We start from the raw sequence: 71785 nt of genomic DNA on the forward strand, positions 1-71785 counted from the left end.
CTGATGCACTCACAGAACCAGGTTATTAGCAAAAAATTGTTTCCCATAAGATGAAGTAGAACCAACAATTTGACTGTTTTTTGTCGGCAATGCTTATATATTATTCTTCATCACAAGAAATAACGTGTAGAAGACCAGCAGACAGCAGCGAAGTGTTTTCTTGACCTATTTCTCGAATTTTGCGTCTGTTGTGCCTTTCTCGAAAATACGGCCAACGGCAAGAGCATCATGCTCTAGCCCGAAAAGGTGGGATGCACCATTTGCATGGTCATACCCTTCTCCCTGAGTGTCTCTGCGCCTATGTTCAGATTATCCAAATGGGCATCCATTGTCGTCTAGTTTATCCTTCTATTGCAGCATTTCAAGATGTCCCCCGCAGAACAGCTAGCGGCCCCGGCCCACAGCCATGGGCTGGCCGCAAACACAGCATGGAGCCACTGGTCCAAAGGAAAAATATGACGAGAAGTACCCAGCAGGACGCAGCAGCAACAGCAATGGAAAACGATTTCTTTGTCGCAACACAAACGATGGCGCTTTCTGTTCTCCTTTTTTGTGTATGTGTGTGTGTGCGGGGGGGGGGGGGGGGGGGTGTTGATTGTGGTGGCGCTGTCGACAAGGGAGGACTTGAGTGTAAGGCGTAACCGTCGGCTACCATAGGCAGCAGTATTGTCGTGCTCTTCTGATGAGCTTGTGCGACGGCAGATGGGCCACAATTTGTGCACCGCTTTATTGACACAATTTAGGCCCTTCCGGAGAATGTCTTCATGCTTTTGTCGGCTGTCGAACGCCGCTCCGCGCCTAGGCCGGTTGCAACTTTTGCCCCGTCTTCTACTGCGGTGCTTCTGTACGGCGTCAAAGCTACGTCACATCACGCTTATCTCTGATGGAGCTTTTATGCACCCCGAATAAACTTTGCTGTCTAAAGATATTTTGTTTGGGAGCATGAAAATTAGAGATCAGGGAACCCATTGAAAGCATATGGTCAAACCTCATACCTCGATTGTTCGATTAGTAGTACAGGATAATGCATCTCATGTCACGGCCGAGAAGCGGGGATAGATAGCTGTGTCGATTTAAGGCGAGAGGTTGTTGAGCATGCGCTCGTGTCTCTTCTCTTTTCTTTTGTAATTAATAGTGCGCACGCCACATAAAAAAAGTTCCTCTTAATTTCTTAGTTCATTCAGAAAGCCTGTCCCCGTTTAAACAAACGCTTTCTTGCTCGTTGCGTGCATATTGTGAGTATACCTGATCTAGAAGTCATTGTGCCATACGTAGCATAGAGGTTGCACCAGATAGCTACATCAGACCGCCGCCCAGCCCCCTCTAGCGTGCGTAGTGTTGCAGTGACATAAATGGAAGAATGTAAGGTGCTGCTCTCAAGGCAGCCGCAGTGCCCTGTGTGTCAGAGCACGGCTTGGACAATATGCGAAACGAAGGGTGAACAAGTTCGTCCCTCAAATGCGAGACGCGCAGTAGCCTTTTGAGAACAGCTTAACGCCGGCACACTAGACACAAAGAGAAACACAGCTCACGAGTCTACGGCGTGTGTTTCTTGAGCAGAAGTATCCCGTGCATGAGGCCCCGAAAATTCGGAAGGCGTTGCATCGGCTTAAGCGGAAGAACTCTCAGTGTGGTGAGATGCTTTTTGTTCGCCGTCAGAGCACCACAGCAGGACGCTGCGTCGTTCGCGTCTTTGTTAGTGCCGTAAGCGTGTGTCGTGCGGCTCAGGCGCGCAGGCAGAAGCGCAAGAACAGAACTTCGCTGCGAAGAGCTCGGGAGGTCTCAGCTTCTTTTGCAAGCCCCAACGACTAGGGGGATCAGTGGAGATGTGCGCGTGTTGGTACCGTTCTCGAAGCGAGTAGAAATGAGAGGGGCAAGTGGTCGTCGCGGCACTCTCGGTGAGCTACTTGACTGCGACTCCTCTTCAGGATTAGTAGGAAAAAGTAGGCGTATTCGGCGAGTGACTTTGTTGCGTAATCTTGCGGCTCATGTGCGTCTAGGAGGGCTGAAGTCTAGACAGAACTGATCGCTAGCGTAAGTTTTCGGTCTAGTAATTTCCTTACCCATGACCTTCTGCGCATATAAACAAGGGATGACACAAAGTGCTGAAACACACAAGTGGTGCTTTTGGCGTCTCTATACTTCGTGTCGCATCTTCGCTAATCTGCAGAATGAGATAAAGAACCGCTCAGCACCGGCGCAGTTTGTCTCCCTGGAGAAAACTCACGTTTATAAAGTACTACAGAAGAGAGGGTTCCCGGGTTCAGTCACATCTGATGTGGCTCCGTGGCACAGTTTAATACGAGTGCCACTGAGGATATAAATTCTTATAAGATGGGAAACGAAATGCTTGGAAATTAAGGCATCCATACCTCTGTTCCGGATCGAGTTAATTGCAGTGATATGGGAGATGTCTTTTTCCTGCGATACGCGCAATAAGGCTCATATTGGTGACGATAACCTCTGTCCTTTAGCCGTCGTAGTTGAGAATGAATGAAGTGTAGAGGAGAATCTCGGCCCGCTCACCCAATGAACGTTTGTGTTTGAAGCATAAAAGGCCACACAGATGCATACACTCAGTCACCACTTTTCGAAAAGCATTTTTGAAGTACAACGGTTTCGCGCCGGTCAAGTCCTTTAACAAATATATTTAATAAACTCCGGACCTGTCCTCAGACGTGCTCAGTAAGCTATCGGTAAAGTTTTTATCGCGACAAATAACGCTCGGCAATTTATTACCTCTAAAATTCATTATTTCTTTTTCACCACATGCGCAGGAAAAAGTTGCCGAGGTACCATGATATTTTATTTTAAGTGACATTCAGTGCCTCGGCACAAAAGGGGTATGTAATGGTGGTTACCGTGGCAATCTTCCCTGTGCAGATAGGAGGAAGCTAAGTGCGCCATTATGCAGGACATTGTCCTCTCGTCTTTTTTGCAAAGCTGGCGGTCGTTATTTCTCACATATCTCGTAGCACAGAACTGCGATTCACTTCTTGTGTTTTAGCCAAAATAACGCGCGTGATCGGGTTCCCGATGAAACCTGGATGAGTCCGTGGAATACCTTGGAGAAACGGTGAGCGTCATACGTGACTGGCGTTGAAATGAATGGGTCGCAAGCTGCTTTGCTGCGTTTGCTGGGCACAAGGACTGGAGTAGAGGGAGCACAATGGTACGGCCACGAAAGACGGCGTTGTTGCAAGAATGCATAGTGCTAGCTTCAACGTGCGCCACGTGTCTTTTGTTGTTGTTGTCGTTGTCGTTGTCGTTGTCGTTGTCGTTGTCGTTGTTGTTGTTGTTGTTGTTGTTGTTGTTGTTGTTGTTGTTGTTGTTGTTGTTGTTGTTGTTGTTGTTGTTGTTGTTGTTGTTGTTGTTGTTGTTGTTGTTGTTGTTGTTGTTGTTGTCCGCACACAATGGGTCCGGTGGACAGCCTTCCCTCTTTCTCGTCGCTGCATGTTTTCTTCTGAAGCATGCGTGGACAAGAAGAGAATAATGAAAGGCCGTGCGTGCATCGCAGGACATGCTTTATTCCCATGCTGTCCGAGGACGCCTTTCGTCCGGATGCATGCATTACTGAGTCCAACTCGTGCCGCACCCAGCGAATAAAGTCGTATAACACGCGGAGTCTGCATAGTAACACCGTTCGTGCATCTTTCAGTTGTGCTGTTTGTACTTAAAGATTTTCTTCGTTTTACGCATAGTGTTTATGCAAATGTAGTGCAGAGACCATTTCTCCCGTCCTGCATGCTTGAAATTATTTACTTATGCAGACGCCTCACCTTTGGTTTCATTATTTTTTGTTTACATCTTTTTTTTTCGCACTGATACGTGTGTTCTGTTGTGTGTTGTGTGTGTGCGTTGTGGTCGCGCCATCTATCCGTAGTCTGCGCACCTAATAAGGCCTCGTATCTAGCAGCACCTACATAACAGCAACCAAATCTCAATCCTGAATAAACCTCAGTTCCTTTTCTGTTCTCATCAACGCTGGTCCGAGTCGTCAGTCTCTCCTACAACGACTAAACATAACAGTATTTGCGCCAGTAATGATAAGTGTATAGTGCCTAGTAGTGCTGCTAGCAAACCTTCCTTGTCGTTGGTCTTTTTGGCCTAGGAGACCTTTTGGTCCTCGAGTATTTTTGGTATCTTATAAAAGAAATGGTCAACCACTGCCAGCCATGTAGGTACCAAATTACAGCATGCCTATTAACATATTATGAACATCATACCTATTATGAACAGATTAACCCAGCGCAAAAGAACGAGGACATGAAAAAAAGGACACACAAAGCAGGACGGGCGCTGATTGCCAACTCTTTATTGTTTCATAAGCCAGCACAATACATACCAATGGCTTTGGACCGCGTGATATGGTTGGCCAATCGACAGCCCGAAAGACCGCCTCAGTGTCGATTGGCCAACCGTATGATGAGGTCCAGTGCCACTGCAGGTATATATCGTGCCTGTTTATGAAAAAATAAAGAGTTGGTAGTCAGAGCCCGTACTGTGTTGTTTTTTCGTGTCCCCGTTCCTTCGCTGTGGATTAAATTGTTGATAGCATTGAACAAACTAGCCCAGACCAAAATTCTGAATAAATCATTTGAAACTGACAGCTGTCTTGTTTCTTCGCTCGACTAGATTAAACCGCTGACTCGGTTGAACACCACCATGGATACTTTTTTCGGCGTGGCAACCGAGAGTGTTTTTGAAAAGACCAAGTGAGGTCGTCACCAGAAGGAAAATGGCTGGAATGTGCGCCGAGTATACATTTGTCCTGCGGAAAAAGGATCCAAAGGGGAGTAGCCATTACCAACCCCTTCACAACAGCCTCCTGGGCTTACTTTGTGGCGTAGTTAAGAGCAGGACAGGGCTGGCTTCTTCCAGCTGCAAAGCAGGCATGCGGGAAAGATCCGTGGACATGCCTGCCGTGCAGTACTTTGTCTGCGCTGCACATAATCCCCATCTGAAGGAGGGTTTAGAAACCGGCACGGTGTTTTCGCTTTAGACCGGTGCGTGGGGAGACCACAGGCGCATCTGAGTGGGAATAGGGGGCACTAACACAGCACCTAAATACTGTCCCGTAGTCTGCCGCCTCATCGGTCCATGAAACGTCGTTCGTGGAAGAATGCGTATGCAGCTAACTTGTGAGCCATTTTGCAGTGCACGCCCTTCTGAAATGGTGGTACGTTACTGGGAAATAGCCCTATAAAGAAGTTCTTAGAGGAAATAGTAGCATCCGGTTCAAAGGACTCCTCATGCTGTCTACATATCAGTGCGGGTAGAAGTGCTGAAATAGGAGTGTGCAGTCAGAAGTTATTCTACTAAATGTTAATGGTTTATGGAGGTTTAACGTACCGAAGCGACTGGGGCTATGAGGGACGCCGTAATGAAGGGCTCCGGAAATTTCGACCACCTGGGGTTTTTGAACGTGCACTGACATCGCACAGCACACGAGCCTCTAGAATTTCGCCTCCATTGAAATGTGACTGTAAGACGAAACGCGCAAAAAAAAAACACACGGACGCAAAGAAAGACGAAGGACAAGAGCTATCCTTCGTCTTTCTTTGCGTCCGTGTTTTTTTTTGCGCTTTTCGTCTTACAATGCATTACCAACTAGCCCGCACCCACACCTTACTAAATGTGACCGCCACGGCCGGGATTGAACCCGGGTCCTTCGCGTCAGCAGCCGAGCGCCGTGATCACTGAGCCACCGCGGCGACCCACAAACAGTATCGAAAACACTAAGGTAAAAAAATCGCATTTAACAAGCCCATTTCACTCGCCCAAAGCCGAAGATTCGGCCCCACAAATCAGAACCACGCCTCGCACGCATGCACCGGAAGCTTATGTGCAGTTTACTTGCCAGGGCAGCCCATGCAGCCCTTAGTTGCAGGGAGCCCAAATTGCCGGCAGTGTACTAGTTCCGCGTACATGATGCTCACGGGAGCCGTTTTATTATCCTAAAAAAAAAGGTTTTTTGGACTCTGGGGAGATCGCGGGGGACATAAACCTCAACTCTTTCCTGTTCCACTACCACAGTCCGGTGTCAAACATGCCGGCACCCTTCGACCTATTTATGAAGCTAATGCCCCCCCCCCCCCCCACCTCCCACGCACACACACCGCCCTCCGCCTTCAGTCTCCTGTTCTCTTCTCGTCACAGTTTGGCTGCGATGTCCGTAGGATGGTTTTTTCTCTTGGCTGCCTCCTCGGTATCGGCGGTTTGAACAGCAGCACTCGTTTGCACGATACTTTTAGGCAAAACAAAAACTGTCGCCCCTAGCTTGATTATTATTAGCTTTCAATCGCTTGTACTGCTTTTCTTTTGTACTTTTTGTCGAGCGAAAAGGTGACAATACTCGGTAACATTATAATTTAGATCCCTTTCCTGGGTATAGAAGAATTAAGTCGGAGCTGTACGTCCAACCAATCAAAAAGAGTGCGGCCGATTTGGTTGCTACCTCCCATTCATTGCCGAAGATCGCCGATACGTCTCATCACCATCGGCACGAAATGATCATTTCTAGAGCAGATGAAAACATTAAATATTACCACTTTGGCTATCTCTTTGGAGTCGAGGCATCACCACGCCTTATGCTGTGCATATAAAAAATAAAAACCAAAGGCTTGATTTGCGATGTGGGGCGTCTTCAAGAACACGACAAAAACAAGAACCTCTGGCGTTATCGAAAAGCGCGCTTGGTTTTCACGTCGTTTCCGGGCTTAAGCCGAGCTGTGCAGTTAAAGAGTTGGGCCAAGTGGGTCGGGTTCCTCTCATGAGTACGGTCGAAGTGAAAAATTACGGCCAGAGCAGAGATCTACAATGCACAAACCCGGGCAAAGAAAAAAACCAAGCGTCCACTGCAGTACTTGAGATCCCGCCTTGCGCTAGTTATTGCCGAGAAGCGCACAATCGTTTCAGAAGCAAGCGTCGGAACTCTGCGTATATGAGTTCGAGCCGTGTAAGAGGCGTGACAAGAGACATCTACCTTTCTAGCAGTGGCAATTAAAAATTCAATCAAAGGACCTGACAGCTCGTAACCGTTCATTTCTCCCGCGAATGGCCTGCGCGCAAGCCAACGGTGATCTAGTAAAGCGAACAACAACAAGATTGCCTTTCCCGCATAAGCAAAATCCTCTGCTTCGGTCGTCCAAAGACACCGACATGATGCCTTATGCTGCCTCGAGCACCCTCGGCAGTGAATATTTGCTTATATCAGCTCCCAGAAACATGAAATTAGCTAAGCGGAGACCGTCGCCGCGAAACACACGCGACATATTTCGCTGTCGCGTCCATTCGCCACTCACGTTGACTCATAACCACTCACAACCACTCGCATTCACTCATATGCACTCACATCAACTACAAGCCACTCATCACTCATGTCCGCTCACCACTCACATCCACTCACTCACACTCATGACCACTCACACTGGCATCCACTCACTCGCACTCATACTCATCTCCGCTCGCACTCATCTCCACTCACACTCACATACACTCACACTCACATCCACTCACTCCCACTCACACTCATGACCACCCACCTTACAACCACTCACTCTTACTCCTCACACTCACGTTCACACTCATGACCACCCCCACTTACATCCACTCACCCTTACTCCTCACACTCACGTCCACTCATACTCACATCCACTCATTCGCACTCACACTCATGACCACTCACATACACGACCACTCACTCACACTCACGTTTGTGAGTGCACTCAAAAGTGAGTGTGCCGACCTATGCATATATTTCACTGTTATGATTTCTAAGCTATTTAGCTCAAATAACGAAAGGCAGTTTGAATTTAACTGTAGTGAAGTCGGAGCTCAGTTGTTTTGTAACTCATGTTTCGAACACAAGAGCAACTCAAGAAAAAAGAATGACTAACTATGGCCTTCACAAACGAAGCTACAGGGAGTTTTAATATATTGCTGCACACGCCTTGCGTGAGGAAATTTAGGCTCTTCCCTGAACTTGTTTTTCTTTTTTTTTGCCTTAGCTGTATTTTCTTCAGGTGAGCATGCGAGCTCCGCATGCGTTGCGGATTCCCCCAACATCCTTATAATCTTGCTAGGTCTCTTACCTTACAACGAATTCAGGCGATTAACATGAGACTCGTTTTCGACTTAGATAACTCCTTTCCGGGCGCCAATTTCAATGGCAACGCGCTACAGGCAAGCGTGATTTGCTTCAAGTGTTGGGTATAAGCAAAAAAAGCCAGTTTTTTATTAACCATGTGCATGTTGAGACTGCCACGCTTCAGGAATCTCCCGTTTTAACTAAGGCCAGAGTACTTTTTCGTTTACTTCACAACCTATTCTGCAATTTATAGTTAGCTCAGGTAATGTAGGTCGTCGTGAATAAGTAAAACTGCCGCGATTGCTCGAACTTTGCTGAGAATTACAGCGAAATTTGTGCTCTGCTGTGTGCGCTTTAAAAATGCTTCCTGGATGTGCATTTGCAAGACACTTCCGAGAGATGGCGCTCGCGCCATCGCGTTACTATGTTGATAAAGAAGTTATGTTGATAAAGAAGTTAGGACCAAAATCCAAGCAAACATTAATACAGGTAGTGAACAAAATGATAGTGGATGAGAAAGTTCCCGATGAATGGCGATTAAGTAGAATGAACATGATATATAAGGGAAAGGGGGACAAAGCAGACGTAAGTAACTATCGCCCCATAACAGTGACATCTGTGATTTACAGGGTGGTGATGCAAATTGTAAAGGATAGACTGCAGGCTTGGGTGGAGAACGAGGGGGTGTTAGGGGAACTACAGAATGGGTTCCGAAAACAAAGGAGGTTGGAGTACAATCTATTTTCATTGACACAGTGTATAGAAATTGCGGAAAAGGAACATAGGCCCTTATTGCTAGCATTTCTGGATATTAGGGGAGCCTATGACATTGTTACTCAGGAGCATTTGTGGGACATATTGGGCACATTGGATGTGGAAAATGGAGTAATTAATCTTTTAAAAGATATATATAGAGGTAACAGAGTGCTCATAAAATGAGAAAAAAATGTATCAGGGCCTGTAGAGATACAGCGGGGGCTTAGACAAGGATGTCCTCTGTCCCCTTTGTTGTTCATGTTGTACCTGCAAGGATTGGAGGCCAAGCTAGAGGGGAGCGGACTAGGTTTCAACCTATCTTTTTTCAAGCAAGGGGAATTGATTAAACAGACATTACCGGGACTAATATATGCGGACGATATAGTGATAATGGCTGACAACAAGGAAGACCTGCAGAAGTTGTTAGACATATGCAGTACAGAGGGAGATAGATTAGGCTTCAAGTATAGTAAGGAAAAATCTGCAGTCATGACATTTAATGAAGAGGGCGGCGAGCATAGAATACAGGAGTTCGTGCTAAAAGTAGTGAATGAGTACAAGTATCTTGGGGTGTGGATAAATAACAGTGTTGAGTATCTGACAGAGCATGCAAAATATGTAATGAATAAAGCTAGTAGGAATGCAGCTGTCATGAAAAATAGGGCACTGTGGAATTACAATAGGTATGAGGTGGTAAGAGGGATCTGGAAAGGGGTGATGGTCCCTAGCCTGACCTTCGGGAATGCGGTCCTGTGTATGAGGCCAGATGTTCAAGCAAGGCTGGAAATTAGGCAACGGGGAGTAGGGAGGTTAGCTTTGGGAGCACATGGCAGTACACCAAATCAGGGGGTACAGGGTGATATGGGATGGGCGTCTTTCGAGAGCAGAGAGGCTAGCAGTAAGATAGCATTTGAGGAACGATTGAGAAGGATGGAGGAAAAGCGGTGGGCTAGGAAAGTTTTCAGATACCTGTATATAAAGAATGTTGACACGAAATGGAGAAAGCGAACTAGAAAATTGACAAGCAAATATCTGGACAGCAGTAAGGGGGCAAATCAGCAATTATCGGTTAAGAAAAAGGTTAAAGAAACAGAGAGAGCTTTGTGGAAAACAGGGATGCTGACGAAATCGGCACTAGAAACATACCGGACCTTTAAACAGGAAATTGTCAAAGAAAATATCTATGATAATTGTAGGGGAAGTTCTTTGTTGTTTGAGGCCAGGACTGGAGTTTTGCGGACTAAGACGTATAGAGTCAGGTACCAGGAGATAGACACTTTGTGCATTGCGTGCGGAGAGGAGGAGGAAACGGCTGAACACTTGATACTTTTCTGTAAAGGGCTTCACCCTACAATGGAAAGCAGCGGGGCTGACTTACCCAAGGCATTGGGGTTTAGGGATAGTGAAGGGAAAGTGGATTTTAAGAGGTTAGAAGTAACCAAGCGAAGGTTATCTGATTGGTGGCTAAAAGCAAGACAGGAGTAAAATTTCACAAGACATGGCTAGGTGGCTTGAGCCACCGCCCGATGTAAAGGGTTCAGCCGTATCCATCCATCCATCCATCCATCCATCCATCCAACTACGTATTTTCTTCTGGGCTCGTCGAGCTCGCCATTTCCAGCTCTCCGATGGCTTACAAACTTCGCGTTGCGTGATCAGGCCTGGCGAGAACTGGCGGCGCCTCTCAGAGCGGCAAACACTGCTCTGATGCTAATGAAGCAGGAGCCAGAGCGCGTCATCTCTAATGTCCGCGAGTGCTGGAAGGAACTTATAGCGGGAATGCGTGCGCTTTTCGCCTCCTTATAATCTCTTCGCAACGCTAAGAGCTGCTGGGTAATTCTTTGATAGCTTTCTTTGCTGATGAAATTTCAGTCCAAATTTAGTACCAGGACAGAATCAGCCACTACTAGAAGCGAAAGCGTCTACTAAGAGTAGCAAGCTACCGTCCTTCGGCTTCAAGTTTATATTGATTTTCAGAAAGAAATCTTGGTGTTAGAGAGGAATTGCAGTTTTAAGAATGCCGTATAGACAAAGTTTACAGTAAGAGTTGCTTCAATAAAGATCCGCGTAAGGTTGATTAGAATCATCCTGAGTATTCTAAATGTATTTTAAATTTTGTAGAGACAAGTTATCATTTAGAAGAGCCAGATTTCGTTGTGCTGTCGCCCATTGATCTTCGCTACATTTCCTTTCAAGTTTCTGTACGAAAAGCCCGCCAGTTTGTTTTGTTGTGTTTTGTTTTCTAGAACTTCACCCTAACAGCACGAACAGCAAAAGCATCTGCGAGAAATGACGGAAATAAAAATGCCTCAGTTCGGCGTCTCTGCACGTTAGCGAAGGAATTTGGTTTACTGGCAATTTTGACGACATCAAACACAAAGTAAGATAAAGAAGGTAGACGGTTTCTGAATCGATCACCGGTTTGATATGCGCGATGTAGTTTTTTATTGCCGTACTTTGTGCAATGTTTCACGGGCGGTTGCTTTCCACGAGGCGGTGTTGGTTCGACACGACGCTGGCAGTGAGTTGGTTTGGTGTCATTCAGGAACCGTCAAAGTTGCCTTGAGGTTAATATTCTGGCACTCTGAGTCAACACACTATATTCTGGAAAATTATCCAGCCTTATTGACAGGCATCGGAGCAGCCGTAGTAGCAAATGCGTTTAAGAGAAGATTGAAAAGAATGACCAAGAGAATAATTCAGCCATAACGTGCCCACAAACTCACTCCGGGCGCTAATCTAACTTTCTACATCTTCGACGAGCACAGCAAAGTTTTCGTTGTGCATATTTTAAATGCGATGGGTGCACCACGCTAGCTTGACATATATGCATAGCGAAGTGCATTACTTTTCATATATTCCAAGGTAGGGCTGTGCGTCCATTGCACTGGCGTGTCTTTCTATTTATTGGTACAATACTGCGTTTGATTTTCCGTTATGTGTGCTTTCCTTTTCTTTCCTTCGAATTTTGCCCCGTGTTTAGTCTGTATCTCTGCCCTATGCATAAATTATTAAAAAGAAAATGAGATATTGCATTTTCCTTTGCATTGTAAATGCTCACTAAGTCCTCTTTTCTTTAACTCTTCCGTTTATCTACTTTTTTATGTACCTCTTTTGCAGGTGCACGGCATGCGCTTTTTTTATTCAAATGAAAAGAAAAGGCAATCTTTACACCACACTTTAAATGTTTCTATGGTTGGCACGTGACTCTACAATGGTAATTTACGACAAAAATTCCATTGCTGATTTGCGCTGTGTATGCGCCTGCCTAATAATCCTTTGTTAAGAAGACATCCCGCACCCCAAGGCTTCTCTGTTAGGCTCCGAAAAATTTTTCCTTACGCCCGGAGCTAAGCTTTCCTACTCCGCGAAAAAACGACGCTCGCGTTTGAAAACTGGCAGCCTGTGTCGTTCGAAGACTAAGGAAGCGTACTAGCCACTGGCTACGGCGCAAATTTTATTATCTGGTTGTGGTGCTGCGCCCAAGTTCATCGTCATATAATTTATTTCCTCGGTTCTTATCTTCTCTTTCTGTTTTGTAGTTCGCTTAATTAGTACTTCTTTAACAGGTTTGCCGCTGAAAGCTACTTTCAAGAAAAACAAACGTGAATAAATGTGTGCTAAAACGGTGGCTAGACTAAATCTATGTCCTCTTGTCCACTATGAGTAGACAAGATGAAAATTTTATTCGCAAGAGAAAATTTTTGTTCCTTCAATAAGGACAAATGAACATATAAAGGTGTGTCTAATGAACACTCTGGCACATTGTATTACGACGTACACAAAGATTTCACATCAGTAAAACCCATTTCGTACGTGCACACATTAGAAGCAAAGCACGCATGCGGAAAGAATTCGTGGAAAAAATTTTCGTTCACTGCAATGACGTTTACGAACATGCATTAGGTAAATATTAAAGCCGCGTATCTATCACAGTAAAACGGGCAAATAATACACATGGTAAGTGCTGCATGAAAAACTTGCTTTACAGCATAGCAGTCTTTTCAAGATACGTAAGCCACAACGTAGCATTTCTGCACCCACCGTAACGCTCCGCCATATATCTTTTGATCTAACACTCCCAGTTCCTTTTTTTTTTTGCTACTTTACTTACGAACCATAGGCAGGGATTGACCATAGCGCGTAGTGAAGGCTTTGGGCAAAATGGTGATATATGGCTCCGCGTCGAGCTCCAAAGCTTGTTACCTCAGCTACAAAGCTCCCCGTGAAAACACCGGGATATTAAGAAGAAGGATTGCAGCGTCGCCCCCCCCCCCCCTACCCCCCTATGTTGCAGGTCTCTCCTGCATAGTGGATTAAAGCGTGCATTCTCGAACCTATGTCTACTTGCTAATAAAATGTTCACGGCTGCAAAGAAGCAACATGTCATGCCTGCCAGTTCGTTTAACAGAACCGCGACGGGCAAGTCGGCTTCCACGCAGAGTACACCATGTTTTTAGTCATAGGTTCTTCCTGGGAAATAAAAATGTTTATATTTTTGACAAGGTTAAAAAGAAGAGTGTAACGGGCTGACACCAACAAGCTTGACGTGACGTCAAGGAGATGCAAGACCGTCATGCATTATTTTGCACCCGGAAGTGAGCAGTCAGCTTGAGGGCATAAACGTTGCGTTCAGCGCCTAACCTGCTTTAACTTCTGTAACCCTCTTCCAACTTGGCAGCACTGTTGCCTGCAGTATTTGGGAATATTTTTTTAAAAAAAAGACTTCCTTTTTGCGATGTGAGCATGCACGATGGGGGCGTTGGTAGAAAATAAGGATGAGATAGGAGGGGGCGGGGGGGGGGGGGGGGGTAAATATGCGGAAAACGTAAGAAAGTAGGTCTATTAACACGATTACTATCGCATTAGCATTTGAATGTGAGCACGACTTTGTTTTGATAAATTTTGATTCCCCCAGAGGGAATTAGAAAACACTTTGGAAGCTTGCAGATCTGCAAGTAAGGCATAGCATACAAGCTTCCCTTTTCTGTGTCCTTCTAAACGCGTCTAAAATGCGCAGATCTTGCCGGGACGTACGCAAAGAACGTCAAGAAGAAGCTTCATGCAAAATTCGGTTTCTAATTTTGAATTTTTCGCAAACAGTCACGCAGAAAACTCAAGTATAAGCTAAAGCATGAGCTAAATCGACCGTGGCGCAAAGTCAGGCGAAAGGATCACAATTAAAGGGTAGCGTGTACGCGAGCGGCGAGAGGCAAAAAAAAGCAAGAAAAATCTCGCAATCTGTTTAAAACAAATAAACAAAAAGCTTACGGCGAGAGCAAAACATCAAGCGACAGATTGTTGGACGCTGGCCCGACACGCCATGTTTAATTACGACCGCTTCAGTCCACGTATTCCGACCGGAAGTCTTCGCCCGATAATCACTTTCAGCGCCCCTTTATCCTTCCATTCAACTTTTATTCTTCAACAAGGCCGCCCCTTCCCGCTCAGAATCATGCAAGCGTTCGTGCGAGAAATGGCTGAAGGTCACGAAAGGCTTTCAGACACTTCAAGAATTGAGAATGAAAATTGTGCGGTCTCTCCTGCTTGCCCGAACTATATCGAAGTTTACGCGAGTGTCACGATGTTGTTGTCGTCGCGTTGTGAATCCATGAATAATCTTCAATTCTTTTCGTGCAGCGAGGACTCTCAGAAACTAACATGAGTTCACATGTTTCTATGCTTTCCTAAACAATCTTCCCTTTCCCCCTCAGCCTTCATTATCCTCGCAGAAAATAACAGGGTGACGATAGGGTTACCCCTAAAATGTCGTGTGTACAAAATTTGTGCACATGACGGACTCGCAGCTTCCCTTGGCATTGTGCGACACCTGGCAGTGACTTTCTCTCCCATTCCATCTTCTGATACTCACGAAACTCTTACTTCGATTTCTTTGAGAAACAGGTACCCCCAAAACTTCAACCATCATTTCATCGTTCAATGCTTGAAAGTGCTGGGTAATAAAGTGGTGCAGAAATTGCATTAAGATATTTCACGAGCTTTCCCGAGAAATATACATTTGATCTAGTTTGAAAAGACGACGCGGTTCCTTAAAATTAGCCAGATACCCTGCTTTCTACATTTTCTGCGAATACCCCCTACTGTCTTGTGAATAGACTTTTTTTCGATTTCGTATCCTTTTCTTCCTAAACCAATTTTTCTCTCCCACAGCCGCCAAGAACACAAGTTCGCTTATGCTGATCTTAGACGTATATTACGCCACAGCCAGACCCTGGAGAAAGCGCTCACCTTGATCGAGCAATTTCATTGACTTCGGTCGACGCAGCGGACACCGACGTCAGTGGACACCGACCAGCTGTCCGATCTTTCTTTCTCTGCGAGTGGTACATCAAGGCTCTCGTCCTTTTTTAATATTCATTTAGTGGAGAGTTGGCCAATTAAGTAAAATGTCACACCGTTTGATACGAATAAAAATCCATATTGAAAAATTTAGGTTACCTGAACGGATGCGATGGCCATCTAGTCCGAGTCCGTTGTAAAATTACCCGGCCTTACTTCTTTAGCTGATGCAGGCTTTTATTCAATTGAATTCTTTGTGTCACACAGACACCGATTAGAAAAAAAATTGCGAGTTTCGGTACAGAGCAAGGGCAATGTTTAATAAAGAACTTTCAAAATACTAGCAAAATAAATTCTCAAATCAAATCATATTGTCCTCAAACAAGTTTTTGTGAGGATTCCCATTTTTATTTCACTCTCCCAATAGAGTGAGTGGGACCAATTAAAACAGCCCATCTGAGCATGTCACGGAAGTTTGGAGCGTGGTTGCTTTTGGAATGGTTGCCTGTTGTTTTTTTTGTATTGTTTTTTTTTTTTGGAACTCGTTCTCGCAAACGCTGACGGCCCTATACCGCGCTCCACTGAAAGGAAATAAACCGCGAGCTTCTACTGGGCATGTGCAGTCCATGTAAGTGACAGGAGCAAGCAATAGATGGCGGCAGCTGTCAAGCACACATTTACACACACACGCACACCTACCACTTCGCGGGCGTAGTTGGCACCCCGTGGAAGTGAACGGCGGTGCAGCGTAGGCTCTAGAATTTCCACCCAGAAATCAGTGTCGACGCAAACATTTTATTTGTGAAATTGGCAGGTTCGGGTGACATATGTATTTAATTGTTTGGTAGTTTCCAGCTCATGAAAGCTCCGTTTTCGGGAAGAGCGAAGATAATGTACGAAAATTGTATAAAGATGATGTTTTGATTTTTTCTGTATGCTTACGTGCCAAAGCAACACTCGTTTTACAAATCAAGTCGTAGTGAAGGGCTTCGCATTAATTTGTAATGCATTGAGTTAATTAAATTGCATTAAATTTCAATGCAAGACGGTTTTTTGTTTCCCCCTCCCTAAGGTGTAGTCGTTACGGCGGCAATCAAAACTGGGACCTTGAGACCAGCATTCCGACGCTCTACAGACTGAGCCACTGCGGTGGGCCATACAAATGAGATGACTTAATAACAGCTTGGCGGTGTTCGGCATACTTTGTTGTCCGATAGCGCATAACTAAAATATTTGTGCGTATACCAGTCCTTAATGATTAAGAAAGTTCGCTGGTTTTGTTTTTATATTAACTAATGTTCAGTGCAAGCAACCGTAAATAGCATACGACCTCTGCACACCTTCCCGCTATTGTTTTTGTTACCTCTTGTGCCGTCGTATCTAATATTGCTTTAAAAGTAATGCCCCATCAAGTGATCTTGCGTGGTGTCAGTTATAATTATTCAAGAATGATCACCTCAAACGCCAATTATGGTCTCCTCATTCACTGCTGTATTCAAGCCGTTTAATATTTCAAACAAGGAGTGCATTAACGCTACGCGTATACAATCAGGTCTGCCTGCTGGCAGAGATCGCAAGACACAGCTGGTGAACTTTTTTTCACATTTAATATTTTCGCAGCTTAAATACGATTATTCGTTTAATCACCGTGAAAACCGTATTTCTTGTCTTCGCACGAGATAGGTTTGTTTATCCTGTTTCTAGCGCTTTCTATATGGAGCAGACGACGCAGTCTAAAAAACCACCGCCGTGATAAAAAAAAACTTATCAACGCAACTCTTTTTATGAGGCATTGTTTAGTAGCCGGAAACAGACGGTCGGGTTCAGCTGCCCGCAAGGCGGCGCTTCTGGAGAAACGATCTCAGGCAACCCAATAAAGCGTCGAAGGTGCAAGGCCCGAAAGACCTCTCGAATCCATCTCAGCCACGTTAGGTGGAGACTATAGCGGCGAGTGTGCTTTCAGCAGCAAAAAAAAAGGAAGAAGGCGTGGAGCCTTCGTGAATTATTGATGCTCTCATTTAGGGAGCCGTCCACAGAATTTCCGGTCTGATGGGTGCTCTGTCTCTGCAGGGCGATTGCTGCTTTCGCGTTTGTGTGCAAACTTGCTTGCGAAAGTACAATAGGAATTAAAGGACGCTTTCTTTATTCATGAGTGTCCAGTGCTACTTCATCAGTTGCATGAGTGCAAATCATCGCGTCCTCAGATTCCAAAATATGATAGAGCACATTTTGTTTCGCACTTGCCGGAGCTTGTCAAAAATCTATGCATATAACTTGAAATAATTATTGATTGTCTATTGTCCGGTAGTTTCTTTTCTGCCTGTAACTTTGGATTTCAAATCTCCAAATACGGGTGAATTTTTTTATTACAACCGCATGTGATTATCTTAATTTTCGCGTCCCTTAAGTTTCCTTGTGGTTTGGGGATTCCGGTAAAGCAAGGAGCTTTCTATAAACTATAAAGCTTGACTTTGTTACTGCCTATCGGCTCTCTTCGATCCACATTGCGTCATTACAACGCGCACTCGCGTTTCACTTTCTATGGGTGCTGTCGACGCTTTTGCTTCGGCCTTCAAGCTAATTATTATTTGTATAAAGATTTGCCTTCAAAATGTAGAAATTGTAACCTCTTCGTAGTGCTTGTAACTGCAATATATTTCTCCCGTGGAAGCAAGTAGACTTGAGTGCACGTCTTCATAAACGACAAAACAATGTGCTTGTCTTTTAAAATGAGGAGGATGGGTTTGACATTGCTGCTAGAATGAAAGAGGGGAGAGAGAGAGAAAGCACTGTATGCAGCAACGCTATTTTATCCGCAGATAAAGAATTGAGGGGAGATGGGGAGAGCGCGAGGTTTATAGAAGAAGCATGAGCACGCACCCACCCCTTGTTGCTCCCATAAAAAGTACATAACGTGTGAGAAAACTCTGATCCAGGCAATTTTAAAGCATTACTAAATAGAAGCACTCAGTCAAGGTGGATTCGCCTTCTGAGAAAAAAGTGTGCCATTTTTAAGAACAACACACATTTGCTAAGCCAAATGTAGGCTGCTTCGACAATCACGCTGTGCACGTCAGACCTCGCTTAAAGCAACACGTAAAAAACTTACCAGAGCGGTATCAGCCACTCAGAGGCGCTGGCTCGTTTTACGTTGGAAAACAAAACAGTTTTGCGTTCGAATATTTGTGTGCACCTGGTCTCTCGTTCCAGCTACGATTTTGAGACGCTGCATGTTTTCATTGGAACACTGCGTATAAATAAGCGGTAAACTTTGCCCAGCAATTGTTTTCTTTGCAGCGTTAGGTGGGCCTCTCTCAAAGTTTTCGCGCCCGTCCCGACCTCCGAGATCGCAGAAAAAAAAATTACCCGAAAGTGCAGACAGAAGATGTAGACCGCCTTTTTTTTGGTTTGCAAGTTTCTCTTTGGCTAAAACCGCGCCCTCCGCTAAACGATTATAGCTTCACACCAACAACCTCTGTAATGTTTTTCGAGCTTGCTGAAGAAAAGTTTCGTGTCTTGGCAATGGATGTGGCACGGCGGTTTTGACTCCAAACGAGATGAAAGCAAAAGCCCAGGGAGAAAATACCTTTTTCTTGGCTAAAATTAATAGTAAAATAAATCGAACATGTGAGAAAATGTTCCGCAACAAATGTAACAATGCAAAATTGAGACATTTGGACACATCGCTGGGAGCAAAATTGTAGCTCTTCGACAGTCGTGAACGTTTCGAACGGTTTCTGCGCCCACGTATGGCTGTTCGCCGTTGGCCTCCGCCAATTTTCGTCCACGTTCAGCATTGTGATGTGTGCAGAACTCTCCCCCTCTCTTTGTGTATCTCACTTCTGCCGATCTTCCTGTGTGATTGCTTTGGGCTTTCAGTGCATCCCTTTCTTTATGTTACTATTAGTGCGCTTTCATCGTATACCCTAATTCATTCCTTATATTCAGCGAAGGCAACACTCAGAGCCCTGAACAGCCTGCGTTCTGAATTCAGCCACAAACGTCTGACAGCCCGCAGTGGTCTTATGATTTATAAGCATTCGCAAAAAAAAACATGTTACAAATATCGGCCGTTTGTGTAGATCCGTAATGGCTCTCTTTACTGCCCTGAAATTTTTATAACAGCGATTTTTATGGCTTCAACAACCCGTTCATTTCTGTGCACGTAGACACTGGCGAAGGTAGCAGAATAACTCTTAATTTTGATACAAAACAACAAATAATGAAAAATGTATAAATTATAACAATTTACAAAAAAAAAACTAATGAAATGAGGCTCGCTAGACAACACACCTCAGAACGTAGGAAGCAACGTGGGAAGGGACAGACAAGAAGCAGCAGCACATCACTCAATCGAGGAAATGAACAGAAGATGTTTATTCGTGGAAAAGTCTCCTTGTAGGCAAACATGCATGACATGCCCATCAGAGGCGGTTCGCAATAACTGGTAGTGCTCAGGTAGGCGCTCTTTTTTTCTTTTCTTAGGTTGGTACACCTCACTAATGACTTTTGTAAACACACACTCATCCACGTCGCTTACGGCGTCATGTACTTGGGTCCCATTTTTTAAACAAGAAAAGCGCACAGAACTGACAGACAGCTAGAGGCAAGCAGTGTGAACGTCTCGTAGGTGGATGTTTCCTCTATGCTTTTGCAAATTTTCGAAATTCTCGAATAGCAAATCGAATATACTGTTATTCGATTAACTGAGCGCATCAAATACTGCAAGTCCAAAATTATTCAGAACGAATCGAATATGACCTCTAGTTTTCGAATAGGTTTCGAGTAATAGCTACGAACCTCGAATAAGGCACTCCGAAGCCTTCTTCTGAGAGTGTTTTAAAAACAGGACCAACTTCAACGCCACACAGTACGCTGCCGCGATCGGTCGGCGTGGAAAAGAGTGTTCAGCGCCACGACGTGGTCATTCGTGCGACGACGTTCACGATGCTCATACATGGTGCCTCCAAGACTGGGCGACGCGGTAGAGTTCATCCCACTCTGCCCTCAAGCCCGATATCGGAAGCCATAGCTCACAACTCTCATCCCTTCCATATACTGAGATGTGGCGCTAGTTTGATCGCCATCGTCGTCAGCAGCAAAATGTAATTTGCGTAAGCGCATGACATGACGGCCACAAGGTTAGTACACTGACTTCGCCATACTGACTTCGTGTAATGTGCCGTCAAATAGAAATCATTCTTGCTTCTTTCGACCGCTACAGCTTTAAGTATGTGAGTTAAGTGTCGTCGCCAGTGCTTCGCTGTTTCGCGCGATGAATCGTTTTGTGCGCATATAAGCACAAGTAGCGAATGATCATACGCATATTTGTTTCTTATTTGATTCGGTTCCTTCAGTATTCCATTCTTCTTCCACTCGGTTTTAAACTAGGCTCTATTCGTGTTCGATTCGGTAGCACAGCCAGACTATTAATACTTGATTCTGTCTCAAGAAAGGCCTATTTGCGCACTCCCCGCTTTCTCTCTCTTGCCCATGGACGCAGTGCGCGATTCGCATGTGCAGGCCTTCAGAGAACGAGAGGAATCCGGTAGAGGAATCCGGTTTCTCTGGTCAATCATCCTTTATCCCTGTGGTCTATGGCAACAAAGCAAAGTCAACGATGACTGAACACGCTAGGCTCCGTGACCGAAGTGTTTCATGCACCTTTCGTCTCAAATATCTTCTTAATTTCTTTTCTTATAGTCTTACTTTCTTTACTTTTTTATATATTGCAGTATTCTTGCTCTGACTTACCGGCTACGCGGTACCCAACTCTTCGGCACGTTTGGCTACGAAGGCTGCTCGTGAACCAGGCAGAAACTGCATCCTTCACTCCACCTTATTCATCCATGCACTTCTGGAAAATAAAAACTTTTTTTTGGCTTTACCAACCCCCGCGGACGAAGACTACCGGATTAATGCGCACATCCAGTGCGGCCTCCTTTCCTCTGTCCTATCTTCGGTGCTTACATCTGTCGAGGCCCTTCAAAGAAGGGTCTTAAAGACCTACATCTATGGCATCCACTTGCTTCTGCCGCCCCTGTGAACTCTGGCTAAAAGAGTGCTCGGCTTCACCCGGGACATTTCTCTGCTGAATCCGCCGGTCCCTGTTCTTCCTCTGTTGCGCAGCCACGGAATTCCTTTGCTAACAACAGCAAGAAGCCTGAGCTTTAAAAACAAGACAAAACGAAAAACGACTGCTTGAGTTATCTTTGCGTCACTCCTGAACGTCTTAATCTGTGAAGTGTGAGAAGAGCCTACTCTGAAGAAGGTTTTATCTTTAGAGCTGCCGTTAGAATTCAACAATAGGGCTCTCAAGCAAACTGTGCGGTCTGATGAGGTTTGACCAAAAATATACATAGAAGCTTCCTCGTACAAGGTGAAAACTCTCTTGCTAAAGACGGTCACACTTAAATTTCTTTGCCTCCATTAGTGTACCGCACAGCAGAAACACTGCGCACAATGCAAGACGTAATGCGAAGAAATAGTAAAAATGTCGGGAACTAATTATGGAACATGTCAAAATCTTTTCATGTGACGTTTGGAGATTTGCAGAAGTCACTGTTCTGCTTTTGCATTTAGTCGCACCAGCCGGAAGTCAAATCCGCAAAGTCTGCTTCCTTCGGGCAGAATACGACGTTTTTGTACCGGGCTATGAATTACGATGAAGGCGAAAGTCTTCACAACCTGCTCCCTCCTGAATGTATTTTGTTATTTCGTTTTCACATTTTAAGCCCACTTCGCCTTCGTATTTATGCGTATTGTCTACGACGAAATCCGGCAACAATTCTTTTTCCTTTCATAAGAGTAAATCCTTTTTCCGGTAGCAATTTTTGTTTTCTGGCTTGCTTTTCACTCGTATTCACAACTCGCAAACTTAGATTCCATATGCCAACAGGGTTTATGGACTCCTTATAGGCTCGGTATCGCCATGCGCATCATTGTAATGTCGAATTCTCCTTTCTTACGCGCTCTGAACTGCTCCTTGAACCAGTTAGCTTTGCACAGCGCGACTACATCACGTGGAGAAACTGCATCGGAAGCCACCTCATGAGAGCGAACTGCAGTTTGAGTTTGGCTCGACTGGCGCGTGCCGCGTCGCAAGTCAGTCGAGGGTTCTCCGGGCGTCGGCTTTGGCGCGCTCGAATTCCAGGGCAGCCGTGTCCGACGAAGCGGGCAAACACCGACGGTAAGCGAGCTGTTTGCTCGGTCAACAGCGTCGGCGACGCGTCCTCTTTCGACCGCCCTCCATGTGCTCTCCATGCCGGAGGAGCACGCTTGCATCGGTCCCTCTCCTCACCACCTCCACAAAACTCTTTCCTCCGTAGCGACGTCCTTCTCCTGGTCCCGCGTATTCCTGCTTTCACTCTGTCCAGTTTAGAAGACGGGAAGAGTCTGTACCACGTATAATTCGGTCGCATCTTTGTCTTCATTCTTTCTCGTCTTCGATCTTCCCGTATTCCTCTTTTTTCTTCCTGTGACAAAGAGTTGTCGCCGGCTCCTTGTGAGAGTGTGTGTAAGTATCGGAACATGACTCAGCTCAGCAGTCTCCCCAGTGTTTTTTTTTTTTTTGTACGCTACGAACGCCTTACTGTGAAAGCATGTCGTAGAATGAGGTGAGGGACACTCGAAGGCAAGGTAAAACTCTCGCAATAAGAAGACAGATCAATAATCACACTTTTTACTGAAATAAACAAGTCCCAAAACCAGACTCAAGAAAACCTTGGCGAAGTAAAAAAGTTGCGACAACGTTTTAGCATTTCGACCTGAGATTTTCCGTACGCTGGTCTCCAACTGCAAGCACAGCAACGCAGAAACTTCAGTATTAGACACTGTTTTCTTGCCGAGCGCCATGTTACCGATACCGGAGGTAGCAGCGGTACCGAGGCGTTCTTTTTAACCTATATAATACTGCGGTTGTGTCACTAACTTAGTACGCACATAAATACAAACGAAAGCCTATATCAGGCGAGGTACAATCAACTTTTGTTTTTTTTCTGGCGGTGTTCACTCGACTTTCCACACCCGAGACCAGATATTTCGTTGTCCTTTCAATATTTCTTTGAGCTCCTTGTTCCTTCGGTTCACCTTCCTTATATCACCGATAGGGTATGCATCATCATCGATACATCATCATAGACATCACCATCATCATTGCAGATTGTCTACCCTATCATCGATAGGGTAGACAATCTGCAATTTGCAGATTTTGCCCAATGCCATACTTCATTAGGCACGGTTCTTCACGTTTCCCTTAAGCTGCGCCGTAATCTTGGATTGGAGCTGCCAAATGTCCGTGAAACGCCAGATATGTTGTGCGAAAATGGTACCGATGCCAAGTGGAACTCAGTGGCTTGTCGAAAAGGGTGAAATAAAAGTACCGGCTTTCACGATGACTCGATCACCCGCTATTCTGGTAGCTGCTGCCACAGTATGTTGTTTCTATATGTCATAGCGTTCGCACCATGATTCCGCAGCTTGGTTTCGAAGTGGTCAGCTCTTACAGATGTTCGGCATTGTTATTGCGCTGTATGTGTCGTTATTGTCTGTGTAAACCTTGGGTAGCGCAATAACAATGCCGAAGATTAGAAACCAACTAGGCCCATTTGAAGCCCTTCTTACAGATGCCTCATCAGTACGAGGCTCTCGATGAAAAACTTAAGTGATGCAGCCGGAAAGCGTCTCTTTGGGAATCCGGCGTACACTGCATTTTATGTTTCTCTCTACAGATCTTTTAATGAAGCAGGATTCGGCCAGAATCTCTAATAACGTATTGGTAACATTACTTTATATTACATTACATCACAATACATTATAACGTAATGCATTGGTGAATAACTACCAGTCTGAACACATCTTTGTTCCAACTTGATCAGGGAGCGCTACCGAGCAAAAGTGTTTGCACAGTTGTCCCCACGGAAGTGCATTTTGAAAAATGTAGAAGATCTACAAGCGTAGAACACGCGTTTTAAATTGTTGGAAAACCTAGTAATGCTGGGACATTCTTCCACTAACTATAAAAGGGACATTCTGTTAGATGCCCGTGGCATTCTTTCTGTAGCGGTAACACCAGAAAGTCTCCCCTGCGATATCTTAATGGCTTTAGGGCTCCGAAGCATGTGCATACTGCATGATTGTTATAATTGCTGTTCTGTGAGTGCGTCAGGCTTGCTGCTCTTTCATTGAAAGTCTTCAAATTTGCTTTTTGTGGAGGCGCATCAGGACTCTGAAGAAGGTTAATTGCGCGAATCGGACATTCTCACAAAAATGAAAGCGCAGCTCTCGACATGGTCATGTTCTTTGCTTTGTTGGACGATGATCTGTGTAAATTAACGCCTGATCGCTCGTCCTTTCATTGCATCTTGATGATGAGAATTTCATCTTATTCAAATTATATCAACCGAACGTTGATAACGTGTGGTAGTATTGGGTTTTGTCATATGGCAGGAAAGAAAAAAACTGAAGAGCCATACTTTGTAAGCGGTGTTCGAGCGCTGTGTAACAACGGTTCGCTAAATAATTGTTCAGCGCTAGCGTTGCAGCTACGCTTTGCTTCAATGGATGCTGTGTGCGGTGGTGCCGTTCACTTCTTGTTCATCGTATGCGTGAAGATAACAGCACGAAATGAACAAGTTTTCAAAACTGCAGTAGTTTGCTGAATGTACGTTTTGTAGCTACTCTACTTGCTCCTTCATGAGGAGCTCTTATAATTCGACCACCGGGTCATTCTTAAGCCGCAAGCCCGAAAACACCGTATGGGAGCATAGTACGTATGCCAATGTTCTGTCCAGTGTGTTTTAATATAGTTTACGTAGCGTCACACGCTCGTCAAGCTTTACGGTGGTGCGTTAACGCTACCTTTTAACGGTGGCATGAGTGTCAAATTGCTTTAACGGATGCTGTGGCACAGCTTGACGCTTTCTTATCAGTAATAATAGCTGAAGGAAAAAACTTGTGTTTACTGAAGTATATAGAGAGCTGCCATGTCGGTTGTTTCACCTAGGATGTTCAGCAAGTTCTTAAAAATACCATTTTCAGTTAGAAGAACGCCGAGGGTAACAGCTTGTTTAAAATTTTAAACATTGACATGGATATTACCTACACTGGGCTACACGCCTCTCAGTGTATACATAAGGAGGCTAACAGCAATAGTGAATAAGATAACTGTTTAATATTAGCTAACCAGAATACTTCTTAGCACGCCTTACACGTGGCCTGATTCGATACACCACTGGCAATTCTGTTTAGAAAAAAGTGCCGTTCTAAATTAAAAAGCCTATTTTTGAATATTGCAGAACATCTTAGGTGAAACACCTAGTTCATGTTACGTAACCCCAGAATTTGCAAGGTCGAAGAACTGTGCCGCAGAAATCTGCATTCAGAAAAACAAACGCCGACGCGGTGGCTCAGTGGTTATGGCGCTCGGCTGCTGGCCCGAAAGACGAGAGCTCGATCCCAGCCACGGCGTCAGAATTTCGATGGAGGCGAAATTCTTGAGGCCCATGTACTGTTCGATGTCAGTGCACGTTAAAGAATCCCAGGCGGTCGAAATTTCCGAAGCCCTTCACTACGGCGTCCCTCGTAGCCTGAGTAGCTTTGGGACGTTAAACCCCATAAACCAAAGCTAACCAGAAAAACAAACGACATCACGAGACCGTGCTGGTCTTAAGTATTCTATTCTTTATCAAATTTTTATCGATCTTCGCCCAGCTATTTTAATTATAGCTACCCTCGCCTCGCCACTCAGCACGCAGCTTCAAAAAGCGCGAAAAAAAAATTAAAGAAGCACGCTTCGACACGACAGTCGAAAGACTTGCTCCCAAGAAGCGCTTCTGTGTGGCCACTGGTCGACTCTCAAGGCTGCCTTCCAAAGAAAGCCCCGAGGTACGGCACTTTGCGAAGAGGAACATCGGGAGATGAAGATGATAGAAAGATGCAGCGCCGAACGTGGAAACGCAGTGGCGCAGCTTCAAAAGCGGGAAAAGGAGTTGCGAACAAAGAAAAAAAAAGTTTCGGCGGTTCTCAGACAGCTACCGGGAGACGACAAAGAGGTTTCAACCTATCCATTTTTCTGAAAAGAGAGAGGAAAATAGACATAGATGTATAGGTGTGGGACGAAAGTCTGCAACAAACAATAAATGGGACCGTGTTTTGAAATCACGTCGTCAATATAAACGCCTACTCTTTTCACGTCTGTTTGTTTTTTAAGCGTCCGCACTTACCATCTAAGCTTTGACTTCAAGTTCTCTCAAACAGCGCTCAGTCCCACCGTAGTGTCTAACGGCACTGCTTCCATGTTTTATCTTTTCATGTGTTGATAACCTTTTATGTTTCGTGTGATGTTTCACTCGTACATTTTTTGTGTTTCTATTTATGTCTCTCTCAGCGCAGCAACAAAACGTCGCGACTTCAGGACTTCTAAAGATCGATGAGAGAAAGAAGCAGGGAACAAAACGAAACGCGAAGTGGATGGATGAGCGTCACCGGAGTGGATGAAGCCAGTGCCGGGCGTTGAAATTCACAGCCAAAAAAAAAAAAAAAAGCTTACGCATCAGCGGCGGCTGAGATGTCCCCGCGAAGGAAACCCCGTCGCAGCCAGAAATAGACTTCGAATAAAGAACGATGGCAGTGCCTCCGCAAGCCCTCGGCGCACTCTGCGTATATGCTCGTTCTTTCGTCCTCTCGGAGTCCCCTCTTCAATCTATGAACTATGCGCTCAGGGCGTCAATCCCGGCTCGCTTCTCAATAAACTCAGAATTTTTTTTTGCACATGTGGCATTTTTCTTCTGCCACCTCTATTGCTGTGTAGTCATTTATAAGATACAAAAAAATTTAAAAAAAATGAAGTTGACCAGTAGATTTAGCCCCGCCGCGATGGCTCAGTGGTTAGGGCGCTCGACTACTGATCCGGAGTTCCCGGGTTCGAACCCGGCCGCGGCGGCTGCGTTTTTATGGAGGAAAAACGCTAAGGCGCCCGTGTGCTGTGCGATGTCAGTGCACGTTAAAGATCCCCACGTGGTCGAAATTATTCCGGAGCCCTCCACTACGGCACCTTTCTTCCTTTCTTCTTTCACTCTCTCCTTTATCCCTTCCCTTACAGCGCGGTTCAGGTGTCCAACGATATGTGAGACAGATACTGCGCCATTTCCTTTCCCCCAAAGCCAATTATTATTATTATAGTAGATTTAGGATGGCCTGGAGTCTTCCACCAAAAAAAGAGATGAATGAACAAGTACAAGCGACGAAGGTGAAGACCTTGTTTCTCTAATGCACCGAAAAAGCAAAGCCCTGTGCACCTTTGAAACACAAGTTGTTAGAAGCAACCCACTGTAGGTGTGCAGGCGGCTTCCACTTCCAGTTTCAGTTTCAGTAAAGGGCCAAAAATAATAGTCTGCTGCTAATCTAAAAGCAGCCGCGAATGAATAAAACACAAAAAAGATGAATTTCAGCCACAACGTTACTTTGAACTATAATCAATATAAGCGCAAAATTATGGAACGAAACAATCAGAATAAGCGTAAAATAATATTAGGTTATGGAAAAAAACCAAAGACATCTTTTTTTTTTCTTTAAGCATTCTTCGTTCTTTATTTTCTCGCAAGTTGTCTCAAATTTACTGGAGTGGGCTAGTCACATTCGCGACAGAGTTTATCCTACGTCGCATTGCCGTGCTGTTCGAAAAGGCGATATCGAAAACCGGATCAGAAGATGATGACAACTCCTAGTTTATTCCATTCTGCCAGCTATGAGCAGTTCAGAATAGATCACATGATAGATGCGCTGCCGCATGACGCAGAGGTTCCAGCGCATTTGTCATTCTAATATTGAAAGGCTCCAGCTGGGCGCCACATAACTAGTGTAAAAAAGAAGACGTACCCTATGGTATATATATCAGGAGCAAACTGCACGTGAAGTGGAGAAAACAATCACCACACTGGCGACACACGGAAAAGGCTGTTCCAAGCAGTGAAAAATTGCTGAAGAGCAATGCGAGCCTGCAATGTATTTGATGCCTTGAACACAAAAGCGGTCCACTTTACCCAAGTTTCTATGAAAGACGTGTGCGTAGTAACGTGCCCATAGCAACAGAGCAGTCATCGAAAGCCCTGCCTTGCCTTTTGTCTGCCGGCATCTTTCTATAAAACGAATATTTTTTGCTTATTTTTTGTTCTTAGCTATCGACAGCGCGCGTTCTGAGAACCACGAAACTTCACAACGTTAAAGCAATGTTCGGATCTTGGAGAGAACATGCAAAGTTTCCACCGACCTCTCCATACTACACCGTTTTGTATAAACATCAGTAAAACTGAGGCGCCTAGAAAAAAATTCGCAGTGACTTAACTTGGCAAACCCTGGAATCTAGCGGAAAGCAGGGACGCTTGCTAAGCGTCTGAGGCTCGTCCATGGCAGCTCCGCAACACGCTTGCGACAGGCGTTCTATAGATGCCCACACGACCACGTGGCTGTGACGTCGTATCACATGATTTTACGACACCCCGGTAGGAAGTCGTCACGTGGCTTCACATCACCCCATCGGATGTTATTTAGGTCCAAGGTGACCCGGTGTCAAAAGTCAAAGGTCATAGGTCAAGGTCAGGGGTCAAGGGTTCGACACCATAACTGTACCACATATGGTCATACACGGCTATCCTTGGTTGAGCTGAAGGTCGTTCAAGGTCATTATTCACCCTAAGCGACGACTGATTTACCTAGCGTAGTGAAGCTTTTCGCTTCAAGACAACGAAGTTACGTGCCGCCATTGTGATAAAACCTAATCAAACTGCTAAAACAATACCAGTGACAATACAATTTCCGCGTGCTAGTAAAAGCTGATAACGCAGCTCATGCCATTATCTTTATTATGGTACAAAAATGCTACCTTCATTTCGCTTTTTATTCCGCATTTTTTTCTTTATTTCCCATCCAGCAAGACCCTCCCTTCCGGATTATCGACTCTTTTGCGCCGCACGGCGCACTGTCTTCATCTGAAGATGCAGCCGCATCATTCTGAGCTTAATGAGATCATCCCTTTTTGATCACGAACGCTTGAGTACGTACCGACATATTCGGGCGGCGTCGCTATTTCAGACGTGTCCCCCAATTTTCCGTCCAAATTACAGCTCCCACTGCGGGTCCTCAGGCGTGCACTTCAGCGTTTCTTTCTTCCCGATTGCGCATTCTATCGAATGGAACAGAAAAGTAACCCAGTACTGGGGAGGAAAATCGAGCAAGCGTTCACGGTTCATTCAGGCCTACCACCCTTCCTCACGTTTCTATTTCTTTTCGCTCTTTTTCGCATCTGCATGTATACACCAGTCCTGTATAGACTCTCACTAGACTCTCTGTAGATTCTTTTTTTTTTTAGACAGCTTCAGGTAAGAAGGGTCACTGCGTTTACTACATATACGTATTTCCGCATATAGGTCGATTTTTTTTTTCAAAAATGAGAATTTTTACAATATTCGATTCGGTGCGAAAGCAGGGGCTCTTTCTTTTTTTTTTTTGAGGGGGGGGAAGACTTTTTTTACTAATTGTACATTCATGAATGACGAACTGAGGCACACACATGTTGACTGAATCAATTTTCTGCGTTTTTTTTAGCGGACACTCAAAAGACGATTTTGCTCGCGTCAGAACCTCCGGATTAGTGCTACATAGAAGACAACGATGAGCGGGCAGTGCCGCGGGACGGGACGCTCGCGCTAGGCGCATAACCACGGTGGGGTATTAGCTACGGTTTTTTAGTTCTTTGTAGAAATTCCAGTCAAATACGCAAGATTATCCAAATACTCCACTCTTTCTCCATGAGTGCGTTTGTATCCGCACTGCACCCTGGCTAATCCCCCGCCGTGGCTATGCGCCATTAAGCCTGAGGACATCATCATCATCATTACACTCGGCGCATACACTTTCGCATTAAAATTGACGATACGAAGTTGTGCGTCTGAGCGGCGGGTTGTAGCGACCAGCGCCTATACGCGCTCCCACCAGAATACATAAAGTTGTACGTGATAAAAAAATCGCAGATCCTTATGAAAATTGGTGCCGTTAAAGAAAGTTCAAACTGCACGCTGTTTACAGTGGCCGCGCGCGCTGGCAGTCGCTTTCCCAGACTACCGGTGAGAAGCGAGACAAAACTGCGTGGTTTCGCTTTCGGTAACCGCCTGAGCGTGCCTCGCACCAGATTCCGAAACTACAGGGCCGTTCGCAGTTTGGTTTGCCGTTTACCATGCTTCTCAGCAGGGCCGCGCGCGAGTGTGAGAAGGCGGGAAAAGTGCGCTGTGTTATCGCCGTTGGTCGTCATTTGCCACCACGTTATGGTCTTACAATTGTGTTGTTACGCGTCCTCTGCTTTCAGGTGGGCTCGCCATGAATACAGCGAAGAAGCGTCAAGAAAGTGTCGAGGAATAACCCGGAAGCAGATTTCAACATCGCGTTAGGCTTCTGCACAAAGCGCGTTTTTGAAGCGAAAATCTTCACTACGCCAGGTCAAACAATCGTCGCGTAGGCCGGAGAATGACCTTGAACGACCTTCAGCCCAACCACGTTAGCCGTGTATGACCATATGTGGTACAGTTATGGTGTCGAATCCTTGACCCTTGGGACTGACCCATGGCGTTTAGTTGACCTTTGACATTTGACCTTAAGAACATCCGATCGGGTGATGTGAAGCCACTTATGACACCCGATGGGGGTGTCGTAAGATCATGTGATACCATATCATAGCCACGTGGTCGTGTGGGTATGTACAGAACGGCTGTCGCGATCGTTTGGCGGAGCTGCTATGGACGAGCCTCAGACGCTTAGCAAGCGTCCTTGCCTTTCGCTGAATTCTAGGGATAGCCAAGTTAAGCCACTGCCAATTTTTTTTCGCGTCTACGAAAATCGGGTGCGCGTTAGAATAGAGCAATTACGGTAATAGGCTCGTAGACACGCCAAAAGTGAGTGCTGTGAGAGGTACAAAGAAATGCAGTATTGAACGAGCTGTGTCCTCGCGTAATGCAAATTAGGCGGTGCAATCTAACGGTGAGTTTTCCCAAGACAGCGGAGGATCCCCCGGGGATGCTGCGTACTGCGCGGATATCAAGAGGTCTACGAGCGAAGGTTGGCATGCCCACCCCCCATGCCATTAACACAAAGAATGAGACTGAGTTAAAAGAAGTGAAATACCCCAAAAATTAAATTTTCAGACATTAATAAAAGATGAATCCTGGTTTCTCCCGACGAGAAGTTGCCGTATATGCAAGGCTACTGCAAAATAATTGTTCTGGAAGAGCGATTTATTCCTACGAAGCAGGACCTTGAACTACCGCGGTGTTTTTATATAGCACACGTCCAACATATGGACTCACCCTTCATCATCTCGTCAGTCACGCCCCTCAAAGAAAGCATCGTGGTAAAACAAGTGGCCCGGGGCGCATACTTCTAGTTAACATCACTAAGAGCTCCTATTTCTCTATATCCCAAGGTGTGCCAAAAACTGTTACCTGCAACATTTTTAGAGTTATTCGCGAGAAACGCCTAAAACACGCAAAAAGAAGCTGTACTTGCAGTACACGTCTATTAGTTTGTTTTTCGTGTTCACAGCTATAAGGTACACACTACTTCACAAAAAAAAAACCGGAAGACTGAGTACAGTTTCTGACGCTAAGCAGTTTACAAACTTTTCACTGCAATACACACAAGTTATTGGCAATTACACCCAGGTGGTTTTCACGGAAGGCCTATTCTAGAGAAAACTAGCTCTTCGCGATTCCCCAATTTTATAATAAGAACCAAAAGTTAGACGACGTGAAACGACCAAGGCACGGTGGCATGAAGCATTGGTCAAGTGCTCAAGAAATAAAACATAAGGAAGCAAGTTCGTGGGATGACATTTTTTCTGCCATCACGAAGAATCCGTTAACTGTAATGTATCTGCAGCGATTAGTCTTCGTCGTGGAATCATTTAGTGGTACAATTTGTTCCGCCTCGAGCACTAATCCTTCCTTACGTTGTTCTTCCGGCAAGAGTCATCCTTAATTCGCGCTTATCCCCAACGAAAGGAAGCTCGCCATCAATGTCTAATTAGAAAATCGAGAATACCGTTAATTACATTTCAGCTGACAGTTTTGCTACGACGTAAAACTATCAGAAACTGTTCGAGAGGCATGGATAGGAGAACGCGACTACTCACCAATATAACTTTTTTTCTCCTTTTGACTTCTGTTCAGTGTTAGAACTATCTTTCTTAATAACACCGTGTGAGTTATTTTCGCATTGTAAAGTAAAAAAAAACATACTCGAAGGAGAAAAACCTGATGTTTCATAGCACATCGCATACGTCAAGTGAGTGCTCTAACTGTAGCGAATTCCTTCCTAATAAAGGTGTCAATAATAATAGCACATCCTGCTAAAGCGCAAATGTTATTTCTTTTATAATGCACATCTATTCCTAATTTTACGATGTCTCGGGCCTGAATCCAAAGTGGTTCTTCACTACATACTAGTCGCAAAGCAAAATTAAAGTCCAATAATGTTCGCTTAGTCAGTTGCATTGACCCAAACTACGCGAGCCGCGCGATCAGAACAAAAAAGGTCGATGTTTGCCCAAGGCCGTTGCACAGCAACGTGAAGTACCAAGCTAAGAACAGTCCCACTCTGTTCGCGGGACATTGATTGATGCCAGCCTATGGAAACACGTGAAACGCAGGCATGGATTACTGGCATCACAAATGCGGCGACAGTGATTTAGTTGTACCGGTACTGAGTTGCATCTTGTCAAAATCCTGAGCAGGCAGGCATTCAAAGCAGTGAGAATTTATGCATTAAGCATTCAAAAAATGGCTATTGTTTAGCTCTGGTCAGACCTGCAGTGACGCGATAGCTACAGCTGGCCGAGTGGAACTCGCTCAGTCGACTTGCAGGGTCAGTCCTTCGCCGCTCCGTTTCGCTGGGCGTTCCTTCTTCATCTTCGTCCCTGGACGTGGATTCACTCTCTCCCGCCTCTCCACTCCCCCCCCCCCCCCCCCCCCCGTTTCGCCGGCGCGCCGCGCCGCCGGCAGCTGCTCCACACCACGTGACCTACCACGTGACAAGTCTCTGCACCGCCAGAGCTCAAGGGCGGCCACGCAGCTCAAGGGGTGCCACGCTGGAGGCTCGAAGTGCTAGCGTAACGTAGCTATCACTAAAAAAACTATGCATTATTTTCACACATTTCGCCATATTTATTACGTCAGCTGGATAAATCGCAAGCCCGCGCAAAACAGGGCAGGTGGTTCGTACCTTCTCCAACAGTGCTGTTGCATTGGATAATACTTTCTGATTATGACTAAAAAGAGAGACATAGGAGAGGGTTTTGCCTTCCAGTGGGCGTAGTCAAGCTGATAAGAATGATGACTAAAAAGAATGGCACAACAACTCTCTACCTCTCGGCACTCACTCCGCGAACAATGAGATGAAGGAGGCAAGCAATTAAAAAAAAAAACAAGCGCCGTAGAGCAAGGCTACAGAATAGTTTCGACCACCTGGGGTTCTTTAAAGTACACTCAGAGACAGGCTTTCATTCCGCGTCATGGGGCTCAGCAGCGGAACATACTAACCTGCAGCACACTACATGTAATAGGAGCACACTTCACGAAGCAGTACGAGGCTTGTAGTATTCTAAAGTAACGCATTTTAGATGTCAATCCAAGTGCGATATTTTGAAGGGTCTGCGCACGTTTCTTCCCGCGTATCGTAACTTTTCCGCCAGATATAAACCCCAAGCTGCGTTACAGTTGACGCTGGTGAGTTACTGGTGCACTACGTGCGTGACTGCAAGCAGGACACAGCGTGTATGTCTCGTTTCTCAGTGTAGCGAAGACTGAGGTGATCCCCAGCGCGGCAGACACCGCGCCCCTTTCGACGCGCCGAAGGCTCAGTAATTCGGCCCAACAAATCACCACCGCCACCTCGAGTCAACGATAAAAAGTCACGCGATACTGAGCAACGTGCCGCACTGTCAACCATGCATTAGTCGATTATTCAACGGGGGAGTTGAACACGCGACTGAATTCTCTTTCTAACCTTTTTTTTTTCCTTCGCGAGAAACTGTAAAGAGTAACCGCGATTGTTCTGGTATCAGAAAGAAAAAAATAAGTCAGGAGGAGGCAAAAAAAAAAAGTAATGGCGCGATGTGCGTAGCGCCCCGACCTTAACGAGCCGCTTGCGTGCAGCCGTGGAGTCCGAGGCGAGAACAGTGTGGATACGGTGGCTTTCCTTTTCCTGCTCTTTCTAACCTCCCCTGCCCAATAGTGGTCGCTCTCTTCCTGCTTCTCATCTTTCTTGTCTTTAGCGCGTCTTTACTACCCTGTCTTTCTATCCCATCTTTCAACTCTCCTACTATCTGCACGTGGAAGCGATTGTGGCTCCTCTTGAGCCAGTGAGCAGGCCTGTGCACTTTTTCTTTCTTCCTGGCAGTAACAGACAGACAGACAGACCCCTCAGTGGAAAGCGCGCTCGGGGACTGAACCGGAGAACCGGAGTTCAACCACGGAAGGCTTTTGGGGTGTCCGTTCCTGTGCCTTGAAAGAGGCCTATGAGGCCAGTAAACATGACAATCAGCTCAAAACACCAGTAGCAGCGTGAACAATTACAAACGATTTTGTGCCTGCAGTTTCGGTGTCGACTGGCGCCAGCATTGAAGTGCACCATGACGCCACGGCTAAAAGGCCAACCTGGGCTACCACATTCCTAATGACGTCCGCGTCGCCGGCTAGCACTGGTTGTTCCTTTGAATAATAATTGGTTTTTTGGGGGAAAGGCAATGGCGCAGTATCTCTCTCATATATCGTTGGACACCTGAACCGCGCCGTAAGGGAAGGGATAAGGGAGGGAGTGAAAGAGGAAAGGAAGAAGGAGGTGCCGTAGTGGAGGGCTCCGGAATAATTTCGACCACCTGGGGATCTTTAACGTGCACTGACATCGCACAGCACACGGGCGCCTTAGCGTTTTTCCTCCATAAAAACGCAGCCGCCGCGGTCGGGTTCGAACTCGGGAACTCCGGCTCAGTAGTCGAGCGCCCTAACCACTGAGCCACCGCGGCGGGTTTGTTCCTTTGAACGACGACTGGATTAGGTAGCGTACCAGTTAAAGGGGCAAGTGCACCTTGACGTTACTCGATGGGGGTGGAAATGCCGAGCAGCTCCGCGGAGAGTGCTCAAAATAATATTAAATTGTGTTCCACCCAACGCCGGCGACTGAAACTTGCTAGAATGCACATCTTTTACGCCTATCAAGCAAATCATATTGTTTGTTTACGTTCGAAATTTTGTGTTTGCATCGTGCCGCTACGGAGGTGTAATTGCTTCTCCAAGTGAAGGAAGAGAAAGAAGAAAGCCTTCTGCGGCGGTGCGAGCAGGGAGGACGAGTCGAAGCACGGGGCTTGAGCCACGACGTGACGGTTGCTCCTGTTCGATTTCGCCGCCATATTGCGCGTCGCGTCCTTGACCAACGATCTCGTCATGGAGCAGCAGCGTCTGATCACGACGGAAGACTTGCCAACGCCAGTCCAGTTGTCCACTTCCTCCATCACGGGCTTCAGCTGGACCAACAAAAAGGTGATGTAGTTTTCTGCAGCTTCTGCATTGTGTGACGCAATGCGTCTGGAGCCTTGAAAAGCCAAGAGCTGCGTATGCTGCTGTGTTTTGCTCCTCTGCGGGCCACTGTGAAAGCATTCTTTACGATACGCTCTTAGGCACGGCTTCTTTAAGTTTTCGTCAAGTCGAATCGTGATTTAAGAATTGTGCTGCTCCAAGTATGTGTCCTCGATTTCAAAGACAAGACACGCGTATTTGGTGTCGATTTGGCTTTTATACTGCCCTAATTAAACCCAATACCTTTCCATCGAGCAAAGCATTATGCCTCAGCCTCGCTCGAACCGCAAAAGACGTCCTTGTGTCGTGCGATGTTAGTGCGCGTTAAAGATTTCCAGGTGGTCGCAAATATTCCAGACCCCTCCACTACGGTCCCTTTTTGTTTTTTCTTTCACTCTGTTCTCATCGCCTACCTCACATCGCTGTTGAGGTGCACCGAGAAATAAGGCAGTTTTTCTGCGTCTTTCCTCAAAACCGATTTTCAGTGACGACTCATAGAAGAAAAAAATCTCATCGAGTGCTGATACGTTGATGCTGAGAATATCAGCTCTAGCTGGTGGGGAAACATTAGCGATACAAGCGATTAGTATTTGTTAACCATTTATATGGCTGAAATCCGGACGAAACAGGGGATGACCGTCTCGTGTCTTCTCGCCGCTTCGCGGGCACGGACTGACTTCAGGATCCCGGAGTCATCAAAGCCTTCCGGCCTCGGCTTCTCGAACCTACACCACAAGATTCTGACGAACCGCGTGACGCGGGCGACATCACCACCTTGCCGAGCACGCTTATGGAGGCCCAGTGGCGGACGCTTTCCCCCACGCGCTCCTGACGCAGCGCGTCACCGAGCTCGTGGGTCTCATAAGCTGCGTCCTGGGCATGGGTTAGTGCAGGGCGCTGGTCTCGTTGCAACTGGAGAGGATCCAGGTTTCTGACGCGCGCGCTGCGACGTTCAGATTCGCGTGATGTCTTCCGCTGAGCCGTTCCTCTCGCTGCACACAGGTGCTCTCCCCCTCCACCTCCGCATCCGCGCCATGCTCCTTCTCTTAGTGCATGCATTGAGGCGGAATTCAAATCGCCCGCGTACTGTGCGATTGTCAGCGCACGTTTAAGAACCAGAATTAAAAATAATCCGACGGCCTCCAATGGGTGCCTCTTTCTTTATTCCTTCTTGCGCTCCCTCTTTTCCCCAACCCTCATGGAGCGGTTGGGGAGTCCACTGAGAACTGAGATAGTTACTTCGTTTTCCCTGTCGTCAAGGGCTTTTATTTCTACATGCGTCTAATTGGTAATCACGTGACCGCGGACAGCCGCAACGTGTGACTGGCATCACCCTGCCCAACGTGCCACTAACGGACGGTGTTGTGGAAACAAAGAAGCGAAACATTTGGAGTTTGACTGTTTCCGTCACATCGTTCCCACTGGCACCGGATCTGCAGGTCATCGTGCTGCTGGTGTTGGCCGTGGTGGTCCTAGGATGTGCGCTCGCTGGGAACATGATCCACGTGTACCTGAAGCCGTCCGGCACAGTCGACGCGACCACCTCGGGGCAGCCGGACGACGTCGACTACCTGTCGCTGCCGGTTAACGCTCCTTCAGCCCCAGCGCCCCCGGTCGTTCTGCAGGCCCCACCACCGGCTGTCGACTCTGCGCTTCCTTCCCCTCAAATCGATGTGCAAGCTGAGTCCTTAGAGAGGGGCGAGCCAGAAGCCAACGCCACGCGTCTCGCGTCGACCGAAGACGTTAACGACCTCAGCGTTAACGAGACGGTGAGTGAACTCTTTCCGAAGCCGGTGGCACCTGCCTGCAATCTGATCTATTATAAACAAAAACCTAGCATATGTACGGGACGAAGAAAGGCGAAGACAGGACGGTTGCTACAAGAAGGGCGAAGACAGGAGTAGCAACCGTCCTGTCTTCGCCCTTCTTCGTCCCGTCCATATGCTACGTTTTTGTTTATAATATGTCTGACCAACTGGCCCCTCAGTATACTCTGCAATCTGATCGCCAGCGCCGAGGTTTTCGGAAGCGCGCTAGAAGCAAGAGTATGTTGAAGGGGAACGACTAATCAGCTTTATCGACCTCCAACGGCTTCTGCTATGACGAATACGCCTTCTGTGTTTGCAAGACGGGAAGGTGAATGACAAGATTTACGAGAACCACACGTATGCGCTGGAGACTGCGTTCTGTAATATTACAGGTGCGTCTTCTGACGGTTCAAGATTAGTGCTCAGACTATCCAGCTTAGACACGTCCCACAGCCGAGTTGGCGCACTAGCGATTGAAGAATTCGAGACCAACAGGGTAACTTCTGTCGCACAAAACTATCGGCAAAAACAACTTAGTGACCTTCTTGCATTCCATCCGACAGCTGTAAACTGGTTCAGAACTGTCATCCAGTAGTTTCCGCGGTTAATAATAATAATATTAATTGGTTTCTTGGGGAAAGGAAATGGCGCAGTATCTGTCTCATATATCGTTGGACACCTGAACCGCGCCGTAAGGGAAGAGATAAGAGAGGGAGTGAAAGAAGAAAGGAAGAATTAGGTGCCGTAGTGGAGGGCTCCGGAATAATTTCGGCCACCTGGGGATCTTTAACGTGCACTGACATCGCACAGCACACGGGCGCCTTAGCGTTTTTCCTCCATAAAAACGCAGCCGCCGCGGTCGGGTTCGAACCCGGGAACTCCGGATCAGTAGTGGAGCGCCCTAACCACTGAGCCACCGTTCCGCGGTTCAAAATACATGCTCCTGAAGACAGAAGTACAGGAGGCGAGTGCATGGACACAAACAGGAGTTAGCATAGCGCAGACGTATTAGCGTACACTCGTACCGGACCAACCGAGTGCCTTCTGTGCACGCGCGGTGACGTGTGTGCGTTCCCATTTCATTCCCGCTTTGTGGAAGCTCTCTTAATTTGTCAGCACGATAGCATTTATTTCAGCCCTGTGTTTGGCGCATCATAGTCTTAATTGCTCTTGCGGCATAAACCCCACATACACACGGCAATTTATTCGTCTCCGTCGTGACTCTCTTTCACGCAGCGGCGAGTGGATCCGCGTTGCCTGGAGCCCGCCCAGATGACGGTGTGCACCGGGGAGGCGAGTCGGCGACCGGCTTTCTTTTTTGACGGCCGTCGCTGCCTGACGCCCGTGAGCGCGCCTCCGCCTGGCTGCCTGGAGGGCACCAACCGGTTTCGTTCGTTGGGACACTGCCGCAGCTCCTGCCAGGTGAGGAAGGCCGTGTGCGCCAATCGCCGCTTAGTATACGGACAAAGCGTACGTTACGGTGGCGCTGCGTTGACGCAGAAGCGTCAAACGTTATCTTTGGGGCATCAGGACAACAGGACAGGATCTATGTCCACAGTCCCACAAGAGGGAATATATTTCATAAACTTCCGAATAGCTTGGGCCGATAGACCCAGCGCACCTCAAGTATGCTGTGCTCCCAATCAAATGCTGTCATTATTGTGGGCAGGACTGAGCAAGTTTGATGTGTTCACACAGGTAAAACAGGCTCAAGAAGGCAAGTTCTGCTGTTGCTGTTTGGGCTTCTTGCAAAGGATGGTCCCATTCAAGAGAATCCGAGATACGATATACCGTGTCAGTGTTAGTCACATAATCGTAAGCGCCGCGTCACTCCGATGAAAGAACCACGTAGTGGCAGGAAGGGCATCCGGCACGTCTTTACCCGTTGCACGGAGGGCTTTTAACGCGCACAGTGCTGCCGTTTCTGTTTTTATGAATGCTTCTGAGGCGCCGTGCGCGCTCTCCTTCACAGGGCCAGGGCGTGCGTGCCGAGTGCCGCGAGCAGATGCGGCTGGTGCCCTGCTCGCGGCAGCACGTCAAGCGGAGCTGGTTCTACCCGGCCAACGGCAGCTGCGTCGAGTGGGGCTTCCCGGAGGGAAACTGCGTGAGCGTTGGGGTGCCCCTCTTCCAGAGCCTGCAGCAGTGCCTGCTGGACTGCGTGCACAACGACGCGCCCGCCTGCCGCGAATTCCCCGTCGCCCAGCGATGCGGGGAGTACCAGGCAAGCCTCCTTTCATGTCAGCCCACCTGTTCGAAAGAGGGGAGAGAGGTGACTGTTGGAGTACTCTCAGCAGGCTGGCCATTGTATTACCGGGTGTTACACGACTACCGCGGTAAAACATTACTGCTAACCTTGTGGTCATCTTGAGGTGGGTACTCTGGTCCACCTCACATCACCTCACACTGGTCCACCTTCGGTGAATTTTTTCCAGACGTGGCAGTAACTCACTACTGTAATAAAATTGCATTAGTTATATCACGGTAATTTGCGATGTAATTAATTGTCTGCTGTAGCAGTTGTGTTGCAATGAATAACCTTGAGGCAGTAATTTCGCATCAGAATTATTTACTTTCCAAATTACTTATCCCAAAATGCATCGCTGTGTCGGCAAAGCTTTGGTCTCTCGTATGTCTGGCAGGGCACCTCGAAATCAGGAACGACGCGCAGTTCAAAATATGACCGTACGTCCGAGAGCGCCGGTGCCCTCTGCCGTCGGGCCGCTGCATGCGAGTATAAGAGTGGGAGGCAGGAGTACACGCGTCGCGAGCATCCCCCAGCCGCAAGATGTTAGGCTGCGCTTGTGTTGCCGATCGAAGGGGTCCACGTCGGAGTTCAAAACGAGCCAATAGCGGGCGAAGAGGTACTCCCACGGTTACATCGTCTGAGGGTACAGAGCGGTGCCCGGTGGTTCTTACCTTTACACCGGCACGGGACGCGGGCAACAGGTTACAGCTATCAGGACTGAAATGCAAAGATCCTAAATACTCCACACGAGCAAATTTAAAATGGTTGGTACCTAAGACCCGCACAAATTACGGTTGTCAAATGTTGTGCTACACTCTCCCGCATATATTAAACAAGGAATCCCTTTCGATGTATAACTAAATGTTAATCGTTTTATCTCGTGGTTTTTCCAAAAGTGTCTTCTCTGAATGTCATCTCATGCTGTTTACATTTACGTATTGATGTGTGGCACTGCCAAGCCTCTGTAAGGTGCATCGGCCTCGTCAAGCCTCCTCACTGGCTCTTTGCCGGCGCACCCAACACCCTGGTGATGTTAAACAAATATTGTATTTTATTGTTATTGTATTGTATTGTATGGGAACATTTTCAGCCGTAGGCTGCTGGAGCCGTTTCGTGGGACCGCCGAAGCAATAAGTAACCTGCTTCGCGGGAATGAAATGATGGAGACAAGTTCGGGCAGCCAGGAATGGGTTCGCCACTCGTTTCTGGCTTGCGCGCAGGAAAGTGACGAGTGTTTGGCTCTCCCTACTTTGGCAATGCTTGTTTTAATTGTTTTGTTCGTTCTGCCTTACCTTTGTAATGGCCCGTGCTTTAAAAAAGGAGAGCGATGGGCGAATAGCTGGCTGGGACGCAATTTGGGAAGAACCAAAGAATGTGCGCGTTACATCTAGAGAGATAATTTTTGGTGATTCTTCTACTGCCTCCTTTGATTCTTTGTACTCATGAAAATCGGACAGTAATTTATAGTAATTGCCTTAGTTTTTGGAATTAGTTTCCCTAATGTGATAAATTTTTGGTAGCATTCGTAATTAATTTCACACTGTTTTTATGAAAGTAATCAATAATGCAGTTTAATTAATTTAATTTCTTTTTTTTTCCGCATATGAATTGTTACTTGTTTCGGTAATAGCTATGTATTACTTTCGCAGCGAGTTTCGCCTTCATGACTTCAACAAAAGTCAATGACATTTGTCAATGCCACAGCAATGGCTCCCGCCTGGGAATGACCTGTATGCACGCGTTCCATGAGGCTTGATACATCACAAAAATGCCGCATTTAAAATCCCTAGCCTGCGTAAGGCATGAAGAATGCCTTCTTTCTTGATATAAGGGTTTTGCTTCTTGCTGGTACTTCTCCACCATCCTGAATTGTCCTGTATATTTAGTCTGTTCCTTTCTGGCTTGTGTGAGGAGAATGGTTTCTTTGCTTGTCGGGAGAAATTGTGTAAAAAAAATTATCTTCGTTGCACGAGAAAGCTGGATAAGTACGGAAGAAAAGGCCACAAGTATTTCATACCTTTCATTTTCTTATGCCGCAGGTGCATTTCCCGGTGTACTCCAGCGAGAACAAAAATGGACGTTACGAATGCCTGATGCCGGACCCCGCGGACAACCTCTGCCTTCTGGGGCGTAACATATTCCCCAGCTACCAACAATGCGCCCAAGCTTGTCTCGCTTCGCGATAAAGCTTTTTTATTAAATTTTGTCGATAATTTCGCCTCCATAGTTTTCCGTATTTGACGAAATGTTTAAATAAAGCTTTTCTCTCTCAATAGTTACAGAAATTAGTATCATAATACAGCGCAACCAGCCTTGTCATGGTGCTTGGTGTGCCGAAGATTAACACAAATATTTCCACTGCTGGCTTGCTGCTTCCGCTTCCAGACAGATTCTGCTTTTTTATGGTTTTATCACCACTCTTCATTATAAGCTGCTCGCATTGTTTTCTTCGAGCCAAGCAGCCGCTGTTGCGTTGTCGAGTGTTTCTCGGAGTCTCGCGAGGGCCTATAGTGTTCATGTCATGTACTACTAAAGGTAGAATTCTATCTTAATCCCGCAAGATTCCTTCTGTGCTCACGCAGGAACGCTCTCAAACACGTAGTTCTGAATCTTATAAAATTTTTGTATTAATCTGGCGATCTCACGACTCTGCCGTTAGAATTTTACACTTAATATAATAATAATTAATATTTCAAGGTCTGCTACGTTTGCGTCTATACTATTTTCGACTGTGTACCTAGCTTGTCTTTTAGGTTACGGCGCATGATGCTGCGTGAGCGGCAATGTGATGAATTAACTACAATGGCCGTGGCTGTGCAGCTAGGCGTATGTCTACACACTGCATGTGCTTGGGTTGTAAGCGCTGAGTTTCTGCACTGTCAGGTGCTTGTGCCTTGCAATTCTCAAAAACGCTCTCTGAAGGTTTTTTTTTTCTTTGCTCGCACTATGGTTCTAAAGGGGTTTATTTAATATAAAGGCACAGAATATACTGTGGACTCACTCAGCTCACGAGGGGTCCCACTTGTTTCTCTGAAGGATTTTAAGAGTTTCAATGGTTTTTTTTTTCTCGGAAGTGCCACGCCCACGGTGAGAGTATTTGAAGGTTCAGGCTCCTTTCCTGAGTCACCCACCCCCGAAAGCAAAGCACCGGGCCGGGGAATAGCTCGTACCCATAATGGTACCCGAATAATGGTACCCGAAAGCTGGAGTCGAACTCACCTCCTCCCGGTGCCGAGCCGGGTGCTCCGCCTTTAAAAGGGGAGTTTAAACTATGCATCGCGCCATCTTGCTGATGCTGGGTTGCAGCGCCTCAGGGAAGACGTATTGGCGGCTGAAGACTGCGCACGTTACAGCTAATAACTACAGTGCTCTCTAGGGCTGTGCGAATAGTAGTTTACAAGTAAATCGAGTCTACTGCAATGTCCTCCAAAAAATTACGGAGACAAGATATTGCTTCGGATGAACGACAGCAGCATGGCCACAACATTTCATGTCTTTTTTTACGATAAGAATTGGAGGGTACGCTTAAGCTCCGCTTCAAGAGTATGACGCGATACCGTTAATGTGTTACTTAATGCCTCTGTACGCGGAATTGGTCATCCCTGAGTGTCGTCATACTACTCCTGGCGCAGTGGTGCAGTGGTTAAACGATCCCCCACTGCCGTGCCATAGCAGGTGCTGACACAGGTGGGGCTTGTACGACCCAGGTCGCTCTTCCCGAGCGACCAGTCATTAATTTAATTGCCACCTGCCAGTGCAGTCAGTTTGCGCACACTCCGGTGGGAAGCTTGTGAAGGCGCCACAAGGTCACGTGATCTAGGTGGCCCACCTGGTGGCTTCTCCGGGGATTTTTAGCTCAAAACACTGACGACGACGACGGATTTTCTACAGAGCGGGGCAACGGGGTCCTTAATGCGGTAGCGTTAAAGTCTAGAAAGAGTTCAGAAGGGAAAGAAAAGCTATAAAAATTGCTTGTTTTTCTTCCGCCACAACGATTTAATAATAATAATAATAATAATAATAATAATAATAATAATAATAATAATAATGTTTTTTTGGGAAAGGAAATGGCGCAGTATCTGTCTCGTATATCGTTGGACACCTGAACCGCGCCGTAAGGGAAGGGATAGAGGAGGGAGTGAAAGAAGAAAGGAAGAATAGGTGCCGTAATGGAGGGCTCCGGCATAATTTCGACCACCTGGGGATCTTTAACGTGCACTGACATCGCACAGCACACGGGCGCCTTAGCGTTTTTCCTCCACAACGATTTCCCGAGTGAAGAAAGCGAGAAAGAAAGAAGGGCTGTTTTTCGCATGCACGTGCCCAGGCACGAGGCGAGACGCCGCGAGGTGACGGTTATTGCTACCTTTTGGTTTCGGTGCAGTCTTTCGCAGCCGACGCGTCCCAACGGCGTCCGAGCGATCTCGCCATGGAACAGCAGAAGCTGATCAAGAAGGAATACCTTACAACGCCAGTCCCCCTTTCGACGTCGCCCGCCATCCGCTTCTGCCTGAGCAAGAAGGTGACGCACATTTATCGAACGCTTGCGCATTGTGCATGTAGCCTGGAAAGCGTAGTTTACGACAACCATCGAAGTAAGGTGGATGTCCACGGTATACCTGACGCCCAGCGATGCGCTTTTGAGTATCGCCGGCCTTTGATTTCGTCACTCAAGCACTGTGCAGGCCCAAGCGTGTAGCTGATGACTTCTCGGACAGAGACGTCTTTGGTGTTGAGGTCGTTGCGTGCAGGTTATGGAGTTTTCAACATTCTGATTACGTCTTACTTTCCCTCGGTCCCGCGCTTGTTTAAAAGCGCGTATGTGGTTTTCCACCATGACAAAGACTAACAACACTGGCGGTCTGTAAGCAGTTGAGTCAATTCGCGTTGCTCTACTGATTACGGCTGCGCAGGCGATTGTGCTGCTCGTTGTCGCCGTGGTGGTCCTTGGATGCGCGCTCGCGGCGAACCTGATCCACACGTACTGGACGCCGTCCTTCACGGCCGACGCCAGCACCTCCGGCAAGTCGGACGACGACGAGTACCTGCCGCTGCCGGTTTCCGCTCCGTCGGCAGCAGCGGCCCCGGCACTCGCGGTCGTTATGGAGGCCCCGGCGCCACCTGTCGACTCTGGAGTTCCTTCGCCGGGCGCCAAGATTCAGGACACCTCCGTGGAGCCAGAAGCCACCGCAACGCTGTCCATCGGAGATGAGAACGGCCTCGACACCAACGAGACGGTGAGGGTCTCTTTCGAAGACAGGCGGGGACTTTCCGCTGCGTGATGCTGTTGGGCTGGAATGGCGAAACGTTCTCAGGGCAATGGTCAGCTAAAGCGCATTAACAAAAAGGCTCGTAAAGTTCCACTTGCTGAGCTCTGCTTTGATGGATGCGTCAGGTACTGAATGTGAAGCCATATCATATGTTCGAAATACGAGGTACAAAGCAGAGATTGACGACAAGCGCTCGTATGCACTATACTAGAAGCAGTGAGGCACTCTCTGATATACGTGCGTTGTGACGCTGGTTGGAGACTCATAGACCCTTTGACTTAGGTGTCCTCTAGGTGTAGTCGCCACTGAATGCTTCAGGCACGCACACACGCAGCGCTGAAATTCTCTTGTTGCACAAGTTTCTCAATAAAAATTAGCTTGGACACATATGCTCGGCCTTAAGGATAGGACGAGATCGCTTAGTGGATTCATGTGCATATATGCAGAATCGGTCATTCTCTTCATTTACATTCGTAGATGGCTGAGAGTCCTCATAGCCCCGCCAGATGGCTGTTCCAAACACAGCCACCGGTGGGGCTTGCGAGCGCTCTTGCCGAGCAACCTCTCGCGGCTAATCATTAATTTCACAGCCAGCTGCCACTGTGGGCAGTTCGCTCGCAACCCGGTGGGCAGGTTGTAATGACGTCGCAAGATCGAGCGACTTACGTGGCCAGGTTGCTCGGGAAGAACAACCTGAGTCTCGGCCCCAGCTCCACTGGGGATTTCTCGCTCACGCCGACGACAACACCGGGATTTCCGCTGAACAGGACCCTTAACGCTGTCGCGTTAGAACGAGTGTGTTCCGCTGTCTGCACGTGCTTCCTCGTGTGCGCATTAAGATGCTATCAGTGAAAAGAAGGGCTCGCGCACCTTATTCGTCACCGTCGTCCTTTCCTGGCAGCGGCGAGTGGACCCGCGGTGCCTGGAGCCCGCCCAGATGACAGTGTGCACCGGGGAGGCGAGTCGGTGGCCAGCTTTCTTCTTCGACGGCCGCCGCTGCCTGACACCCGAAAGCGTGCCGCCACCCGGGTGCCTGGAGGGCGCCAACCGCTTTCGCTCGCTGGGACACTGCCGCAGCGCCTGTCAGGTGAGGAAGGGTGGGCGCGCCACTCGTCGCTGCTCGCAGCGAACCCGTTGTTAGCGGCACAGATATGCTGATACGGCGTCTTCAATGTCTACGCACAGTTTTTAGAGGGCATTACAATATGAGGCACGGATATCAATTAATAGCCCTGCAATAGGGAACATTTTTCGAAAAGTATAGTAACAAAAGCTATTACGCGAAATCACAAAAGCTCCATTGGAGCAACAGCCGGCCGTCCGTCGACGTAGTCACACGCTGTCAGGTTGTGAAACAAAAGGATTGAACTCTGGCAGCTGCATTACAAAACCACGCCATCGCCGCAGTCTACCAAACCGCGTACAAAAAAACTGGCACTCTCTCGCGCTCTGTTTGGATGTCGTCGTCTACATGCTACGACCACGCGGGCACTGGCACGAGCAAGACGAGATTGGACGCATAGCAGCTGTAATGAAAACCGAAAAGGCGTTTAGAAGCGCCATCTCGCAAGCATGCCACAAATCACGCGGAACAGCGGAAGATTTGAACCAACAAATCAGCAAACAATAGCGGTAAAAGATGGTTTGGTTTGGTTTATGGGGGTTTAACATCCCAAAGTAACTCAGGCTATTAGAGACGCCGTAGTGAAGGGCTCCGGAAACTTCGACCACCTGGGGTTCTTTAACGTGCACTGACATCGCACAGTACACGGGCCTATAGAATTTTGCCTTCATCGAAATTCGACCGCCGCGGCCGGGATCGAACCCGCGTCTTCCGGGCCAGCAGCCGAGCGCCATAACCACTCGGCCACCGCGGCGGCAGCGGTAAAGGATGATACAGCATGGAGAGAACAGACACCCACGAGCGCCAGCAGTCGCTCGTGGGTGTCTGTTCTGTGCCATTAGTCTGCGCTGCGCTCCTTCAGAACGTTCAGTCAACCCCTACCCTTGGATGCGCCCGTACCTGCCTGCCCGTGTCTGTATACGTCAGAGCACTTTTCAGCAAACACAGAATGAGAGCCAGGCCCATCGAGTGCATCAGAATACGTCACCGCAGATTAAGGTGCCCGAGTCACACTCCATGAAGAGAGGAAGCGCCGATCACGTGGGAAGCCAGGAGTGCTTGTCAAGCAAGCTGAGGGCATACGGTTGAAGCGACGGACCAGCGCCGAAATTAGAGCACAGGAGGTAGAAGCGAGACGGTTGAAGCGCCAAGCCGACACCGAGACGAGAGTGGAGGAGGCAGAGGCGAAGCTAGCGAGACGTAGAGCCGAAGCAGAACTTAGGGCCAGAGAAGCAGAAGCGAGGAGAGTGACGCATCGTGTTCACCGGTAGTGCATAAGGGCGCGCCATGAGGATCTATGCTATCGCAATGTCACTCGTAATCAGCTTTTACGCGTCCCCTTGAATATTTACGGTTATGTCACATCACCACCTTAGCCTTGCGAGCTACGTTTGTGTGACCGTTTTCTTGTGTGTCTTTATTCCGAGCGACTTAAAAATGAAATTTTCTATGTGAAAGCTCATACTCATTTTGGATGGACAGCGCAAATTTGATGGTACATACAAGCAACGCAATTTCATAAGATATTTGGACTCCTGTAGACCAGCTGCCCGCCGTACACACGGCGAAAACATGATCGGATCTAAAGTTATGTATAACCACTTAACGTTTAGCGGCACACACAAACACACAAAATTTGAAAGCTCTTTCCAAACGGTAGTCATGTGAAAAAACTGCCGTACCATTCCGGTAAAAACACCATGCAGTGATAGGTACTCAGATCCACTAATCTTAGCCCGTTACGCAGCGCAGCGGAACATAATGAAGGCAGGGTGGGCCTTAACGCGCACAGTGCTGCCGTTTCTGTTTTTATGAATGCTTCTGTGGCGCCGTGCGTGCTCTTTTCCGCAGGGCCAGGGCGTCCGCGCTGAGTGCCGCGAGCAGATGCGGCTGGTGCCCTGCTCGCGGCAGCACGTCAAGCGGAGCTGGTTCTACCCGGCCAACGGCAGCTGCGTCGAGTGGGGCTTCCCGGAGGGCAACTGCGTGAGCGTTGGGGTGCCCCTCTTCCAGAGCCTGCAGCAGTGCCTGCTGGACTGCGTGCACAACGACGCGCCCGCCTGCCGCGAGTTCCCTGTTGCCCAGCGATGCGGGGAGTACCAGGCAAGCCTCCTTTCATGTCAGCCGACCTGTTCAAAAGAGGGAGGGAGGGGGGGGGGGGGGGCGAATTTACGAGGACTGTGCTCGTTATTACTATTGAATGTTGTACAGTTACTGTGCTACCATATCTCTTCACGGCCCCAGCCATCTCGATAGGCCTATGCTCGTATCTGTGTATGATGATCGGTGGTTGTTACCAGTCCTCGTGGAGACCCGAGACGTTTCTTGTCTTTGACTTGCCCGGACAGTTGCCTTTGCACAATGGCACCGTTGTGCGGATAACTAACACAGATATGGAACGTAGAGGCAGATAGGATTGCTCGAGAGCACACAAACCGAGCCTCCACTCAAACTGACCTCGACAACCCAGCAGCAGAGCCGGTACCCCTGAGCTACTCAGACATTCTAAACTATCACAGGGGAACGCGACTCAAATATCCGCCACCCCATAACAGCCTACACCAGCAAGGTGCAGTAGGCTGGAGGCTGCTGCAAAGGGGGACTTTCCCCAATCTAAATACCTTAAGTAAAATCTACCCCACGCAATACAGCAGCAAATGTCCGTGGTGTGGAGAAAAACCCACGTTAATGCACATAACGTGGGTGTGTCAGAAAAACAAGGATCTAGCAGCAATAAACAAAAACCCGAGTGCGGAACAGTGGGAGGGGATGCTCTCCAGCGAGGACCCGGCCGTCCAGCGCGGATTGGTGCGGAGAGCCTACCTGGCGGCATACCTCAGTGGAGCCCTGGACCAGGGGCCCCAACCCTGTTAAGACGGGCTGCAATAACTCATCGGAAGATGAAGAAGACAGCCCGCGACCGCTAATAACACATTTTAATATCAAATATAAATAAAGTTTTTCCTCCTCCTCATGCGAACGACATGTGGTTCGTTCCAGGCGTATGTCGGATCTGAAACCTCGAATAGGAAGAGTGTACGTCGCACATGAAAATTGTCTACCACTGAGTCAGGCATATTTAGAGGTCTTCGAGCACTGTGAAGTTTCCTTTCTTCCGGCTTTCTTCTCTCACCATATGTTTCTAAAAACACGGTCGTGGCGCTTACTAACAAAAGCTATCAAAATCTTTTCATTTTGTTGCTTGGTTCTCAGTAACTACAGGTAACGAACAAAGTTGCAGTAACCGCTGCCGATTCTAGAAACATGGTTGAACATCACCTTAGTATTCATAGCCTAGTAGAAAGCGCTTCCTTCAAATATAGTAGGCAGGACTGGCGTTAAATGCGGATCGATGTTCTCGCTGCCAGGAGGGTGCGCTTGGTACGTTCGTTTTAACTCGCTCAAAAATAAAAAGCTGTAGTTTTATCTAACCAACCATTGTGCACTATTGAAAGCTATTTTCAATATGCTGGCCACAACATAAGGGCGCTTGTAGCGACATGAAGGCAATCAGGCGTAGCGGTCGAGGTACGCTGTAGCTAAACTTCTCTTCTTGGACATATTATACACCCCTTATATCTGTACCTCCCTTACGTGACCCTCTGCTCGCTAAGATGACACGTCTTAAAAATGTAATTGCGGTTATTGATCTGCACATTTTGCTTAATTAGAATAGCGTTTCATATATAGTAATCTTCTAAAAATTTTACTTTATGGGTGAAGCAAGCAGTTAGCAATAGCATACTGACCAGCAGTCAAAATGTTGGTGCAGCTTTTGAAAATTCCGATTTATGGATTGTAGAGAATTGCACCAGAATGTCAACGCAGCTAGCTAGTATTGAGCTACATAGCGAAACCAGTAGAAAAAACATGAGCTCAAGTTGGTAATTTCACAAATTACAATTTTTTTATTAAAGAGAGCAGAAACCAATTAACCAGACAACGCATGAGCATCGAAGAAATAGGAGCCCATACAGTCAATGAAACTAGTCACTCGCAATCATACCAAAGAGCATAATCTGCTAAATTTCGTGACGTTAATTTCACTTGCTCACTTTAACTACGTTACATAACACTTACTTTAAATTACTTTTCCTTTTTGTCTGCCGCGACGACAACCACTTGTTGGTGACTTGTTGGTGACAGTGTCGCTAGTGACATTTTTTTATTATTCTGGTCGCAGGTTAATTTCCCTGTGTACTCCGCCGAGAACAAGAATGGGCGCTTCGAATGCCTGACGGTGGACCCCACGGACAAGATCTGCCTTCTGGGGCGCAACATATTCCCCAGCCAGCGAGCATGCGCGCGCGCTTGTCTCGTTTCGTGATAAAGCTTTCTTCTTGAAATTTCGCCGATAATTTTTGACTTCGTACTTGTCTGTATGTAGCAAAAAGTTCGTTGCGACAGAATAATGATTTTTGTGTTTTTAATCTTAGAAATTGTGCTCTAATGACAGCTTTTTGCAGTATGATGGCCACAGCACAAATAATTAAACCCATCAGTGGTAGCGCTCGAGGTATGCGCTAGCTAAATTCCTCTGCCTGGGCATATTATATAGGCTCCGTGGGTCTTCGGGTTATGCTTGGCTTCAGGAGGATAGGAATACGGCCTCAATCTTGCCCTTGGTGTGTTAATGCGTTCCAACGAAAGATCGAAGAAAGCAGTTCAGTCCAGCTTTAAAAGCTTTTAGCGGAACGTACTAATCTGAAGAGAAACTAAGCCTGCAAGAGGTACGAATCGATGCAAATGACACACATCGTTGCATTGGATCTGAAGATTATCTGCCACAGTGTACGAATGTGTTTTTCGATGGCTTATCAAAAGACAGGCAACATTTATTCCTGGGAAGGCGACTCGAGCTGCTTTCTTGGTCATTAAGAATTGCAGCGCTTATTCATTACACCAAGGAACAAGTTGGAAACAGCGCTAATAATTGTCCTCTTAAGCGTTCTCATAAAATTTCGGCTAATTAGCCGCGGCGCTGTTTAACCGGAAGCAGTGGGACTGTGCTATTGAGAGAACGGAATCAAGCACTCGGGGATGCTGAAAACAAGAACAGAGTAGAGAATGAAGAGTTGCAGGGCGTTGCTAGTGATTGGATGCGCAGATCTCGAGTCTTACTTATTTCTGGTTAGGCTTTTATGCCAGGCCAGCGCCGCCATTTTCTCAACGCCAGTCATAAAAATCCGCTCTTCGGATGACCAGCTTACGTGTGCAACAAGAGCCCGAACCAGTTCACCTCCCTGTACGAGTGACGCCACATCTACGTGGAGGCCAGCCGACCGCACGAGGGATGTGTTGTACGCCCCAGAGTTTGCACTGTGCATAGTGTGTATACATAGCAGCAAGTCGCACTTGAGCTTCGCGGCACACATTGCGAATTTATCACGTATGCGGGCAGCCTCGTCGCCACGGAAGTAGTACGACACTTAGGCCTAGCAGGACGGCTCAATGGAATGTTTACTGGGTCCTGTCCCGTCCTTAAGTAGCCTCGAAGAAGTAAAGGCAGCGAAGTGGTGACCAGCGCGCTCGTGCCTCGGCGAGCCAAGCTGGTGATAGGGGACAACTTTCCTACTGCTCAAAACACGGCTCTCACGGGCAGCTGGCGGTTATCGAATGGCGACGATTGCGTAGACTGGCGGTTCTCGTTCGGGCTGTGCCTGGCTTTGGGTTCGCTACTGCGCCAGTACCGGAAGAACTGCCTGCCGCCAAGGAACAAGCTTTAGTGCTGCCACAGACTTGAGCCCCCGTGTACAAGCTGAGGCAGCTCAGGTACCCTTGCTTCGCCGTCATAGGCTACGACGGGCGCTTTAGATAAACCACACGCCGAAATGTGTTCTCAGTTCTGAGATGTCGATGTTCTGGCTAACAAAACTCTTATTGCATTGGGCTCAGAACTTGAATCTGGTTTCTCTATCTTCGGCACCTGGAAAACTGAATAGGTGACGGCGGCTTGTCAGGCTGTTCTAATCATAACAATTTCAAGCTTATACCGCCGTTGTGAGAAGTATAGAGATCTCCACTTTTGATTTCGAGCCGCTCTGTGTGGCTGCTCTTGCACCACTGCGAATGCTCCATATCAGCCGAGAGTGAGGTGAATTATCATAGTCAAGGGTCCACTGGAATCCGTATTCATCCTTCAATAGCATAGGACCTCCGTATTCCCGCTACGTAGGCTAGTGGCGAATCCAGTGCCTTCTAGATTCTTGACAAAGGCTGTACAAATATTCCGCCTCACCGGCTAACTGCATGTCGTACTGTTGACACCACGGGGTGCGCCGAGGAATCGAAAACTGCGCAACAAAAAGCAAAACACTGTTTTATCGCAACAACGTTAACGCTCTCCTTCTGCAGAAAATCCGGTGTCGGCGGCGGCGTTGTGAGCGAAAAAGCAGGTGGCCCACATGCCACGTAGGTCACTTCACTTTGTGGTTTCATCACAACCTGCCCACCAGACTGCGAGCAAACTGCCCACCGTGGAAGGCTCAAGTTAAATGAATGATTGGTGCCGGGAGGCTGCTCGGTAAGAGCGAGCTGGGTCTCACAAACCCCACCGGTGGCTCTATTTGAAACAGACAGCTGTCGGGGCAGTGGCGCATTGCTTAACCACTGCACCACTTCTCCAACGGTGGTATGGGGACACCCCGCGATCTATTCATGTATAGAATAACCAATACCGGCATTAACCCATTAAAGCTATCGCGTCATACCCTTAAGGCGGCGCTACAACAGAATCAGCAGCAACAGTTTAGAAGTAATTGACGTTACCGGACCGGATGTGGCGTCACTTCCGGGAAAGGCATCAACAGCTTCTAACGCTATTTCATCTGCAACACAAGATAATTAGCTGTGAAACTTTTCTGCAATTTGTTTTTAATCTACAGTCTCTTTATCCTATGTCGTCAGGCTTGTATGCAGTGTAACACATTAGATGTACTCGCTTTGATCTTTTCATTGCGTGACAGCAATGCAGATCCTCAGTTTTCAGTCAAAGCTGAGTCCGTTTATTCTGTTTGATTGATCTATGCTAACAGTGAAGTCTTCTGATGCTACGTCGACTACAGGTCAAATTTTAGAGTGCTGCTTATCCTACCCGGTTTATCTACCTCTGTGCTTCCTTGACTCAGGGAAGTATAGAAGAGAGCCAGCTAACATTAGAACCATTCTTTAGCCCTCAACGGATAAGGAGGCGCTCAGAGCAACCGGCGGCTGGTTATACGCGATTGCTGTCGAGAATATGTGCATATTAATAGAACTATATTTGCCTAAATTGGAAAAACATAAGCACACATCTATAACTTTGTATTTATTTTCAGGTACGCGCACGCCTACCTCTCCTCCTCGCAATGCGGACACCATTCCTGACGCATGTCGTACCAACAGCTGCCGGTGCAATAGGCAGGCCCACGGGTGGATTTCTGCGATACTTGCGTGAAAAGAGACAGGCATTGGGTGCGCACATGCCGACAGCCTTACGCAGGCACGCAGGGCAAGGGGACTGAACAAAAACAAAATAATATTAAACTCACTCATGGAGGCTGACAGCTCGAATACAAAAAGAATGTAACTGTCGCGGAGTCCGCAGCACCGTCAGAACCAGATGGCGCCCCAAGTGCCATTCGGGCGATGCATTCTCGACTCCTTATCTAACCCGCAGTCGCAAGCGCGCCAACACGGTGACACCTGCAGAGAAGAAGGGCAGAGAGGTGCGTGTGTCTGTTTCCAAAGCATGCACCATTCGCTACGGACAGGTCTGCAAAAGTTTCTCGTTCACTGGTGCCGCTGCTTTAGAGACTATTTTAATGTCGCGTCTCAGCCTGGAGGGAGAAACAGAAGGAAATATGGTAAAATAAAAACTATCCCGGCAAGCATCACTCGCTTTATGTTTTACTTGGCTCGTATCCGTGACAAAAAATCCGCTTAGGAAAATGTAAGCGTACTTTCAGGCACAGGGCGCGAAGGGAGAGAGAGAGGAAGAAGAAAAAGGAGAGGGTATTGCTGACAGAGCCCCCTCGCGGATTTTGTACCTTTCCTCTTTCGTGGCGCATCGTTTCGGCGTCTTATCACGCCTCACCGTATTCCTGTGCCGAGGGCAAAACGGCAACAAAGGGTCCCTGTCCAGCAGCGCTTCTTTTTATGGAAGTCACGTTGGGCGCTCACCGCTCCCGCGATGTATTGCACAGCGCTCATCAAGTTCATATTAGTAACGTTATCACGTACGTTATTACGCGAAGATAAAGGGAAAAGGAATTTAGATAATGGCAGCTGCGACAAAACTGGCGGTTCCTTCGAGGCATATAAGCTGCACGCTGCGTGACATAAGAATAAACTTGTACGAAATTCCTGAACTGCCGGCAGTCAACATATTCAAAGAGAGCGAATACGCCTGTGCATTTGCCCTCTAACTTGGCCTATTATTTTCTTCGTTGTCATTAACGGACGTCGGCTTGCGGCGTTAGATTAGAAACAGCTTGTAAGTTGCTGATAGCAGTTTAGGATAAGCACTGATATCTCACGACGCAGGCAAAAAAAAAACTGGTTAAGGCCTCGATTTGGAGCTCGAAAACATGTCTACACCCGGCGTTACAAGCGAGACCACGCTGGTACGTACAGAAACACTCGTGGAACCTCCTGAAAATGAATTAAACCTGTCACGCCCAGCGTACACCACTTCTGATACAGGGTGTAAAAATCCGAACAATTTTGATTTATACTCGCAGAACTGCATAAATTGCTGCACAGTTGTTGAAACAACATTTCTAACATTTTTTTTTCAGAGCAAGGTCAGCTGGCAGGTGCCAGAGATGCCAGACGCCTTCTGAAAGATGATGTTATGCAAAACCTGACCCTAACTGCATAGCAGCCTAGAGTTTGTTTGTTGGGTGATCCTACAAGAGATCGAAGTAGCCTAAATATTTAATATTTTTTAACTTCCTGGGTATTTTCTAGATTTTCCACAAAATATACCGTAGGCTACTAGTGAATTTCATGGTGTGAGAACGCGAATATTTTCAAAGCAATCATGAACAATGTCATAGTAGAAGCGGCGTTTCTGCGCACATGGCTATTTCGAAACTTTGCAGATACGTACGAATAATGATATACAAGCCAAGATGAATATATTTTGCGGGCTAATGATAAAGGTGAGACGCTTTGAAATCTTGCTTTACACTTCCTCTTTATGTTCTAGAATGTAGTCCGGTTTTAGTAATCAAGGACAACCGGACGTCTTCATAGGTGCAACATGAAATCAGAGGACTAATTTACAATTTTCTTTACATGCAATCTTAGGAGCCGCACTCGTAGCTGTTACCCACACGTGGTGGTAACAGCGCCACCACATTGGGTTTGATTTTAAGTGTACTATCTTGACTGAAAAGGTCTGTCTTGTTATTAAGAGAGAATTTAACGCAGCAGATGGCGTAGTTAGCTGCTTTCGAACCTTCATACAGACCTTTTGCCGATTGCTCGAGAAGCTACAGGTACATATTCCAGATAGAACTGGCGGTTAATTCGCGCGCGTTAAAATTAGCAGAGTAGGGTGAAACAAAGACAAACACCGGCCGCAGAAAGACAGGACGGGCGCTGACTGCAGCTACATATATCCGAAATGCACAATCTTCTTTTTAGCACACAGGCGAGCACGTGCTTTTACGTTGGTGGCAACCAGGACTAGGATTTATAATCGGTTATCCCCAAGGTTTCAAGAGCAGCTTGTTGTCCGTGATTGTTTTTGTTCCGCGCCCGTTTATCATCTCTAATAACAGCACCTATTTGGGACGGCTCACACCTAATTTAGCAAATTTTCTTATTTTAATATTAATTCGTCTGAATAAAACAAGCGTCGCAGTTCGGTATTCTGCTCGTTGAAGTGAGGCAGTTACAGCTCGCGCTTTCCATGCTCCGTGCAGCCTCTTTCGTGTCGCTGCAAGGCTTGCATATTTGTTTACGCGCATGCGTGCGTGTGTGCAAGGGCGCCGATGATCGACGCGAAAAGAGCCTACGCACTCCGCTGCTTTATTAATGACACGGGACGGCTGCTTTGTTGTCTGTCCATTCCGGCATACGCGATTCTGACGGCACGTGATAGCAAACCGAGCGAACGATGTTCGGTAGGCGGTGTGGCAGGCCGGGCTAGGGTGATTAACGTTTGCGGAAAATGATCGTCAGTTATTAATAACGGGCAAGAGCTTCTAGTGCGCATGAGAGCCGAGAAACTGTACACAAAACGCGCGGTTACCGCAGATGTTTTGGTTATAGAAGACGCCCTTTTTACCATACGGCAAGTAGAGCATAATTAAAGGCTTACTGTCATATTCACTTACTGGAGCGCTTAAGCGACCCATGATTGCTTGTGTGTACATCTTTTTACATAACGCAAGAAAACATTTAAACACCAGGCGGTGCGGTACAAATGGTCTCGGTGCCTCTTGATTGCTTTCCCAAGGATTTGTATAAAACTCTAATTTGCACTTCACTATACTTGAGCTATAAACAAGCCTACGAACACTAGAAATTACCAGCAAGTATTTTATAGGCCACACTGCCTTCTTCCGCGTGGAAGGAGCCAGTGTAGACTGGTAAACAAAGAAAACGCAGTCCCCCACAATTTCGAGGCAAGTACTGTGAGTCTTTCTATTTCTCTTTTTTTTTCGTTCTTCCAGGGGCCCTACAAAATACCATTACACCCTCGCTCGCTGTAATTCCTCTCCTCAGTAGTCTTCCACGACAGTGCCTTCAGCTAGTCGATATGGCTGAGGTATCACACATTATTCCTCACGGCCTAGCCGCTTGAATTGTTCTGAATATCCCGCTGAGATGAGGTATTGTTTTTCTGTCCAATAATTTTCCCGGATTAATATATATACTGAATCCACCAGTGCAAACCTTCGCCCTCTGTGGCGGCCTAGCGGATGATTTTCAATATCCACTTTCGTTCGCTTCCTCAACGCATACTTATACACAGTGCCTGCATGAGTTCTTATGTTCGCTCGGAATCAAATCCTTTTTCATGGAATGTGCAGTCCGCATATGTAGTGATTGGGCAATGCAAAAAAGACAGAGAAAGAGAGCGCGAAAATATTTTATGCCACTTATGTCAGCGGCTAGAATTTTCTTCGGCTGCCCCATCACGGTTAATTTTTGGCAGAGATGGACCGATGAAAACAAGGCATCCCAGGAAGAGTTATGCGGTCTAGGTGGAAATATGCAGTGAGCACTGCAGGGAACGTGAACAAAGACCTTTCTAAAAGCAAAATAATGGTTCTTTGTGAGCAGTAAGAATACATCTTTTGTTAATTTGGTGGTTCACCCGTATAGTGCAGAATATATTTGAGCAAGATGCGCGCAAGGTGAACTTTTGCAGCCTGATAGGAACATTTGATAAACAAATCCTTACATATAGAGACAAAGAAAATAATTATTACTGTGGGTTGTGTTTGGCGTAGTTGTTCGGTAGTATGTAGTCATCAATGCCGTGCATTTCGTTGCCTATACCTAGATGGCAGCATTTGAATGCTTACACTCACGCAGTAAAGCTCAGTTACACAGGCCGCAATGAAGAAACCCACTTAAATTAAACATCACCTCCCAGATTAATAGGAACAATAAACCAGTGATAGGTCCCTGCTTGATGCAGGGACTGTTTTCTTCACTCCTTTTCTTTTTCTACATTTGAACCCTTAGAAAATGGTGCCGAAAAAAAAAGTATGCACCGACCGACTACATTAATTCATGGCATTGACCGAATGCACAATAAGTACGGCCATTGACAAGGCTTGTTATGTGAGCATGTTGGTTGAATTGACACTTCAGGCAGCGCTGAGAGTAACAGCGCCCCTTGTTAGTCAATTTCTGACCGTCCTTCGTATTGTAGCTATTAAAACTATGCAAGTATGACCTGTAAAGTGGACTTACAGCAAGATAACATCAGTTCAACTTTTGCTCTCACAGGCTCCTTATCAGCACACATTGTCATTGCGTCACTAGAAGTGCAGCAGTACAAGACTCGTGCGATAAAAGTGCGCTAACGTTAGAGATGCGAGAGCAACATTTACATGCCGGCGCACGGAACTTAATCTTCAAATCACTTCAGCACGAAGTCTCAGCTATTCTGACCGCAATGTACTTGCGGAAAATGCAGGTTGTTGCGACAGCTGCTTATCAAATCTCTTTGTTTGCTAAATTTTAAGATCTCCGTTTTCTGCGAAAGAAGCTTCGTTCTCAATCGAAAAGGCTGATTCAAAAATGCAGCGCAGATGGATTCATCCTGTTAGACGGCTTCGTTGATTCCTGGTCGCCTGACGTACGACCGCTGCCATTTCGGAGACACCCAATTACACCTACGAGCTATTTCGCATGCTTTCGACTCAGCCTATTTTTTTCTCTGTCTCTTCGCAATTGTGCTTCCCTTTTGATGCAGTAGGGGTGCGGAAAGGAGGCCTGCAGGAGGCAGTCAAGAACCGAGGGCCGGCTCGTTTAATTAGCGTTTTCCTTCCAGTAATAACTCTTCTGGCCTCAGTACGTGCGGCACCGCTTTTAAGCACCTACCGCCCAAGCCGTAATGCGGGCCATTAATACGCGTTCCCCAGTCTGCATGAGCCGTAGTCCACGTGTGGTCATTTTCCCTCTTCCAGCTCAGCTCTTAGGCGCTTTTTTTTTAGGGGGAGGGGGGGGGGGGGGTTGTTTCCTTTCTGTCCCGTCTACGTGAAGCTGTACGCAATATATTCAGTGTGCAGAGGGCACAGAGCTCTACTCGTTCCCTCCCTCCCTTCCGAATTCCAAGCGCGTGTGGGCGGGATGGAAGGAATGTCGACGCACGCTGCCAGTTTCTCCTAGCGCCTGGCTTTTAACATAACCTCAACAGAGGCACGGCAGCTGTCAAGGTTTCGTTCAGTCCATTTCAGTGTGATGTCCTTTTTCGAGATAATTCAACGCCATTGTTTCCCGGTAATAAGAATTCCCTAAACAAGTAGTGACATGATTTAAACATATTCCTGGGGTAGAAAAGCGGCTGGGTGCAGCAGTTCGACCTTCTGGTGCCCGTAGAATCCAGTTATTATAATAGTGTTTTTTTTTTAGGAAATAGTGTTAGTTGTGTAAGGTATTCACGAATGCGCATCACATTCACAAAAGTCGTTCTTAACCGTCCCAAAACGCTTGAGAAGGCACGATAATGAGTAAGCTAGAGTGATGGTACGGCGTTCTTGCACATCAAATTGGAATCATCTGCGTCAAACACCGAATGTGCTAGAATGCCACAGCCAAGGTAAAAACTCGTCAGCAGAATCAGCACAGCCGAGAGCGCAGGCTAGTTTCTTTAAAAGCCGATTGCGCAGGCTTAAAAAAAGCGAAGACAAACAAAATATTATTAGATCTAAGCTTACCGGCTTATCGCATTAATCAGAGAAAGCTGACTGGCATTAGCGATCGAGGGGTCTCGAGCTACAGGCCCATTTTGACGTTTCTCAGGCGACTGCCCGGTTAGACGTCTCACAGGCCCGTTTTGGCGTCTATACGCTCAGCCTTTTTAAGACTGTGCTCTTCAGTTCGATCGTGTTCCCGGCACACTGCACGGGCTCCAGAATTCGCTTGCACGAAGCAAATGGTCTAGTTCCCAGTGTTGTCTTATTCGCAGTTTAAACCCTTCGTTTGTTTGAAGCAAAGGTGCATAACTGGCTCACAGGGTCAGATGAGAGTCGTGCTGTGAAGTACGTCTACATAACGCGTTACACAGGTGCCGCTGTGCCCTTTAAATTGCTTCTAAAATTAGTGGTTTTGAGGACATGAAATAGCGCATTAACTGTTCCATTTCTCGGCGGGCACATAAACCGCGTCCTGGAGGAAAGGATCAAAGGTGGGAACGAAATAATAGAGAGAAAGAGGCGCCACAATGGAGGGCTACGGAATAATTTTGACCACCTGGGGTTCTTTAACGTGCACTGACATCGTGCAGCACACGAGACGTTTTGATGGAGGCGAAACGGAAAAGGCACCCATGTGCTGTGCAATGTCTAGCCGCTATCTCGGGTACTCTTTTCGTATCACTTCTTAGACACGGATACTGTTCCTTCTTTCACCGTCACATATCGCTTAACCTACACTTAAGAGCACAGTACGAGAGCATTAGAAATCCCTCCCACGCGAATACTCCTTCTCTGTCGCCTAGGCTCCCCCTGCATGCCAGTATACGCGGAATTGGTCAGTCTCGACTTAACATTCATAGATCGCAGATAGTCCTTAAACCATTCTGGCGCAGTGGTGCAGCGTTTAAACGATGCGCCACTGCATTGGCAGGTGGCTGTTTCCAACACAGCCACCAGTTGTGAGCCCATGTTGCGGTGCTCGAGCAAACTCTCTCGAATAATAATTACTTTTAACTGCCACGCTGGGAAGTTTACTTATAATCCGGTGGGCAGGTTGCCACCTGCCATGGTGAACACGTCGTGATGACGCCACAAGATCACGTGGCTTAGGTGGCAGGTAGGCCATCTGCTTTACCGCTCACAACGCCGCCACCACCACCGACGTCGACACCGGATTTTCTGCCGAACAGGAGCCTTAATACCGTTGCGTTAATAAGAGTAAAAGAACACTATTGCAGCGTCCCTGACTGCCGCAACGTCGTTTTTCATTGAGCCCGCAGACTGACATCCGAAGACTTAGAGCGAATATGAGGAGAAACACAGAAAGCTCTGGACCTCAGCCGGTGGGTTGCAGCGAGCTAGACTCACCCCTTTTCTGGAGCCCGGCTTTCTTCCAATCCGGACAAGGTCCTTACTCTGGTCGCGACGCGGCCCCGCCGTCAAAGACAAAGATAAGTTGCGTACGCCCACTTGGCAACTTTGCAGCTAGAAACAGGGACAAAGAAAAGCCAACTCTAACTCGCTTGTGGCCACTCTTCTAGTTTTACTTGAGTTTTACGCAGCGGCGACTGCAGTCCCGTAATTATACCGCTCCAAGACAAATGCCCCATCCGCCCTCTATCTCGGAAGGTCGGCTCGCGGGGGTCTACGCGTGCGCTCGCCAGTCATGGCGGAGAAAACGAATGGGATTCGACGAGATAGGAGGCGCAGGGGCACAACCCCTCGCCGCCCGTTTGCGCCTTTTTTTTTTTTTTCACGCCACAAAAGCAAATAGGAGTCCGTGGAGACACGCGCCATCGTCTCCCTCTACGGGCAATCAACCACCGGGTAATGTCAAACGGAAGGCCAAGAAACAGAGAAACACAGCAGGGGCGCTTTGTAAGGCGACAAACAACGAATAAAAAGTAATGAGAGGTTCAGATTCCAAAGCCGCGTTCCACCATTCATCGTGGCCCCGGCGTGATTCGACACAAACTCCGGGTCGTTACGCTTCTTCTAACTCTGCGCTCACATCGTCTTCCTAGCAGATATCAGACGTGGGTACATTCATGTAGCCTTCTAGGCAACGGCAAAAAATTGCGTTAAATTTATATTCATGTATCACCGAAGTTCATGGCCATTGCTTCTGCGTCCTTTGTTTCATAGTGTCTGGCAAAAAGAACTTCCTTCCTGGTGGAATCATAGGCCCTCATTTTTCATTCTTTGTTTCGTGGTAGTGGCCTTTTCCGGAAAGCAGCTAAAAGGGATGGATGCGGTGATTCAGTACGAGAGAGAAAATAGATCATGTGTTTATCGCGTAATGTCGACAAAAGGAACGAGAATTATCGGCTGCACGCGCCCGAGAAACCACTGAGAGACAAATTCTGTTCGCTTTCTACTTCCCGGGAAAAACGGCCGCCTGTGCCTCGTTCATCGCGTGCTGCGATTCCGGACATCTGAACACCGCAGACTGATGCCTACGTGTGTGTGCGAATACTGGAAAGTTTCGAACAGCGAACCGAATTTCTTCTTTTCCGATTATTTGAACGAATCAAACAGTGCATGTTCAAAGTTATTCGAATAGAATCAAATATGCTCTCCAGTTCTCGAATATTTTTCAAATAATTGGCGCGAGGTTCCAATAACACCCACCGTATTTCGACGAATGTTCCGAAAACAGGGTCCATACAGACGCCGCGTACCAGCCCACCGCGATTAGTACACCCTAAACACGAATACGCCTATATGGGTGTAAAAAGGGAGTAAGCTGTACTCTAGCGCATTGAGTGTTCTAGATGACAGCTTACTTTCTTTTTACTCCTGTTTCTGCTTAGAGTGTATGCGCGGACTGAAGGGCTCAGCGCCGAGACGCGGCTCGTTCGTGTGGCGGCGTTCATAATGCTGATACATAGAAGACTGGACGACGCGGCAGGCGACGTTACTAGATCTCGCTGGTGGCAGGGCTCGTGCAAGTTAAGCAAACCCTGCCTTGATGACCGTTCTTGGAGGCAATGGCTCATACGTTGCTCTCTTCAGCCTCATAGCCTGAGATGTGGCTCTAGGTTATTCTATTTCGCCTTCATTAACGAAAAGTAATTTTGCTATGCGTATTGCTTGACGGTCACATAGCGAGTATATAGACTTCACGTTTCGACTCCTTAGTGCAGGTTACTGTTGCGTCTTTCACTTTCACTCCATAAGTTATAGCTGATGCCACAGCACCGCCGCTAGCGCTTCAATGTCTCGCACGATTGTTGGTTTTGTACGCATATTGGTACAAATATTCAATTAGTATACGATTCGGTTCTATAACTATTCGATTCTCTTTTGATTCGGTTGTTAGCTACACTATTGATACTCGATTCTTTCAGGAAAAAAGAATTATTCGCACACCCCTACTAATGCCGTTTTATGGAAGCAACCACTAACTCTACGGCAGCCTGCCTTTGACGATGGATGACAGAAAAGCTCGTGGTATTTTTCAATTAAGAAATTTATGTTTTACCGATTTGTGCACGACAACGAAGCGATTCCTTGGTTAGCACGGATTTAGAAGTGATTTTATGTACAGAAACAATGAGATGAAAGGAAGTAGTACATGTCTTATTTACTTTTACAGTTAATCCCTCTTGGAAAACTTAAATTCTTAAATTTCAGCGCATGCTTGATTTGCAGAAAGAAGGTTTACCTAATGAATTATTCGGAAATGATATACCGGTATCGCAAATTCTGGGCCAAAGAGAGGCTGTTCGCTTTCTTTTAAACGCCACTAAGGGACTACATGCTAAATCCTTGCGCCCTTTGTATATCGTAGTATCCCAAATTTGCAATATGGGCTGAACGATTTAAACTTATTTGTTGCAACGAAGGCATTCATGTCTATCAACATTTCTACCCAAAAACCTAGAATGTGAAAAGCTCAGTTGCTAAAGCAATCATCTGCGTTACCATTGGTGTTACTAGTGCAGTTAGTGACAAGCACATTCTCCGTGCGCCTGTTATTTTACTTCGAGCTTATTTATATTTATTCAGGTTAATGTAAGAACTTGGGGATCGATTGCAGGAGTTCTGTCTTTTCCGCAGAAGCTATTTTTTTTATTTTGTTTTCATACTAATCAGTACAGAGGTTAGTAATGAGAAAGTAACAAACAGCATAAGAGGCTGAATAGGCTCGGCTTCTACATTCGTATTATGGCTGGTCACATTTCGAAAAGGGCAGCCCAAGCACGAGAACCGAACACGCAGAGCTGACCCTTGTGCTGACCCTTCTACACTTGTGAATTCCGCATTCGCAACGCGAGTAACCTGCAGCGTTATCATATTCACTTTTCAGATGCCTTCCATCATAAAGGAGATCTTTTCACGACAGAGCAAATCAAGTTTATAAGTTACAAAAATAACTTATTAAATTTGTGAAGCGTCGTTGACGGGCGACAAAGACATTAAATGCTGGAGAGGCTCCGTCGAAGAACTGCAGCCCAGGTGTGGAAACTCGCAATGACGCGGCATCCTGTCCTCGATTGTGTTCCAGACAGATACTGCGCCATTTCCTTTCCCCCAAAAAACCAATTATTATTATTTCCTTCATATCCTTATAGTTTGTCGCCGCACTATCCTAGTACAAGCCGCGCTGGCTCAGTGGCTTTTACCGTCGGCTGCTGGCCGCAAGTTCGCGGGCTTGACACTGGCGTCGGCGGCCCTATTTCGATGTAGAGAAAACACAAAAACGTGCGTGTGCTGTGCGATGTGAGCGTATGTTACTGGACCAAAGGTAGCCTAAATTAATATGGAGCCACAATTTACATTCAATTTCGCATTAACCTTCTGCACAGTCCATTTTTCTAGGAATATGCTCTTCACCGGTCAGAAGAAAGCACAAGAATCTATAGAAAATCATCCTAACTTTGCAGATAACGGACCTTGCAATGCAGACGACGAGTATTATATGGTTTCTTCGCTGAAACCAGCGCATGGGCCTTGCGACGAGGCATCTTGCTTTGTTCAGCTGCTCCGACGATATGAACAGTTTGTTCACATACAAGAATTGCTTTACTTCTGTACTGTTGCAATGTTATCCTCTACCAAGCCGACTGGCTGATTCTACAATGATGGAGAGGGGGGGGGGGGGGGGGGGGGGCGTGGTGGCGCATTAGCCAATGATGAAAGGTGAAGCTAATCTGTTACCCGAGCTTGCATACTATCTGCAGAAACCAGACTTATTGAACACTCACATTTCCGTTGCCAGCTCTTCGAGCAAATCCTTTAGCTCCAAATGGTCTGACTTTGCGTGAAAGTTGCTCGACAATGTACGGATGCCTTACAGCGGCATTTGCTGGCAGTCCCCTTCTTAGAGAACATGCTGCGGCATCAAGAAATACTTCTGACTCTCTCGGCATGTCAGGCAACCGCAGTCTAAAAGATCGCGTAAAATCACTTTGAAAAAGCTATGGGGATGCTTAAGTCACCTTAAGAATGGAATGCAATAGTATTAGATTTCACATTTGTAGTAGCTTCTGGTACGACTTCTGTCTGTGTTTGCATCAATTTCCGCTTACTAGCTAGAGCAACACAGCGAATGTGTTACCTTAGTTGGGTTCGATATGCGAAGTCAGTTTCCATACAAAAGTAGCCTAACAAGTTCGCAGGCTGGCTGTAATAATAACAGTACTAATTGGTTATTTGGAACGGAAAGCCGCCGTATACATAGCGTGAAGGCAAGAAGTTTCGTACAACAGGATGTTGCGCAGCAGCCTAAAATTTTGTGCCAGCGTTGTTTCTTCTTCGGAATATTAAACCGAGCAAAAAGCAACCGCTACTGAGCTGGCGGAAACGTTTACTGTCGTATTGATCCTTTCTGCTTCACGGGAAAATGTTAGCCTCAATCGAATTGCGGCCGAAATTCTTTGATTTTTTTCTTATTTTTGGGGTTTCTCCAGAAAGCGACGCATAAGTTCTGGGGTAACCGTAACAATGCTGCCTTCTCTTTTATTTCGCCTGCCCAGCTGGGTGCGTTGAGGAAACGCTGACGGAAACACGCCGGCATCACGCTGGAGTTCCGCGTTATTTGTTTTTCTTTCAGCGCCACTCAAGCAAAAAAAAAACCGTTCTCCTCAACCGCGTTGGACGGGTGCAGTGGTGCAGCTACTCAGCCGTAACGTCTCAGCAGCGCGCGAAAGGAAATAAGAAAATGTGTTGTGACCCCAGCGTAATAAATGTCTAACTCTGACGCTGGCGTTGCGGCTGAAACAATAAAAACAGCCTATCCAAGAAACTACAATAAACCACAATAAAAACGAAAAAGAGGACGCCGCTTAGCGATGTACCAAAAGCTGCCTTGCCGACCCTAACTGTGACCTGTTGGCGACATCTGCGAGAGCTCCAGATATGAAAATCGCCATGGCCCCATCCCGTTATGTAATGAACGTCAAATATATTATAGGAGCACAACAGGCACTTCGCTGACTTTCCTGGCTTTGCGAGGGCGCAAACGTTGTAGATGTCTTTGCTCCTTTTGACGTAAGGCTCTTTCGCGCACAGCTTGCAGTTTGTTTTCACACAAAGGTTGTAGTTTCTTTAGTATACTCCTCTTTTAAGCTCTGGAATAATATCGACAGTTAACGTGAGTACTCCATGCTGTGTCGCTAACAGCGAATGTGTTGTGTCGCTGTAAACAACCTGTAAGTGGCAATAAAAATAATGGCATGCGATAACATATTCTTATACATGCTAAAGCTGGGCAAACCGTTGCTTTTGAAGCCTTCCAATAAAACAGAGGTGTTACCTTAACTTTCTAATCACACAGAGCAGAGATGATCTTCGATACTGATCTGCATTCCACTTCTGCGTAAAACTAAAACAAGCTTAGGACTACACCTTCTGAGTCATTCTATCCTAATTTCGCAGCAGTTTGATCATTTTTTAACATACTCCCTGAATTTTTCAAATAAAACACATGTACAAGATGTCTAACATGACTAGTTTTCGAAACGCGTATCTGCCGGCACCAAACTTTGCCCCACAGACGCAGACATCATTCTCGCACATGAGGCTACTACACTACATGACACGGGTGCATATAAAACATGAATCCCCCCTATACTAGCTCCTCTTCAGGGAAACTCGAACCACGGAACAAAACACAAACATGCACTAACAAAAAAGTGTGTGTGTGGGGGGGGGGGGGGGGGGGGAGCCTTCGCTCTATCGGCATTCCCATTCGGCATGTTGATAAATGTCCAAAGCGAACGCAGGAAAGAGAAGTCTGCTTTGGTGCAAAGAGGACGCCGACGAAAATTCCGCTACTATAAAACAAAAGCAAAAAAAGCTGGAAAAAATGCACAAAGTCGCAAATCCAGTGGACGTTTTCGTGACACCTTTGGCAGAAGGGGAGGCCGCTGGACTGTGACTTTCCTTTCACTAGGGAATTTAACTGGGAAAAGCAAAACGTGCGGCCTCATATTTGAAGCAGCATCTAAACGGACCGCACCGGCGTAGGCGTGCTTCGCTTGAAACTTGCTGTCGGCAGCCCAGTGCAGTTCTGTTGTGCCGGCATCCGGAATCATGTTCACGACGAGTCCAAACAGTGCGCATCCAGACTCCCAACAACCATGGCTTCTGTGCTTCGATCGGCGCATGCCAAAACTGCTGACTATATGCCTAGGCTTCATGTGTCACTAGTCAGGCTGCAGATGTATGCTTGAAAAGAGAGTAATTTATTTGAGAACATTCACAAAAAAACTCGAAGCGCATCGGTTTTCTTCACTTGGTTAAAACTTGTCCCATGAATATTAATTGACTAATTGTCTCAGTAATGTGCTCGCAGTGGCCCCCATGAGTAATAATCACTACTCAGCGATATAGTGCACCTCAGGAAAAATTATTCGTTATAGCCTTGAATTTTTATACAGAGCGCAGAAGGCATTTTAGTTACTCGTTTTTTGAGTTGGTGCATTTAGGTGTATTGCTCTGATTAGAGTACGGAGCGAATACTCGTCTTCATGTGTTTCAATGCCAACCGTTTGCCTAAGTTGTTCTGCAATTTTTAAAAATAAGCTTTTAGATTTAGAAGAGCACTTTTTTCGCCACAGCATTGTCAGCGGTGTAACGCATCAAGGTACAGCTTAGAAGTGCTAACTATCAGGCTGATTAACTAATATTACCCTTTAACTATTACTGATAGTCTCTTTACTTTAGACGTGTGTAGCCCACCGTAAGTAATATCCAAATCAGGTTTTAGAATTTCGAAAACGCAGTTACCCTCGGCGCTGTCGCCCAACAAATTTTGGTTACTCGAACGAGTTATGTGCACTGTTGATGTTGCTTTGCCTACAAGCTTTTCAAAAGCGCATGTATTTTGGTACGATGTAGGCAAAATTTGTTCGGCCACAGCGCCGAGGGTAACTGCGTGTTCAAAATTCTAAAAACGACATGGCCTTTACTTACTGTAAGCTACACGCCTCTCGATAAATAAGGAGACTGAAAGCAATAGTTGAAAAGTTAATTATTCAATATTAGTTAGCCAGCTTACTAGTTATGCATTGTAGCTGTATTCTGATGCGCCACACTTCTGACAATGCTATGCCGGAAAAAGTGTTATTCTAACTCGAAGTGCCTATGTCTAAAAAAAATATTAGGTGAAACACTCGGTATATTCGACAGTTGTAGCTGTTAATAAAGGACGCTGTAAACCCTCCAGCGATAGTTAACTGAATTAAGCACCTGAAATGAAGTGAGATAAAAGTGTGCAAATCAAAGCAAATGACAGAATTGGCATTACAATTTGAGCCTGTAATGATAACCTAATTTCTTATATTGCTGTAATTCTCACAAAGAAACGAAATCCGAGAACTTTAATGGCGTGTGGTGTGTATAATAACATTGAATTAAAACGCCGTCTGGCACTTTTGGCGAGATACAAAAGGAAAGAGAGCCCAGTGCGGGGCCTTCGGTTTATTCAGGCTAGCCGTTCTCCTCGCAAGCGGAATCAGCGAATCGAGTAATTTGCTCCGCTGGCAGTTTCTGCTCGGCCATTTTGCCTTCCCCGCAGGTGCCCTTCCTGTTCATTGTCTTCCTGGACGAAACAACGCTTACCTCCCATGCCTAATTAGTGAACTAACGTGATCGATATTTCTAGTCCATCGAGCGTGATCACAGCCTGAGTCGCTTTGGGACGTTAAACCCCCATAAACCTAAACCTCATCGAGCGTGATGTCTATAGGACTCATTCCTCGTTGCGGTATCTGTCTTAGTGCACTGCACTTAACTGCTTTACTCTCCATCAGTTGCAGGCATCCACAGTTAGGTGCCCACTCTGAGACTTCCGTCATTTCATCTAACGTATCTGGGTGAATTCCTCAAGTTGGAGTACGTTTTTTTTTTTTTTGAACGAATCAATTACTCACTAGCATTAACATTAGCAAAGCCATGCAGCGGCCAAAACAAAAGAAACACTAAGAATCTTTCTCAAAATCTTCGCCGTTGAAGAAGACTACACCATAGTCAGGGTTACAACCCGGTTCACCTCCTGTCCGTAGTAGTCACTCAAGAAACGATGTTAACCAGCACGGCAAACGCAAGGTAGACGAGGCCGAATCGATGTCAACTCGATGAGAGAACGGCCTTGCTCCAAACGTACTTAGGGAAATCCCCGAATGTGGAGTAGATTTCAAGAAAAAGAGTAATTACTAACAAGTATGTGAACCACTTATATGCGGGAAAACCACATTGAAACCCAATTTTAAGTTGAGAAAGTTCAAGGAAGGCACGCAGATTATAAATAATCCCCCCTACCGGTTCCGGATAACCCTCTTAATAGCCCCTCGAGAAGTGGCCTGCATATCCGGCTATGCATTGAGCCAGATTCATTAGGGAAAAATAAGTCGTCGCTCCTCTGTGCCCATGCTTCGGTGAAGTGGCAGTTGCGAATCAAGAACTTTATGTGAATGAGACCGGTCAGCGAGCCTGCACTGTTAAAAGGGGTAAACAGACACATAATCTTATATCGACAGAGATCGGACACGTACGGAGCAGGCAGCACCAAACCTGCGAGTATTTTTCGCGCCCTAAATCTTGTGCTGAGACGGAGGCGCCAGTAAGCGTCTCTTCACAGCAAACAAGCACGGACTGAAACTCTTTTTAAGCACCGTGTCTGTAAGACTTCTTCTATAGTTGCGGCGAGTTTTGTCCAAGTTTTAAATCAAGTGGATAACTTGATTTCTTAAATCCGATCTATCTGCCTGCTCTTTTGCTTTTCTTTGACAAAAGCCGGCGGCACTTCACAACAAGCTGTCGCGAGTAGTCCATTACCTCACACCGAACCTGTGGAAGTTTATGTGCCTCTTTATTTGCAGCCGATACAGTTTTATGGGCCGAGTGCGCCTTCCAACTGAAACTTCCCGAGGTCATACGAAGACTACTTTTTCTATGCCCTCTGTTGCCACGCAGCGGGCAAGGCGTCCATCAAGCAAATCGTCATATATCGACCATCACAACCGGACGGCCACTGGAGACCTGGCCACCTCATCAATTCTTGCCTTCGCCGCTTTGCACCAATGCCGCGGAACGCTTTTAAAGGTTAAGCTGTTTGTTGGCTGTTAAATAAAAATAAATAGATGAAAAGTTCCAGGGCTGCATGACACACACAGTGCGTGCGTGCGCTCCTTTTTTTTCAGTGCACTGCACTCCCCTGGAAATTCATTCCACGGGCAACTATGCGGGGTCCACTTAGTCTTTAATATGCCCCTTCACGTACAGAAGAGAAAAAATTTAGCTCGCAGAATAAACGCCGCCATGGCACGGCTTTTGAAAGAGTCGACTGAGACTTGACTGATCGGGTGGTTACGGCTGTAAGCATGACATACTCCCAATAGTCCCCGACTTGGCCGAAAGACCAAAAGGAAGCAGCAAAAGATTCCAAACGAAAGCGAGGGCAGGTGAGAAAGGCAAGAAGATCAGTCAGGAGAGCCTGCTGTTAGATATGAAAAACTGCAGGAAAAGAATCGACTGCGCTCGTTATTCCCCGCTGCCGCAGTCATTAAGACGTTGCTGCCATCTGCCGCCACCAGAAGAGCTCGCCGAGAAAGCGGATCACTATTCGGATCGTCGTTACTTGCCTGCGATCAGTTTAGTGCATACAAACACGTGTGGAAATGAACAGTAAGAAATAGCGAACGTCTGAAATCACTCGGGACAAGCCTTAACTGAAGAAAAAGTGCGTACATTTTATTTTTAAAGCGAAAGCTCTACTACTCCAGCCAGCGAGCCACTTCGGCTCGTCGCGCACTTCAGCCGTATGCGAGGGCCCACGAACGACCTTGAGCCGCCGTTGCCTGGCAACACCGCAGCCACACTCCAACAGATGGCGCCGCCGTCGACGCTCGCTCCACGAGATGTGCTCCGCTGGGGTAGAGGGAGAGTAGGTGTCGCTTCGCGGGTGTATATATATATATATATATATATATATATATATATATATATGCGCTTCGTCTCAATGTATTGTAGTCTTTATGGAGAGCGCGAAAGAGACGCAACAACGACAGAACGAAGCGAGGAAGAGACAGCGCTCAAGAGACGCCAGAAGAGCGCGCCGCATGACTCGAGAAGCGTCGTAACGAAGACGCTGCGTAGACGACGTGCCGAGGAAACGAAGCTTTCGCAATTCAACTAGGGTTAACCAGAGCTAAACCACAGCCCATGATCATCTTCGCTCTACTGCACACATTTTGTTTTCAGTGATAATTCTGACACCAAAAAAATTGAGACACCTTGATTCGACGAAAATAGCGAATGAGAGAGAGAGAGAGCAAGAAAAGAAAGGAAATTTAGGGATGTTAACCAAGCGATGCCCGGCTGGCTTCCCTACTGCATTCAAAAAAAGGGAGAGGAGAGGAGGGGAGGTTGTGGTGCAGGAGGGGGGAGGTCAAAAGAGCAAAAGAAAAAGTTCACACTTCATGGTCCTTTAAGGCCACAAGTGGAGAGATATAGCAAAATGCAATCTATATGCGAATGAACAGGAGATAGTGATGCATGCTAAGCATGCTAGAAACCTAACGTCGTGCCTGGTATTTATTTTCTCCTGCTGCGACTGGCCCCCATGGTTGCAATGACCTGTAGTCTTTCACAGCCGGGAAAATAGAAGCCAGTCAAGAACCACTCGACAAGCTACGGTGATTTACGACAGATACATTGACAAGCGGGAGGGACAAGTATTCGAATAATACTTAAAACATATTACCGCAATT

The 71785-nt window shown here is 46.8% G+C and overlaps 2 protein-coding genes across 2 annotated transcripts; both read left to right on the forward strand.

Moving 5' to 3' along the window:
• The first annotated feature begins 35628 nt into the window (after nt 1-35628).
• LOC144124381 (uncharacterized) lies at nt 35629-41999 on the forward strand. Its single transcript, XM_077657009.1, has 5 exons — nt 35629-35724; nt 37200-37529; nt 38805-38990; nt 39541-39789; nt 41853-41999. The coding sequence occupies exons 1-5, from the start codon at nt 35629-35631 to the stop codon at nt 41997-41999; spliced, it is 1008 nt and encodes a 335-aa protein (XP_077513135.1).
• Nucleotides 42000-44177: 2178 nt separating this feature from the next.
• LOC144124382 (uncharacterized) lies at nt 44178-50530 on the forward strand. Its single transcript, XM_077657010.1, has 5 exons — nt 44178-44335; nt 44727-45050; nt 45985-46170; nt 48058-48306; nt 50387-50530. The coding sequence occupies exons 1-5, from the start codon at nt 44243-44245 to the stop codon at nt 50528-50530; spliced, it is 996 nt and encodes a 331-aa protein (XP_077513136.1). The 5' UTR covers nt 44178-44242.
• Nucleotides 50531-71785: the final 21255 nt, after the last annotated feature.

This window comes from Amblyomma americanum, chromosome 3 (genome assembly GCF_052857255.1).
Source record: "Amblyomma americanum isolate KBUSLIRL-KWMA chromosome 3, ASM5285725v1, whole genome shotgun sequence".
Taxonomy (NCBI): domain Eukaryota; kingdom Metazoa; phylum Arthropoda; class Arachnida; order Ixodida; family Ixodidae; genus Amblyomma; species Amblyomma americanum.

Bases quoted from the DNA above. Each gene is read 5' to 3' on its own strand.
- LOC144124381 (XM_077657009.1), top strand. From the start codon at position 35,629: ATGGAGCAGCAGCGTCTGATCACGACGGAAGACTTGCCAACGCCAGTC. The intron at 35,725-37,199 runs GTGATGTAGTTT...CCGGATCTGCAG, and splicing joins TCAGCTGGACCAACAAAAAG to GTCATCGTGCTGCTGGTGTT. The intron at 38,991-39,540 runs GTGAGGAAGGCC...TCTCCTTCACAG, and splicing joins ACTGCCGCAGCTCCTGCCAG to GGCCAGGGCGTGCGTGCCGA.
- LOC144124382 (XM_077657010.1), top strand. From the start codon at position 44,243: ATGGAACAGCAGAAGCTGATCAAGAAGGAATACCTTACAACGCCAGTC. The intron at 45,051-45,984 runs GTGAGGGTCTCT...CTTTCCTGGCAG, and splicing joins GCCTCGACACCAACGAGACG to CGGCGAGTGGACCCGCGGTG. The intron at 46,171-48,057 runs GTGAGGAAGGGT...TCTTTTCCGCAG, and splicing joins ACTGCCGCAGCGCCTGTCAG to GGCCAGGGCGTCCGCGCTGA.